The sequence below is a fragment of the Alligator mississippiensis genome, chromosome 1 (assembly GCF_030867095.1).
Source record: "Alligator mississippiensis isolate rAllMis1 chromosome 1, rAllMis1, whole genome shotgun sequence".
Lineage (NCBI taxonomy): Eukaryota > Metazoa > Chordata > Crocodylia > Alligatoridae > Alligator > Alligator mississippiensis.
In genome coordinates this window covers 211645768-211717856 of record NC_081824.1, presented here as the reverse complement: position 1 = coordinate 211717856, position 72089 = coordinate 211645768, and the positions used below count along the sequence as shown (strand labels likewise).

The 72089-nt window shown below is 44.5% G+C and overlaps 1 protein-coding gene across 5 annotated transcripts; it reads right to left on the bottom strand.

Moving 5' to 3' along the window:
* Positions 1-31835: 31835 nt before the first annotated feature.
* On the bottom strand, positions 31836-65859 carry PAPOLG (poly(A) polymerase gamma). Of its 5 annotated transcripts, none has more exons than XM_059719550.1 (23): positions 65765-65859; positions 62337-62495; positions 62194-62260; positions 60964-61045; positions 60769-60878; positions 57844-57897; positions 55690-55801; positions 54006-54095; positions 52498-52636; positions 52237-52309; positions 52038-52158; positions 51479-51563; positions 49979-50032; positions 40472-40591; positions 39941-40050; positions 38305-38426; positions 38058-38206; positions 37399-37502; positions 37093-37316; positions 35214-35291; positions 34431-34487; positions 33165-33280; positions 31836-33016 (listed from the first exon to the last, which is right to left on the bottom strand). In XM_059719550.1, the coding sequence occupies exons 1-22, from the start codon at positions 65851-65853 to the stop codon at positions 33182-33184; spliced, it is 2298 nt and encodes a 765-aa protein (XP_059575533.1). In that variant the 5' UTR covers positions 65854-65859; the 3' UTR covers positions 31836-33016; positions 33165-33181. The 5 variants fall into 5 exon arrangements, with proteins under 5 accessions (XP_059575533.1, XP_059575540.1, XP_059575557.1 ...); XM_059719557.1 differs by having other exon boundaries at positions 37399-37499; XM_059719574.1 differs by lacking the exon at positions 65765-65859 and adding an exon at positions 65443-65612.
* Between the last annotated feature and the right edge of the window lie 6230 nt (positions 65860-72089).

The window sequence follows — 72089 nt, the reverse complement described above, 5'->3', positions numbered from 1 at the left end:
ACTAGGGAGCGTTTGGCCACACATTCAGTTAGTGGCTTGGTTAGAACAGGCTACAAATTATGACACTTTTTTGCAGAATAACTTTGAAGTGTATTGCATGTGTTATCACACCATTAATTGGTTGAATGTGTAGCAGGGTCACAACTTAAGGCATGATTAACAGGGGGTCTCTGTTGCAGAAGATGACCTATGAACTAGCAATGTGATACAACTATGAAAAAGGCAAATGAGATCCCAGACAAGGGATTTTCACAGACTTAAGGAAGTATTAACACCATTATACAAGGAACTGGTGAGTATCCTTCTGGAAGACTGTGTACACTGCTGGTCATCCACATTCAAGAAAGATAAACTCAAACTGGAACTTGTACAAAAAAGAGCTAGTAGGATGTTTAGCAGAATGGAGAGCTTGGCTCCTATTTTAGGAAAGGAGATTAGAAGAGGTTGGTTCCTTTAGAAAAAATACAGGTTGTAATAGGTATACATTATGTTATATGCTATTAAATATATTAGGGGCAAATACCAGGAGAGGACAATGCTGGTACAAGAATAAATTAGTATAAACTGTCTATGAATAAATTTAGGTGGGAAATTAGATGTTTTCAAGCAAAGAGGTTCTGTAACAAACCTTTACTAGGAAGAGTGGAGGCAAGAAGGCTAACTAGTTTTAACAGGGAACTTGGTAAATTCATGAAAAAAATATTATATAAAAATATTTGCTTGTGATAATAGTGGGCTGGGCTGGGCTGGACTGGACCCAGCTCTACGATTAGCAGTTCATGCAGATCACGTGTACTACAATAAGAGTAGACACATCATAATTCAGAGCATAAGCGTGCTTTATGGGATCAGGAAGGAATTCCCCTTGTACAATATTACATAATTAGCCAGGTGCATTACGGTTATTTTTTCCTCTGACATTGGCCATACCCAGAGGTAAAATACCAGACTTGATAGACCGATCATCTAATCTAGTGCGTCAGATCCTGCCTTCCTATTAAAGCAATTGTATAAGCCCAGTGCTTCCTTCATGTACATACAGAGAAAAAGTTTAGACCCTCTGTGGTTTCCATTTTAACTTGCTATAGCTGACAACACTGCTAGTACTCTCATCACCTCCCCACCCCCAAGTAAGGAGTGTGAATCCCAGCTTTTGGCACAGGTTGTTAGCAGGGTATGGGAGTGGGAAGGCAGTGAGAAATAAGAACATGAAGCTATAAAATATAACAGGGTGCATACACTGAGCTGTATTTGCCACACCTTGGGCCTCATCTTTAATGGTGCCAAGCACCTGCAACTCCCATTAAGGTCTATGGGAGGTCATTTTAATAAAGGTGTAACACAGGAGTGCTGTCAACCCTACCAAGTGTTTATTTCCTGGTCCTACTTATTTGACATGGATCAGGGTTACATTATCTGTCATTGGACAAGTTTAACATTTAGCAATGTACTAAATTATACCCTTGTAGCTGGATGCGTAATTCCATAAGGAAGTGATGGAAATTAAATGAAAAATTCTGTTCTCCTTTTCATCCTGCCTCTGGCTTTGCAGTCCTTTCTGATGAGTTATGTTGAACTCTACATAACGTTTTAAGAGTCCAGATCTTAAGTGAAATTTCAAAGGCTTCTTCATGGAAACTTGACAGTTTTTTTCTACATGCTCAGGGGTGAATCACCAGCCAGTGGAAGGTCTGAATGCCAAAGCCATTTCCAGGGTTCCCAATGGAGGCATTGCTTCCAAACCAGACTGAGGATGAACCTGGCCACCTTCAGGATATTCCACAACAGGGCTGTCCAACTTCTAAGTGGCCAGGGGCCATGCACCCTGTGAGTCACACTAGTGAGGGCCACACCAGTGGGGGCCACAGATCCACAGAGCCACACACCACATGTCCCCTTCTGCACCCCACATCCCTCCACTGAACCATGTGCCCTGGGGGCCCCACTGTGCTGCACTGCACATCTGGGTCTATCCCTGCCACTGGACCACATGCCTGGACCACATGCCTCACCTAAGCTCCCCAGCTGCAGGTTCCCTGCTACACTGTCTCTTAGGTGCCCCAGGCCACAGGCTCCCCCAGCACTGCAGGCTGTATCATACCACTGTGCCCTGTCCCCTGGGGTGGGAAAAGCAAGCTGGAGGGAGAAGGAACCTGGAGACATTGGCTGTTTTTGCAAGCGGAGCAGTAGGGAGAGCAGTGGCTGGGTGGGAGTCTGGGGGCTGTGGTTTAACCTCTCACAAGCTGCAGGAGACCCATGGGCCACCAGTTTGAGACCTTGTTCTATAAGAACTGATTTGACCCAATCTTCTCTGTAACACTTGTAAATACAGTAACACAGACATGCCCCCTCTCACAATGGATGGGAGGAAGGTCAGGAGAAAATGTGAGAGAAGAAAAAGAAGAGAGAAATGGAGTCGTAGACTATTTCCTTACCTCTTCCTCAGCACCCTCAAGTACATTCCACCCTCCTGCTCTATCCATAGCACATCCAGAAACAACGTGGTGAAGCTGCCCTAGGAGTGCTACCAAATACTGTGAAGGCAGATCTTGAGCACGGAAGCAACTGACATGTTTAGAGTGGCATTGCCACCTCATTTTCTTTAAACGTGTGGTGTGGGAGGTGGGTATTTGGCCGGGGCGGGGGGGCAAAAGCACTGTAGAAGATGGTCTTTGGTTAAAGCACTGGCCTGTGTTTCAAGAGATTGGAGGTCTTTATTTGGTTCTGCCAGACTCCCTGTCTGAATTTATGCAACTTGGTGATTCTCTCTGGGCCTCAGTTTTCCTAGCCATAAAATAGGATAGCCATAAAAAAGGATAGTACATCCTTTCTCACAACTGTTTTTTTCAGCTGTGTTCGTTTAAAATGTAAACTCTTCAGGTAGCAACTGCCTCTTGCTATATCAGTGTCTAGCATAGTAGGCCTCCAGTTGTTAGAGTCCTGTAGACATTAACGTAATACAGATAGCAAACCTGCTTACTCACTGCCAGGAAAAGAAATGTGAGCTCTAGGGTCACCCACCCTTGTGATGGGTGATGTGCAAAAGCCTAGTTAGAAGTTTAACATGTTGCAGCAGCAGAGATGTGCCGTTTATATCAGTACTCAGAACAAGCACCAGAAAAAGAGGACAGGACAGGAAGAAAATAACACCCTGCACTTTGCATGCTTCAGCCCCCTCCAGCTACAAATCTATAACATTCCTGCTGCTTAGAGCAGTGTTTCTCAGCCTCTGAGTTGTGACCCAAAAGTGGGTCACAAGAATATATGAAAGGGTTGCAAACAAACTTTAAAAATAGATTCTCCTTTAATGGAGAAAAACATGGGAACCTGTTTGGGGCCCACCATGTCTTACACGCCCCCCCCACCCCATACATACCCCCTGCCCCACACACTGGTGTGGGGGGCAGTGGGTCAGGAGTGAGGGGCACTGGGTAGGGACTGGCCATCAACGTTTACAAATGGGTCCTGGTACAAAAAAGGTTGAGAACCACTGTCCTAGAGGTCTCTGACCTTCAGAGAGAAGAATGTTTAAAAAAAAGGTTAAGAAAAAACAGGGAATTAACAAGACAAACTAAACCGTCCTGTTCAATTTGGTGCAGCCTTTAGTTGAATCCCACTCCCAGCCATCAGCAATTCAGGGTCTCTGCAGAAGACTCCTTCTGGCAAATACTTCTCTGATCTGGCTCTCCCTTCAGGAAACATCACCCAAGAGCTTATTTCTGCGTGAAGCTTCACAGGAAGAGGGGCAACCTAGCTTAGGGTTGCACAGGTTGGTCCCACACTACTCTTATTTTGCTTCCCTTCCCATGGTACCAAGGTTCCTGGTCCCTGAAACAGCATAAAGGGGCCACAGCAGGGCCTGGGCAAAGACGTGTTTTCTTTCCTCCACATTCAGAAATTATTTATGTTACCCAACATCCCCTTCAGCCTCAAGAATCCCACAGCATAGATTCATCAAGGCTTGACACAACCCTTTCCAAAAGAAAAGATATCCTGCTCCAATCCAGCCTTGCTAAAGCTTTATGTTTGCACGTCTGACTCTTTTTCATCTACCCAAGCCTTTCTCATCTCTAGCCCAATTATTTACAGGATCCTTTGATCTGTGTGGCTTGAAAGTTTTTCCTCATGGATAAGGAGAAAAAAAACAACACCCTCTCTTCAGGTGCTGTCTTCATAGTCCTCACACTCAGCAACATGTATAACCACAATCTGTAGATACCACCACCATATGCATTGAGGACATAACTAAACCCAGCTGCCAACTACCAGCCTCTCCTTAAGCCTGGATTAGTGCTTTCTCTGCTCTCAGGGTACACATGGCCCGTGTTCTCTTCTACCATCTAAGCATGCAAAGGTTTACTATAGAGCAGCGGTTCTCAACCTTTTGCACTTTACGTCCCACCAACCATTTTGTCAAAAAACCCTGGTCCTGCCATGATAAAAACAAAACCCCACAAAATTGCACTGTTCAAGATAACTGTTGATTCATCTATTTGAAGTGTAAACAACTGATTTTTTCAATTGGGCAATGAGTTGAAGTCCCATCTACAAGACCTTCGTGTCCCACCAGTGGGATGCGTCCCACTGTTTGAGAAACACTGCTATAGACGATAGTGCTCCTGAGTCACAGTCGTAAGCACTACTACTCTGTAGGATTGGGTTCCTCATTTAAACTGTGAACTGTCCATGTTACAATAATATAACATTTTAAGAGGGACTTTCAAAGATCTAGTCAGGTTTAGGTTTTTATTGTTATATTGGTTTTGTTAATTTGAACTTTTCATATAACAATTTTGCAAACCCCTGCTTTCTCATGCGTGTGAAACAGGGATGGCTTCTGGTCTCTCTCACCCTTGCTATGCATCATTTGACTCGGGGGGGGGGGGGGGGTAAAATGCAGCCCAGTGGCTGGATGTGGCCCACCAGGCCATTCTATTCAGCCCATGGGGCCCCTAAAAAATTAAGAAAATTAATATTCATCTGCCCCTGGCTGCCTGTAATGCAGCCCTTGATGGCTTGCCAAATCTCAGTAGGCAGCCCACCACCTGAAATAATTGCCCACCCCTGATTTGACAGCTAAGATGGAAGTTTCCTGTATGAGTATTAATTTTTCTTTATTTTATTTAAGACATTTGAGGGAAACTGTTTACTTTTCTTTGTAATTTGATGAAGTGGTTGGTTTATCCTTTATATAATATGGGCATTTTGATAAATCTTTACCTACCTGAATGCCATTTCTATTTATAAATCCGAAAATTGGTGGAAAAAGTAAAAATGCTTCAGCTTTTTAGTCTTAAATATTGCACTAAGCTGACTACCTTATGCCCAGTCAATGCACAGGTTGATGCATCAGGAGGGCCACAAGACAGCATTTCTCAGATGCCTAGAGTTACAGTGAACCATAAGATGAATAGGATCCAACAGTGTGCTCTTGTCACAGAAAAAGATGGCAGCATATTGGGTTGTATAAATAGGGGTTTCTCTTGAAAATTAAGGGAAGTGATTCTTCTGTTTTATTTGGCACTGGTGAAGCCTCACCTGGACCCCACACTTCAAGGAAGTGTTTTGGGCCCCACACTTCAAGGAAGATGTGGACAGAATGTAAAGAGTCCAGCAGAAAGCAACAAATCATGGCTTATGAGGAAAGGCTGAGGGCCTTATTACACCATAATTTTGGGAGGCTCCTGAAGCTCTTAACCCCTGGACTGTCTGCACATTCACACCTGAAACTGGTTTTCAGTGCTCGTTATATGGCTCAAAGTTACGCCACTCCAGGGCAGGATTATCTCTGATCCATGCTTATGTTACACTAAGGTGTAGCCACTCTAGCCTACACTTCAATGTAAGCACCCCACCTACCCCCCATTCTCCGCTGGCGTGAATTCGTCTCACTGCCTCCCACCACACCCCCTGCCTTACTGGTGGCTGCCTGTCCTGTCCCAGGGAAGCAGGCAGGGAAGGGTTCAACTGCCTACCTGGCCACCTGTTCCTGCTGCTGCTGTTCTCTGGGCCAGAACAACAGCAGCTTGGCAGCAGTAGTGGCCAGTTAGGCAGGTTAATCCTTCCCTGCCTGTTCCCTTGGGACACACAGTGCAGGCAGCCACAAATAAGTAATGTCCTGGGGCAGGAGGGAGCCTCTGGGGTGGGCACAACCAGGGGAGCCCAGTGAAGCAGGGGGAGCCCCAGCTTGGAGGCTGGGATTCTTACCTTCCAGTCCTCCAGGCCCCTGCTGGCCTGCAGTGCGACTGCTCCACACTCAAGCTAGCACTAACACTGATCAACATTTGTATGGCTCACAGTGTAAGGTGTAACAAGGCCAAAGAACTCTCTGGTGTTTATTTAGTCTGGAGAAGAGTAAACTGAGGAGGAATTTGACAACTGTCCTCAAATACCAAATGGGTGATGGGCTTATCTCTGTGGCCATAGGGGACAGGACTAGAAGCAACAGACTCAAACTTTACCAGAGCAAATTTAGATTGGAGATTAGGAAGAGCTTTCTGATTATGAGGATGATCAGGCTTTGTAACAGGCTACTTGGAGAAACTGTGGAATGTCAATCCTTGGAGGTTTTCAAAAGCAAGTTGGACAGACATTTGGCTGGGATGGGTTAGTCAGGGATGATCTGCCTTGATCATGCAGCTGGACTAGATCATAGTTTTTCAACCTGTGGTACACATATCCCTGGGGGTATGCGAGACACAGGCAGGGGTATGCGGCTACCCCAACACTCTCTCTCTCACCCTCTTTTCCTCTCTCTCTTGCCCCTTCCTCCTCTCAAAACTGGGGGAAAAAATTTGGTGTGCCACGTATTGCGCAGCACTAAAATGCCCAGTAATAATTTGGCGTGCCATGCTTTGTATGGCACTGGGTTTAGCCCTCCTAGCTTTGGCCAACATCACCTCTAGCCCAGGTACATACTTGAGTTGTGCATCCCTGGTGTAAAAGGTGGCAACTCTACCCACACCAGATTAGACATCTGTCATATCACGGCCTCATATACAGAGCCCTTCTTCCAACATATGGCACACATTAGTCTGTAAATATAAAATCCCCATGAACAGTGAGTGTTAACTTATTAAAATTTTCAAAAGTTAGGGGGTACTTATTACTTAAAAGGTTGAGAAACACTGGACTAGATGACCTTGTGAAGTCCCTTTCAGCCCTACTTTCCTATTATCTTATTTTTCTATCCACAAAGAATAATCACATACTTTCAATCTCAGTAACTGTTATTTTAGTTTAAAAGAAAACAACAGACCAAGAAAGAACCCAAGGAAATTCTCCAAAATGCTGTGCATGTCCCTTCTGTGATATGCTGTACATCTCTGCCTTGCAAAATGGCAGCTGCTCTGCAAGCAAGTGGACTTCCAAGGGTAATGATTGTCAACTAGGGTGCCGTGAGATTCTTTTAATGGTGCGACATGGTGACATGAAATATTAGCACTGTTAGGTATGCAAATACCTACACGATTCACAAGATAAACCCAGAGATTTTTAACAGAAATACGTAGTGTCAAAAACATTTAGACCTGTTGTGATCTTTCCCAGTTCTTTGAAACAAAAGAACTGTTCTAATATTTTTCCATAGTCAAAGAATGAGTTCAAGCTAAAAGCTGCCATTTTCCAAGGGGGGTCTTGAGTCTAACAAGAGGTGCATTGACTCTAATGAGGTTGAAAACCATAGTTCTAGAGTTTAAAAATTGTGAGTACTTAGAAAATAAAGCCATAAACTTGTAGACCACATAGACGAAACCTTCACCTAGCCTGAGACAATTGGGATGGTGCATCAGCAGCCTGGAATAAAGAAATAGTCACACAAATGATACTGGTTCATATAGCAGAAGCCTTGGAACAAAGATACCGTGGTAAGGAGTACAGTATAAAAATGTAGACACACTTTATCATCAGGGTATTAGTCTTATTAAATGATGGAAAACTGGTATTTAACAATCTTTTGTTTTTATTTACAAGAGTTTTTATTTAAACATGACAGAGTGGTATCAGCGGATCTGTTAACAGACGCGGTCTGCCTCATTCCGTGCCTCCAGCAACTCTGCCTTCCACTTTCCAAGATGACAGTGGACAGACACCCCGTTCCTCCTGCCATAACAATGGAAGCTATATCCCACACCTGGGATTGGGGGGGCAAATCTCTGAGAAGAATGAGTAAATAACATGTTGGGAAAAGAACTGAACTGAATATTCTGTGAAGAGTTTAATCAAGCAAAAATGGAGATGGGTATACTCTGCTTGTGGAAGTGGAAGCACTGCAGACAGAGGAAGGAAAAACTACTGCTGTCAGCTTGTTTCAGCAACTGAATACAGGAAGTAGAGGGAAGGGGAATACCTACTGCAGAAGGAGATAAAGAAACAGGCCAACAGTGAAAAGAACTAATTAGAAGGAGGTGCAGTCTTAGGTGGGGGACTATGGAAAGCTGAAACTCAAGCAGATAGCTGCTGCTTAATGAAAGGGGCACTGAGAGTTCACACATAGTGAAGACTAACTACACCTAGTAAAGAGACTAACATCTAACTTCTAGTTAGTCTCAAAGGATGCTTTTCAAATGCAAGGCAAGCCACAATGGAGACTGAACTACTGAACTAGTTCAGGGGTCAGCAACCTATGGCCCAACCTATGGTGTTGGACCCAGCCTGTGGACCTAGGGCTACCATAGTGTAGCAGGCTCACCTTTCAGAGCTTGGGTTGAATCCCGGGCTTGAGATCCTGCTGCTTTGATTGGTGGAACCCATCCACCAATCAGGAGGCAGCAGGAGAAATAAAGTCACATCCCTTTCCTGAGGGGAGGGAGAGAAGACCTCCCCTGGACCTGATTGAAGACTGCAAACTGTCAGGTCCGGAAGAGTTCGGGGCGGAGCCCTGGAGCATATAAAAGGAGCTGCGTGCCCAGCATGAGGGGCAGATGCAGCAAGGGACTCAAGAAGAGTGGAGCCAAGAAAAGCTGGGAAGCTCTCCGCCAGCGGGCAATAGGCCCACGGCTCTTGAAGCTGCCACTGGAGGAACAGGCTTGGGAGCGGTACAAGACTGCTCGGGCTATTGACGGTGCACAGGGACAGTGCACAAAGACCTGGCCCTGGGAGCAGTGTGAGACTGCTCAGGCCCATCACGGTGTACAGTTCAGTGCATAGAGCCCAGGCTTTAGGAGCCGCAAGCAGCGGCTTGAGCCTGCAACCTCGGCAGGGCCTTGGGGGCCGTAGTGAGGTGGCTCAGGCCCCATCTCCCGGCAAGCGACCAGGTCCCACAGTGCACAGGGCGGTGCATGGACCCAAGACTTGGGAGCCAGCAGCAGAGGCTGCTTGGGTTAGCCACCTAGCATGAGGATGGACAGACGGAACCTGAAGGGCCTGGCCTATGTCAAAAGAGTCCTTGGTGCTAAAGACAGGGCATGGGGAAATAGTAGTTCTGCAGCGTGAGGCCCAGCACCCAGCAGTGGTGGTGCAGCAGCTGAGAGGAGCTGAGCCCTCGGTGCCCAGAGCAGAGGAGCCGAGCCCAGCGGTGCAGGAGAGGCGCTCCAGCAGAGGAGACCCCATCGAGCTGTGCCCTGACCACCACCACCTGAGGGAGCGTGAGTCATTGGGCCCTTGGGTCCCACAGGGGAAAGACGTTTGGGGCGGGCAAACCCAGAGAAGGGGCTGGGTGAGCAGCCCTCCCCACCTAGTCAAGGCCCTAAGGGGAGGGGCCCCTGGTGCTTCCTGGACACCCCCTGCAAGGGACCCCATTGGAAGAAGAACTATCTCTTGCCATGGGTCAGGGACTATATTAAGGAAACAGATGTTATTAAGATTGTTCATGTTAGCGGTTTATATTTTGCGATTTAAATGTTGTATTGTGATGTTGGAAATAGTGTTATGTAGGGCTTGAGCTTGGTTACTGGTTAATGTTCACTGTGTAAATATATGTATATGATATTTAGTTTTATGTTTATGTACATTATAACTCAATAAATGGTATATAGTTAGGAACTTTGGGCTTGGGCTAACTTTATGGGGGAAAGAGAGATCTGCTCGAAATTCTGACATCCCTCTCACAGCACCCCCTCTTGCCTACCCATCCCATCCTATTGAGAATAGGGCACGCCCTTGGGTGTACCTGGGTTACAGTAGCATTCAGTGGCAGAAGCTATCCCTGTGTTGCTGCAGAGACAAGTGGCAGCAGTGGCTGGTTCCTAGCATCCACCTTTCTTCTTGTGACCTGGGGTGGGTCAATCTAGCCTGCAGCTGGAAAAGGTTGCCTACCCCTACTTAACAAAGACCAGGTGCCGTTGGCTACTGCTCCTTCTCCCCCAGATGCCAAAACCAGCTATCTCCCTTGCTACCATTCTCTTCTAGATGTCTGTCTCTGGTGTGCTTGAGAACAGTGGTGGATGATGCCCTCAGGGCAGCTTTGTCACCTCATTTCTGGGTTTGGCACATGCAGAATGGAAACAGCTGGGAAGGGTGTTGAGAACAAGAGCAGCATGTTTGAGATCCAGTCCAGACATACTTAAAATGTCCACCCAGCCTCTACCTTGCCCTGCCCTTCTCTGCCATGACAGCTGGGGAAGGAAAAGAGAGAGAGAAGCTGTGAACTGGCAACTGCTATGCATAAATCTGAGGAGACAGAGTACCAGGCTAAAGGAGCAGGTTAAGGTAGCACCATGCAAATACATGAGTATTAGGTAACTGGCAGCTGTAGAATAACAAAAAAAGGCATTTCAAGTCAACCTGAACCATTTTTCTCCCTTAATTTTTAGGAAGCAGACAAGTTGAAAACAATTGTTTTGGGTCCAACAAAACGTTTTGTTTGAGCTGAAATTAAACATTGTGTTTTGCTTTTAAAATACTGTTTACTTTAATAAAACTGACAGATTTAATGATGAAGCAGCACACTGAATCCAAGTAAAATGTTTAGTTTTAAAAAGGTGAAATGGAATTTGATTTTTTTGTAATGTTTTTGTTGTTACTGGAATAATTTGCCAAAATTGATATGAATTTGTAAAATATCTTGTCCTCCAGAATGTGCTTTTTTGGTGAAAGACATATAGCCTAAGGCATTCATCTGGATCTAGGTTAGAGCTCTTGGTACTCTTTACCCTGATGCCTATTCAAATAGTCTGTATTAGCAACCGACAATAAGGCAGATCAATGTTTAAAGCTCCTGACAGGCTAGTCTACAATGGAGCAGGTAAGCTAGCTAGATTATTCCTAAGGGTGTTCATGCTTTCTAACCCAGCAAACTAAGAAGTTACTGTGAAGCTTGCTATTTCCAAACATATTCCTTGTAGAAAGAGAGAGAAAGAGAAAAAGAAAGGGAGAGAGAAAGAGAGCGAGAGAAATAGAGAAAGAAGAACTGCAAGATACTTGTCTAAAACACTATGTCTATGGGAGGCTATTAGTAGTGGATAGAATATACTGGTAGACCCACATCTAAAATAATTACAGTTGGGAAACTGGTAATAAGGCAGAATTGTCCTACAGAACCCTCACTGTTTCTGCAGAAAGCAGCCTATGCTCAATACAGTCCCTCCTATCAATGAGCCCATGTACCCAGAGGTTCTGGGGGCAAGATCATATCTCAAGGAAGCTTCTTTGGTCTGTAGACCACTGTCAGATGAAACAGTTTTTCTCTTAGATTGGTAACCCTGTATCCTGTCCTGTTCCCCTATGAGTACAGGTGGGAGGAATATGGTCCTAAGTCCCTGTTTTCTTTTTACTGCCCCCAAGTAAGGTTGTGCCTCATATGTACACGGACTATTCAGTGGGCATTGAAATGCATCCACTTCTAGAGTAGAAACCAGCAGCTATTTAATGGCACATTTTAAATGAATGTAATATCATTATCAGCAAGCCAGTCCAAGTATCTACTTTCTAGGAGTACACGTAGACAAATGTAAGGTACTTCACCTAGGGAGGAGGAATTCCCAGCACACCTATAGGTTGGGGGATGACCTCCTCAGCAGCTCAGTGGCTGAGAGGGATCTTGGAGTCATAGCTGACTCCAAGATGAACATGAGCTGGCAGCGTAACGATCCCATCAACAAGGCCAATCGCACCTTGTTGTGCATTAGCAGATGCATGACCAACAGATTGAGGGAAATGATGCTCCCCCTCTATGTGGCACTGGTCAGACCACAGTTGGAGTACTGTGTCCAGTTTTGGGCGGTGCACTTCAAGAGGGACATGGAGAATCTGGAGAGGGTTCAGAGAAGGTCCACTCATATGATTAGTGGCCTCCATGAAAGACCTACAAGAGGAGGTTGAGGGATCTGGATCTCTTTAACCTTCACAAGAGACGTCTGAGGGGAGACCTTGTAGCCACCTATAAGTTTATCAAGGGAGGACAACAGGGAATTGGAGATGCGCTATTTACCAGAGTGCCCCTAGGAGTAACTAGGAATAATGGGTGCAAACTAGTGGAGAGTAGATTCAAGTTAGACATTAGGAAGAATTTGTTTACATTAAGGGTGGCCAGAATCTGGAATGGGCTTCCAAGGGAGGTGGTACTATCATTTAACTTGGAGGTCTTCAAGAGAAGGCTTGATAGTCACCTGGCTGGGGTCATCTGACCTCGGTCCTCTTTCCTGCCAGGGGCAGGGGGTTGGACATGGTGATACTTTGTGGTCCCTTCCAACTCTACAATCTATGAATCAGCAGCTTTTCTTATAGTCTTCAGAATACAAAAGATCAATTCTGGTTCTGGTATCCAAGGTAACCAAAACAAAATGCGTGTACAACTGCATATCATAGGCCTAAATGATATATTAAGCTCTGATCTAAAACTAAAGCAAAAGTAAATAAATAAATATAATAGATAAAGAAAAACAACAACAAAATAAGTTCTCTTACCTGTAATCATAGATATTTAAATAGATGCACTACCGCTTATGATTCATAGATTTATAGACATTAGGGCTGGAAGGGACCCCAGAAGATCATCGAGTCCAGCCCCCCGCCCGAATGCAGGAAGTCAGCTAGGGTCATAGGATCTCAGCAAGATAAGCATCTGATTTTTTCTTGAAGGTGTTCAATGTAAGTGCTTGAACCACTTCCGATGGCAGGCTAGTCCAGACCTTGGGGGCTCGGACAGTAAAGAAATTCTTCTTTATGTCTAGCCTGAAATGGTCTTGCAGTAGTTTATAACCGTTCAACCTCGTCATCCCCCAGATACTGGTGGTCATCTCTGATAAACTTGTAGGTGGCCATCAGATCACCCCTGAGCCTGCACTTTTCCAGGCTAAAGAGCCCCATAGCTCTCAGCCTCTCATCATACAGTCTGTTTTCCTGACCTCTGATCATGTGTGTGGCTCTCCTCTGCACTCTCTCAAGCTTCTCCACATCCTTTTGGAATTGCGGGGCCCAAAACTGGACGCAGTACTCCAGCTGCGGCCTCACCGAGGCCAAGTACAAGGGGAGAATGACGTCCAGGGATCTGCTTGAGAAGCATCTATGGATGCAAGCCAGCGTTTTGGTTGCTTTACTAACTGCAGCATTGCATTGAAGGCTCGTGTTCATCTTGTGGTTAACGATGACCCCCAAGTCTCTTTCTTCCATCATGCTAGCCAGTGTAGCACTGCCAAGCCTATAAGGATGTTGCAGGTTTTTCCTCCCAAGGTGGAGAACCTTACATTTTTCAGTGTTAAGCAACATCAGGTTCTCATCTGCCCATTTGCTGAGTCTGTCCAGGTCAGCCTGGATCGCCCTCCTGTCTTCAGGTGTGGATGCTTTGCCCCAAAGTTTGGTGTCATCAGTGAACTTGGCCAGACCGCTTCTGACTCCAATGTCCACATCATTAATGAAGATGTTGAACAATACAGGTCCAAGGACAGAGCCTTGAGAGACCCCACTGGTCACAGGGCACCATGACGATTGACTTCCATCAATTACCACCTTCTGGGTCCAGACACGGAGCCAATTTCCCAGCCAGCGGATTGTGGTGGACCCAAGGCCACAATTGGCCAGTTTCGCCAAGATGTGATCATGGGATACCAGACTGAAGGCTTTTTTGAAGTCAAGATATATGACATCAATCTCTTCTCCCTTGTCCAGGTGATAGGTCACCTGGTTGTAAAAGGAAATGAGATTGGTCAAGCAAGAGCTACCCGCAACAAACCCGTGCTGGCTATCCCTCAGGATTTTGGCATCGGTCAGTCCATTAAGGATGGCCTCTTTAATAAACTTTTCTAAGACCTTCCCCAGGATAGAGGTCAGGCTGATGGGCCTATAGTTTGCCGGATCCACTTTCCTCCCTTTCTTGAAGATAGGCACCACATTGGCCCTCTTCCAGTCTTCGGGCACTTCACCAGAGTGCCAGTTTTCAAAGATCCATGCCAGAGGCTGGGCTCTGATGCTAGCCAGCTCCTTGAGTACCCTGGAGTGTAGACTGTTAGAGCCGGCTGACTTGAAGGTATCCAGCCTCTCAAGGTGTTTCTGTCACAACCCAAGGGTGTGATTTTGTTTTTGTGTGTGCTTTGGCACCACTGAATTATTTTCCCGCCGTTTTGGAGCTTTCTTTGCAGGGTGCATTTCTTCTTTGCAGCACAGAGATGCACGGTGCAAAGAGTTCCCACCATTTGTATTAGAATTCGAGCCCCATTATTGGCTTGTGTTAAAATATTCCCACGTGGCGGCTAGTGATTGGCTTGCTAGCCGTATAAGAGGCTTGAGTGGTTTCCGCCCAAGTTGGAGAACTCCGAGGAGAACCCCGCAAGGGAGGACTCTATGAGCATCAGGAGGAGGAGACTTCACGTCTCGTGAAGATCTCTAAGCGCTGCAGAGCCTATTGGACCCAGCGTATTCAAAGAAGGCAACAGGGGTCTGATCAGCCTCTAGCCTCTCCCCGTCACCGAGCGCAATCCTCAATGTATCCCTCTTCCCTGCGAGCAAAAAAGGATCCATGGAGCCTCGACAACTCCGTGGGAGTGATCCGAGTACAGTCTGAGTCCTCAAACTGGGGATTTAAGCAGAGCTTTGCCTGGGAAACTGTCCAGCCTACACCGCGACCATCTACGGTGTAAGTAAACAATCTTGAATCAACCATTACGAGTCCGTGCCTAATTCTAGCGTGTCGCCTGCTTTCTCCGACCCAGCGTGCCGGGGCTGCTGGCCACAGCCCGCATGGCGCGAAAAAGGGCCCGGATTGCTCAGTTCCTTCATGAGGTCAGCATTGATGGAGGGCAGGGGATCTCCCTCATCCGTACCTCCCTGTCCTGTAGTGGGCATGGGCGTCCCATGGGACTGATGAAAGACCAACGCAAAGTACCCATCTAATCGGTTGGCTTTTTCCTGGGCATCAGTTGTCCCACCTGATTTAGCAGGGGTCCAATGTTGCCCTTGCTTTTCCTCCGGCTCCCCACATATTTGAAAAAGGACTTCTTATTGTCCTTGATGCTCGAAGCTAGTTAGAGTTCAGTTGCAGCCTTGGCTTTCCTGGCTTGCTCCCTGCAAGACTGGACCAGTGCAGAATATTCCTCCTTGGAGGTGAATCCCATCCTCCATCCATTGTAGGCCTTTCTTTTTAGCCTCAGGAGGTCTGCTAGATCCTTGGAGAGCCAGGGGGGCTGCTGTGCCCTCTTGCTGCCTTTCCTCCAAGATGGAATAGAATTAGCTTCTGCATTGAGGATTGCTCCCTTGAGGAGCAACCACTCTTCCTGAACTCCCTTCCCCCTGGGGTCGTGGTCCCTTAGGGCCTCGCTGACAAGCCTCCTGAGCTTGTCAAAGTCGGCTTTCCTGAAGTCAAGGACTTCAGTGTTGCTGACTGACTTGCCAGCTTTACAGAGGATGGTGAAGATGATCAGCTCATGGTCACTGTCACCCAGCTTCCCATCGATCACTAGGTCGCTGATTAGGTCACCAATATCCACTTGCAGGGACACGTAGCTTTCCTTAACATAGAGAGCTACACCCCTGCCCCTTTTATCTACTCGATCTCTCCTGTACAAGATATAGCCATCTATACCCGTGGTCCAGTCATGGGTGGAGTCCCACCAGGTCTCCGTTATCCCTATGACATCGTAATTATTTGTGTTAAGCAGGAGGACAAGTTCCTCCTGCTTATTCCCCAAGCTCCTGGCATTCGTGTACAGGCAGACAAGTGTCCCCTTGGGGGTTCTTGCCTTGCCCACAGATTGTACCAGGGCTAGGGCAGGGGTGGGCTCCCTTAAGTACCTTGGCCTGCTAGCTTTGCAAGGGTTGCTCAGCGGGCCAGCAGTGGCGGTAGTCCCCCCGTCCCCCAGCGGGCTTAGTTGAGTCTGACCCAAAGCCCATTCATGTATGTGTAAAACACCCAGGCTATATAGTCACAAAAGCTGAAACAACTGCCCCCTTATCTTAATGGGGTTGAAACTAGGGTGGCCATCATAAAGGACATTCCGGTTTTCTGCTACTCTGTCCTCTATTGATACGAAACCGGATGCCTTTATGTCCTCTATTTTTCTAATAGAGGACATAAAGGCATCCAGTTTCATATCAATAGAGGACAGAGGACAACCGGACTGTCCTCTATGATGGCCACCCTAGTTGCAACAGGGCGCCTGTTACTTTACAAGAAAAAGGGCTGCAGGGAGGGCTCAATTAGCAATCAGGGGAAACACCTAAGTAGAAGCGGGGCCAGGCATAGGGTGTATATAAGCTCAGATCCTGAGCTGGGCAGGAAGTCTGGCCCTAGAGGCTGATGTAAGAGGAGCTCTGTACAGAGAGAGGCTCCTAATGGGCACCAAGAAACCCTGCAGGCATTGCCATAGCAATGAAGTTTGGTGCCCAGGGCAAATCCCACAGCGGCAGCCCATCCTTGCCCCACACACATATCCAGGGAGTACATGCCACCCCCACCCGCCATGCTTGCCCAGGCATGCATGCAGTGGCAGGAGCCGCCCTCCCCTCATCCCCACATTCTCCTCAAACAAGCCACTTGTGGTTCTTTCCTGTGCCGCACCCCAGCTGGGCAGCACCTGTTGGCACTCCTTTGCTTTGGTGCCTGGGGCAGTCACCCTGCTCACCCCCCTTCCCTCCCCCCTACCTTGCTACAGCACTGCCTGCGGGTAATACAGGCTTACGGCTGGGGTAACATCGACAGTGTAGGGTGGGACTAAGGGGAGGTGGAGATCCCAGCAATTGGTGGTTAGGGGAGACAATGGAGAGGAGGTGGTCCCAACAGGCCCAGGAGCAGGAGCAGAGAAAGGATGGAGAGGCCTGGGAGTAAGGCCAGAGCCCATTAGCAGGGCAAATAAGGGACTAGAGAGCCCAGGGACCAAGGAGGAGCCAAGGGCCCATTAGATTGATTGAGGCTAGGGCCAAGGGCCCACAGAACTAATTGACAATAATTGATTGATTGGTAACACCTGCGAGACTTGGATATGGCTAAAAGGGGAGATGAGGATGCCACAAAATTAGCTATTAAGGTGACGAGTGATTAAAACCTAGCTCATGAGCAGATGAGATTTGACTCAGGGCTTCCTGGGGAAGCCTCCAATTCTTAAATACATGTTAACATCAAAGCGTGGCAGATTAACAGAAGGGAAGGATGCTTAAAACTCAGGGTCAAACAGGGGCTGACTAACCACCAGGGGGCATCACAGCCATCCCTGGGGCCTTCGTTTATAGGGCATTATCTACAAAGTTCAGTTGTCACTGTATTAATAGTTCTCATATTTAAGGAATAACCCAATATTTACTGTAAGTGATAACTTTAATCAAAAAACCCAAAGATGACCTCACCTGATCTGGCCAACTCACCAGACTCCAGTAAAGATTAGAAATAGATGGAGGAGACAACATGAGGACTGCAAATGGATCAGTTTTAGGCTATGATGAAGAGTTCAGCTTCCAAGCTTTGCCAGCAATCCTACTGGGTGTCAGAGTAGCAAACTGTTGACTCATCTTCAAGGATCTTGGTTTTCTTTGTTTAAAAATTGAAAATTCTCTGATTACAATACCCCAAATCCATGTTTTTCCATACTTTAAATGAAACACCACATTTCTTCTCCATTAATGAGGAAACCCATGTTTTTCTGCAGCAAATGGAAAAGCCGGATCCATGGTTATCTTGTAGAATTTTGACCCAAACATTTCAGAGGCTGGTCTCATGAAACTTCTTTCATCTTGAAAGGCTTTCATGACATCAGCTGTTTCACAAGATTTCTACCACACTGTTCTCTGTTTAAACTGAAACTAAACAGGTCCCTGATGATTGTGAAACCAAACCAATGGGGCATGCCCAGATCCAGACATTTAAATATGAATCCCCCCAAATTTAGGATTGCTCCTCTTTGAAGTTTATGTTTATACAACTGCTTCATATCTGGGCACAGCACTGATTCATTTGTATATGCTTTGCAGCTAACACCACAGGAATCACTTGAAGTTACTTTACTTCTGTCTCAAGAAGGATTTATAGATAGGAGTGAAAATAGAAAGGGCCATGCTGAAGGAATAAGATGAAAGCACATTTTAAAATAAGATCTTAGAAAATCTTTTCAAAATTGTGAAAGTCTTTTCAAGACATTGTGGGGAAGGGTTACAACAATTCCCTACTTTCCAAAACAAAAGTTTCTCTGATACGCAAGAAAATACTTAGGTATGTCCACCTATATTGGAACTGATCAAATGGAGTTAATATTGAGTTGTGCCTGCTGATGATCTGAGCATAGTTCTGCTTCCCCTTTGTCAGAAGGTCTTATTACTTAAACAAGTAATTATTGTTGGTTCCTTAAGATGGACAGACTTCACTGCATTACAAATACTTTGGTAAACAGACATTGTAATTTGTACAACTCTGGAGCCATTTGGTACATTTAAAGGACAATATCAAGGGCCTGGTGTTGGACTCCTTTTGCAAGCAAAACTCCCCTCAATTAATAGGAATTTCATCTGAGGATGAAGTACAGAATGAGGTTCTATGGAAATACCCTCTTTGAATGTAGTAGCTCAAGCTAGGCAGGCTGTAACAGGGAGCCAGAGCTCCTGTTACTTTAAGAGAATGCAGCAGGCCAAGCTGGCTGTGGGGGGCTGTGGCAGCAGGAGCACAGGCCAGCCCTTAATTTAAAAACGGGAAACTCCTGTGTGTGTCTGGGAAGCCACATAACAGAAAGAGGAACGGGACTTTGAGGCATATAAGCCCAGGGCCTGAGCCAGGGTGGGCAGTCTGACCCTGCAGGAGAGGAGCAAGGAGAGGAGCTTCTAAGCAGGATGGCTGCAGAAAGGGATTGACTAGTGCCCAGGCTGTCCCTAAGAGATGCAGGTGTAGAGCTAAGGGGGGCTTACAGACTGTGAGGAAGTTACTAACTCAGCATGGGAAGAGGAATTTTTGTTACCCAGCCTGTGGGTTTGCATTTATGTTCTCATTAAGAACCAGAGGACCAGATAGGAGGCCACACAGGGGTACGGGGGAGGCACTCAAGATTTTTAGCCCTATCAAGGGCAGGCTCCGACCAAGAGGGCTAGGGCTGGTGCCCCAACAGGGTGATAGGGGCAGTCTCCAGCTGAGAGGGCAAAGGGCTGAGGGCCGAAGCAGAGTGTAGGCTGGCAGTCTATAACAAAAAGTAACCAGTGGACTAAAGCCAAGCCTGTACAAGCTGGTGCATTAATCTAGAATATCTGAGAGGCATGGGCATTGCTGTAGGGATGGATGGAAGCCATGAATAGCCCATAAGGTGACTGGTGCCCGGGGGCACTAGTGAGACGAGGAGGACTGCAGCTGAGTATCTTGGGGCAAGGTGGAGCCAGATTAGGCTTACTCAGGGACCCTGGGGGCAGCCTCCCTTTTATACTAAGAATAATTACAAGGTGTGGCAGGTGAGGAAGAAAGGAAGGCACCCAAGGAGCTGGAATAGAGGGCATGAGTTGAGGGGCCACCAGGGAGTGTCATGACTGCCCCTGGGGGCCAAAACCCATCTCACAGGTTTTTATAGCTATAATAATTTCCTAGACATTTTTCTTGGGTAGATTGTTTAATGCAGTAATGTCTATGTGTAGGAATCCCCGCAGCTCATGTGCACAAAATGGCACTAAGCAGGGTCATCCTAAGCACAAAATAGATTCATGAAATCTGGCTCTTGATGCTGTCACAATCTTCCTGTATGACTCTGGGTAAGTCATTTAGCTTCTCTGTCTCTCAATTTTCTCGTATCTAAATGTGGGGGATAGTAATTCCTGCCTCTCAGGGATGCTGCAAGATTTAATTACCAGTAACTAGACATTCTGAAAGAACGTTAAGAACTTGAGATGAAAGACATGAAAGAAATGCAGACATTATCATGCTTTAGGGACAAGTGTTACTATAAGCAATGTCTTTCTGACATCTTCAGTTTACATTCCACCTGAGGATTTCATGAACTGTACAATCAGAAGTCATGTCAGTTCTCTGTCAGCAGAGGAACTTCACAGATTTCCCTTAGAAAAAGGCACTTTACTTCTGGAAAGAAGGGCTGGAAAGAGATCTACTGGTAAATTCTTTTTTTACTCTTTCACTTTCTCTGTCACACAAAACAAATACAAAAGCAACATCAGAAAGATTACAGGCAATTCAGTCACTAGTTATCTGATGGCAAAGGTCAGGACTACCAATGAGCTTGTGACCAATTACTTAATTCATGACTTAAATCACAGTATATGCTCAGCTCTCATTTGATATTTTAGTTCTTCAGATGGTCAAAGTAAGAAAAAGTACTGAAGGGGACTCTATTTACATTACAGTCACTGAACTTTGAACCCAGATCAGGGGTTCCTGGTGCTGGCTCCTCTGATGTGTTCATCCCTATTTCTTTGATACCGAAACTGATGTGAGAGCAACTCTAGCTCAGCACACTAGGCATGGAGACAGTTTGGATATTTCCCTTAATTAATTTGTCACAACAGATAAGAAAGGAAAATAGGATCTAAAACTAAAACTACTGATAACCAACTTCTACTCAAAAGAAAATCATGTTGTAGTTTTACATATTTGTTGCTAAGTACCTACACTGAATTACAGATAAAGCAGAACTTTGCTAACTACCATTCTGTGTAACATCTGTGATTTATTTAATGGAGGAGGTGGGGGAAAGAGACAGGAAATTCCCTCTCCTGGTCATCTTTTCTACTTAAGTTAGTATATTACAACATATTTCCCTCAGTCTGTAACTTTCAGAGGTATGCTTGCTTTGCCCTATAGCAATGTTGTCAATAAATCATTATGAACAATGATTGGGTTGTAATTAAGCCAGCATAGTCTATATGCTAACATAATAACTATGTTATTTGTTATTTGACATAATGAGTTCTTGCATATAAATACTTTGAATGAAGGATGGCTGTGGTGAATAGCTTTATAGACTTTATTCTCATCTGATTTCCTTTCTAATAAAAAGGTACAGAGATGGTACTGACCTGTGAAAATATGTCACAGAAATTAGTTGTATTAGTTAAGGTATACCATATGGACATGAGGAAAAAAATGCTTGTGACCAGCAGCAAATATGGCAAAGAACAGGCACTGAAATAATCAACTTGTGCAGATTCAGAAACAGCTACTGGAGTGGTTGTTAGCCTTTTCAGACTCAAGGCACCCCTGGACAGACTGAGGCCACTCTTCAGAATGTGCCAGCCTAGTTTTCACTTTTTTACCTACAGAAAAATAATCAAGCAGTTTCTGTTGCAAAGAACTCAGAAAGGCCACAACCCCTGTCCTGCAATACTAAAGTTGTTGGGTTCAAACGCTCTCCATAACTGATGGGGAAAATTGTTGCATGTAATAAATCATAAATAATCTGGCACTCTATGTTCAAGAGCAATACACATCCTCAGCAAACAGCACTGGGAGGGGCAGACTGAGGAGCTCTGGGTCAGAATACAAGGGGGTCAGGGGGAAGGGACCTAATGGTGGGTGTCTACTACAGACCGCCCAACCAGGGGGAAGAGCTGGACTGGGAATTCTCAGGCCAGCTCGCGGAGGCAGTCAAGTCAAGGGACGTGGGTCATCATGGGTGACCTAAACTATCTGGACACCTGCTGGGAAGAGCAGTCAGTCAGGTCTTGTAGCAAAACCCCCAGTTTTTCTTTTTTAATATATGATAGATATGCATTCCCTTCCCTTCCCCAATTATTTCTGGCTTTTCTTTCTCTCCATCTCTATTCTCTATAGACAAGCATAAGCGAGCTCAGACTTAGGATAAGCTTTAACATTTTTATTTTGGTAACAAGTTTTTGGTTTTGGATATCCACTGTTTTATATTGTATTATTATTAGGTTTGTATTGATTTTTACTGTTGTATATTGTATTATCATCATTTTCGTATTGATTTTTATTGTTTCATATGGCTATTGTATGGTTTAGGCTTGTGTTTGTAAGTGAACCAAAGTAATGTCAAGTTTCCATTTTGTATGTCAAGTCTCCATCTTGTGTCTATTGCCCAGGCATCCCCTGTGTTGCAACTGTATGATTCACATATCCCTCCCATGTAAATTGGTTCCTGGATGAATGAGAGTGATTGGGAGTGATTGAAATACAATGGTAGCAGGCCTCTACTGAATGGCCTGTAATGACTGGGCCATCACCTTGCATTGATTCATCCAGGAACCACAGACCTCACCCAGGAACAGAGACAAGATCAGCATTTGAAAGACAAAAGACCCTGCAGAACCAGCAACTCTACCATTGGACCCCACCATTACAGACACCCAAAACTGCACATCCTTGCATGAAGCACACGTGTTCAGTATGTCAGAAGCTGACCTTTGCCTGGGCATGCCTCCTGTCACTAGGGTGCACACTTTATCGTGCATCAGCAGATGCATGACGAACAGATCCAAGGAGGTGATACTTCCCCTCTATCGGGCGCTGGTCAGACCGCAGTTGGAATACTGCATGCAGTTTTGAGCGCCACACTTCAAGAGGGATGTGGATAACCTGGAGAGGGTCCAGAGAAGGGCCACTCGTATGGTTAAGGGCTTGCAGGCCAAGCCCTATGAGGAGAGACTGGGGCACCTGGACCTCTTCAGCCTCTGCAAGAGAAGGTTGAGAGGCGACCTTGTGACTGCCTATAAGTTCATCATGGGGGCACAGAAGGGAATTGGTGAGGTTTTATTCATCAAGACGCCCCCAGGGGTTACAAGAAATAATGGCCACAAGCTAGCAGAGAGCAGATTTAGACTAGACATTAGGAAGAACTTCTTCACGGTTCGAGTGGCCAAGGTCTGGAATGGGCTCCCAAGGGAGGTGGTGCTCTCCCCTACCCTGGGGGTCTTCAAGAGGAGGTTAGATAAGCATCTAGCTGGGGTCATCTGAACCCAGCACTCTTTCCTGCCTATGCAGGGGGTCGGACTCGATGATCTATTGAGGTCCCTTCTGACCCTAACATGTATGAATCTATGAATAAGGTCTGACCCTATAAAAAGGGGAAGTGAAGACAGACCCAGTGGGATGCCCTCTCCATCTGGACCAGCACCATGCCACACCACCTATCCACCCAGAGGCCCTGCCGGCGACCCCCCTCTGGACAACACCTACTGGACAAGGACCCCTTTCCAGCCTGGATAGGTAGCTATCACCCCCTACCTGCTCTTCAACCAAGGACTTGAACTCTGCTTCTCTTCCCTAGCTGGACTCCAGCCCTTCCACTGAGTCTCTTTCTCCTGCTGCCATTGTGAGTGCTTGCTTGTGTGTGTGTGTGTGTGTACCAGTAATTTAATGGGGCTGTGTAGTGTGTTGTCTGTAGAATAAAACTGTTATTTGGACCCCCAAGTTGGGTTTTGCTTTACTATGGTTTGGCTCCAATCTCTGCTCCTCACCCCTCTAACTTCTGTCTCATTTGTCCCTCTCCTGCTTCTGGCTCTCTGCCACCTCCAACATCTGTCCTGAGCTCCTCTTTGCCTCCAAACCCCCTGTTTCTTTGCCACTGTCTTATCCCCACTGCTGTTTCCTTTTCCCCTAAGCAACCAGGTTTCTGCCTCAGTTTCTTTCCTGGCTGTCTCCTCCTTGCCACCACTTATCTGCACCCCCCCCCCCCCCCCAATATCTCAGCTGTCTGCCTCAGTTTCCAGCCCCAGTCTACCTTAAGTAAACCCAGGCCTCATTTCCTCAGGCAGTTTCTCTGTAGTCTACCAGTTCTCATCCTGGCTCTGACAACTTTCACTCCTTACACTTTAACTCTCTCTCTCTTACCTGAACCTTATCCCAGGTACCCCGAGCACACACATATACACTGTACCATCCAAGTTAGGAACTTACCTGTGTGTATATGTAGGTGGGTTGTATGTGTGTGAACTGGTGAGTGTGTGTATACATATACATATATATATATATATATATATGGCATTGTGTGCATGATATACGAATTAGTGATCTGTGTCTAACTTTTGGGGTGTATAGTGTATGTGCTTGAACTGGTGATAGATATGCATGTGCCTAGGCTGGTTTGGATGTATATGTGCCTGAGCTGGTAGTGTGTGTGTATGCACCTAATTGATTTGTGTATTTGTATATGTGCAATTGTGTCACACCCTGTCTAACAGTGCAATATTGACATCCTGAGAGTTGGCCTGACCCCACAGGGCAACAGTCTGACCACTCACATAGGTTCCTAGCCAAGTTACAGGACCTCCACCTAACCCAGGAGGTGCATAATCCCACCAAGGGAAATGCCTTGTTGGACCTGGTCCTGGCCACAGGCGATGACCTGGTGAGGGGACTGTGGGTGCTCGACCACCTGGGTGATAGCAATCATCACCTACTGGAATTCACCATCCAGCGCAGGGTGACAAAGGCCTGCAGCAAGGCAGCAGCCCTGGACTTCAGGAGGGCAGATTTCAATGAGGTAAGGAGACTAGTCAGGGAGGCACTGAGGTCCCGGAGGGGAGGGGAGTTGAGAGTCCAAGAAGAGTGGTTGTTACTTAAGGAGACGATCCTCCAAGCCCAAAGTGTGACAATCCCCACATGGATCAAAGGGGACAAGAGCGCTCAGAAGCCCCCATGGCTCACCAAAAGCATTCAAGAACGTCTCAAAACCAAAAAGGAGGCGTACACCCAATGGAAGGGAGGGGCCATCAGCAAGGAGGATTATAACTCCTTGGCTTGAGATTGTAGCAGGGCTGTTAGGAAGGCTAAGGCAGAGATGGAACTGGGACTAGCAAACCAGATCAAAGATAACAAGAAGTCCTTTTTTTAAATACATAGGAGGTAAAAAGAAGGTACCAAGCAACATGGGGCCTCTGCAGGACATAGTTGGTAATCTGGTGGTAGCACCAGACGACAAAACTAATCTCTTTAACAGATTCTTTTCTTCCATTTTTCTGAGCAGGGACAGGGACATCCCCACTACTAGGATACTGGACAGACCCAGGGGAGGCGCAGCCAGGCCCAGGGTCAGTGAGGACCTAGTCAGGAAACTTCTGGAGGGACTAGATATGTTCAAATCAGCAGGTCCTGATGATTTCCACCCGAGTGCTGAGGGACTTGGCAGAGGTCATTGCGGGACCCCGGCACAGCTTTATGAGCACTCGTGGTGCTCTGGCGAGGTGCCAGAGTCCCCATTTTCAAAAAAGGGAGGGAAGAGGACCCAGAAAACTATAGGCCCGTTAGTCTTACATCGGTCCTGGGGAAGCTCCTTGAAAAAATTTATCCAGGAGCACATCTGCAAGGGACCAGCAGGGGAGATTATGCTCAGGGGCAATCAACATGGGTTCATTAGAGGCAGGTCCTGTCAGACCAGCCTGGTGGCCTTCTATGACCAGGTCACAAAAGCCTTGGTGTTGCAGTGGATGTAGTCTTTCTGGACTTTAGGAAGACCTTCGACACTGTCTCTCACCCCATCCTCATCAAAAAAATTAGGCGACTGTGGTGTCAATGCCTACACAGTCAGATGGGTCACAAATTGGCTGGAGGGCCGCACCCAGAGAGTGGTGGTGGATGTGTCGTTTTTGACCTGGAAGGACGTGGGCAGTGGGGGCCCCCAGGGCTCGGTCCTCGGGCCCACACGGTTCAATATCTTCATCAGCAACTTGGATGAGGGGGTGAAAAGCACCTTGTTCAAGTTCGCAGATGACACTAAGATGTGGAGGGAAGTGAGCATGCTAGAAGAGAGGGACAGGCTACTACTAGATCTGGACAGGTTACAGAGGTGGGCGGATGAGAATAGGATGGGATTCAATATGGACAAATGCAAGGTGTTGCACCTGGGGAGGAAGAACCAGCAGCATACCTACAGGCTGGGGAACTCCCTTCTTGTCAGCACAGAGACAGAAAAGGATCTTGGAATCACTATTGATTCCAAGATGAACATGGGCCGCCAATGTGGGGACATGGTCAGGAAGGCTAACAGTACCTTGTCATGCATCCATAGATACATCTCAAGCAGGTCCAAGGAGGTGATCCTCCCCCTCTATGCGACACTGGTCAGGCCGCAGTTGGAGTACTGCATCCAGTTCTGGGCGCCACATTTCAGGAGGGATGTGGACAGCATTGAGAGGGTCCAGAGGAGGGCCACTCACATGATCAGGGGGCAGCAGGGCAGGCCCTACGAGGAGAGGCTACGGGACTTGAACCTGTTCAGCCTCCACAAGAGAAGGCTGAGAGGGGATCTGGTGGCTGCCTCGTTCAGTGCATGAAGGGGCAGAATTAAGTTTGCAGAAACAACATTAATTCCAGCATTTCTCCCAAGCAGGGCAGCGTCTCAGACCCGGTGCGTAAGCCCGGGCTGGGCTGGAGCAGCTTCCCGGCCCTCAGCTCCGCCCTGTGGCGTAACAAGCACAAGGCTGGGCCTGGCTGGACCTTCCCCCCGCCTGGGTCGGGCAGCCCCGGGAGCGGCGCCAGGGCCTCCCCCGGCTGGAAAGCACCGGGATGCATGGAGTCGCGCGTGGGCCGGGCTGCAGGCGTTGCCCTCGCCGCTGACTTGCCCCAGGGGGCGCGGCGGGTGTTTCCCAGGCGGCTCCCACCGAGCGCGCGCGGCCGCAGCCGCCCCCGGAGCGTCCCATGGCCCGTGAGCCGGCAGCCAAGGTCCCGGCCCCGCCCGCTGACGGCGCTCCCGCCTGGGCCGGGTGGGTGCGAAGGCAGCACGGCTCTCCCCGTCCCGCGCGGGGGAAGGAAGAGGGGAACCTCGGCCGCGCCGCGGGGGGCTGCTGCTCCTCCTCCTCCGGCAGGAGCGTGCGGGCCCCTTACCAGCTCGCGCTACAGCTGCCCCGGCCCTTGTACTCCACGTGCAAAGGCGCCGCTATGCCCCCCAGGGCGAGCCCGCGCCTCGCTTCCACCCCCCGACTCCGCTGCCGTATACAGGGGCAGCGCAAAAAGTCGCGCGCAAGGACTTTACGAAGACCCTGTATCCACATGCCACGTTTGTTACTGGAGTGACTGCTGCCCACTTTAAGGCTCTTCGTCATACTTCACACAAGTATGCACGTGCATCCCCAAGTCACACTGTTGGAAAGCGAAAGGGTCGCATTATTCACCAGGCTGCTCCTTCCCTGCAGGGCCTTAATAGGTAGAGCTAGCGGTATGGACAGTCATATATATGGCTCTTGCTCTGAGTGAGTGGATAGTCAGAAGAGATGTAGGCAACTGCGACAGGGGTAGCAACCACTTTTAATCACCTACCTGGGTAAAGATTAATGTCTGCGAACATGTTAGCTAAGCGAATAATTGTCTGCTGGTATGTTAGCAAATAATCTGCTGCGTAGATTATTAACATGCTAACATTAGCAGATACAAATATTAACATGTTAATACACAAACACATTATAGATTTATTAACCATTTATTAATACAAGTTTATATGCAGTCACTACAGAACGACTTGGCTCCAACCTGGTTTAGCCATTTCATAAAAAAAAGTTATATATATGTAAAAAAAAATAAAAATTGTTGCATGTAATAAATCATAATCTCAGGCTCTATGTCAAAGAGCAATATACATCCTCAGCAAACAGCACTGAGTCAGAGGAAGGGCAGACTGAGGTGCTCTGACTCAATAATAATAGTAATAATATTACTACTATTCTGCAGCTGTACGGCTTTCCCTTTGCTTTATGCAGGTTCTGTATGTGTAAATTTGCTCTTATGCAATGACCTTTTTTAGACCAAAAATTCATTATAGATGAGGTAAATTCAGTCTTATGCGAGTAGTGTTGTGGAAGCCTGCAGTCAGCTGCTTTGTCCTGCACATTGTGGGAGTAATACACATCAAAATATAGGCACCTGTGTGGATCTGTGCTCCTCTCTCATTGTCTGCAGCTTGTCTGTTGTTGCCATCCCCATTATTATAACATTCACCACCACCCTGTGCTTGTGTATACTACACTGTCTTGTAAAGAGTGGCAGAAATGGGGCTAGGGGCCAGTATAGTCAAGATCTTGGAACATACCCTTTTTGTTACATTGTAAAGTGGATTCCCTTTATGCGAATTTGAGTTATGCACCATTTTTCCACATGTACAGGATAAAGCAAGGGAAACTTGTAGTTTTTTTCTGGTGTAGACCAGACACATGCATTCTCCCCACTACAGTGAAAATAACACTATCTGCATAATTAGCTAGTCAGTTATCTACCTTACCCGAAACCATCGCAAGATATAGAGGCAAGCTCAGCACTATCTTAAAAATGCAAAATTTAAAGTTGCACTTGCTTTGGCAAATTAAGACATGGAATTTCCAGCTTTAAAGCTTTAATAGCTTTTCACACCATGCTGCAGTCACTGTGCCATCTTCACCCCTCCTAAAAAACGCAAGCACTTGAAGTGGATAGCAAGAGAAGCACAAAGCAAGCAAGGAAACAATGAATTACAGGAAACTGTTGATATGGGAACCCACTCATGCACCTCCATTCTGTTTACAAGGGCAGTCCCTTGCATTGCTAGTTAGTCCAACACGCAGATAATTAGATCTATACTTGATTAGAAAGCACAAGGTGAAATTACTGTAAGTGTTCTATTTAGAGAGCTGTTTAGTTCTTACTCTTAATGTTGATCAAATATTAAATTCAGTCTTCAGAAGCAAAGGAAAATTATCTCCTGAGACAGCCAGAGTATTGGATAGCATTACGGCAGCAGTGCTCTTGTGCAACTTCCAAAAGAAGACTCCAGAACAGGGAGGCAGAAGCTTGGTCCAAAACCCAGAGGTGACGTTTAAGTTTAGGATATAGTCAGAGATGGGGAGAAAAAAAGTGGGCTTCCAAGGTAGGTGGTGCTCTCCTCTACCCAGGGGGTGTCTTCAAGAGGAGACTGGACAAGCACCTAGCTTGGAGAAGCTTTCCTGCCCAGGGCAGAGGGTCAGACTCAAAGACCTAATGAGGTCCCTTCCAGCCCTAACATCTATGAATATACATGTTTCTGCCTATGCAAGATTATAAATCCCAGTCACCATGTTCCTTAAATATGGATATGCAGATCAATAAAAATGGCACTAACTGCTTAAAGGCATTTAAAAACAAAAAGTAAACTGGGAGGTGGTTAAAGAGATGGACTGCAAAGTAAGAATGAAGACTGAGCTAGAGACCGTGTGCATTAAGGGTGCAGCAGATGACTTGCCTAGCAAAAGTCCTCCTTACTTCCTGAAGATCCTTCTGGCACTACTACCTACCAGGGTAGGACTTTTAGAAGGGGTTTCTCCCCACCCCCTCTTCAGTTTAAGGCATTAAATGGTTGACTATGCTATTTAGTAGATCTATACAATTAAAAGAACTAGAGAGGTTTCATAGACATTAGGGCTGGAAGGGACCAAGATTGAGTCCAGTCCCCTGCCCCAGGGGCACGAAGTTAGCTGGGGGTCAAAGGATCCCAGCAAGATAAACATCCAAATGTTTCTTAAAAGGAGTCCAGAGTAGGTGTTTGCAGTTATTCCTCATGTCCAGCCTGAAACAGTCTTGGAGGAGTTTGTGACTGTTTGGCCTTGTCACCCCTTGGGGTGCTCTGATGAACAGGCATTTCCCCAGATCCTGATGTACACCCCTTATATTATTTATAGGCAGCCACCAGGTCCCCCCTGAGCCTGTGCTTTTCCAGGCTGAAGAGTCTCATAGCTCTCAGCCTCTCATCACAGGGCATGTTCTCCTGCCCTCTGATCATGCGTGTGGCTCTCCTCTAGACTCCCTCAAGCTTCTCCACATCCTTTTTAAATTGTGGAGCCCAGAATTGGATGCAATACTCCAGATGTGTTCTTACCAAGGCCAAGTACAGCAGAAGGATGACATCCTGGAATTTGCTTGAGAAGCATCTATGGATGCAAGCCAAAGTTGCTTGCTTTACCAGCTGCGACATTGCACTGGTGGCTTATATTCATCTTGTGGTCAATCATGGACACCCAAGTCCCTTTTGGCTGTGGTGCTAACAAGTGTAGCACTGCTGAGCCTATAAGTGTGCTGCAGGTTCCCCCCACCCCACGAGGTGCAGTACCTTGTATTTGTCCGTGCTGAATGCCATCAGATTTTCATCTGCCCATTTTCTGAGCCAGTTGAGGCTGGCCTGGATCACCAGCCTATCCTCAGGGGTGGACACTTTACCCCAAAGTTTGGTGTCATTGGCAAACTTGACCAGTCTGCTTCCGATACCAATGTCTACATCATTAATAAAGATGCTAAAGAGTATAGGTCGAAGGATGGAGCCTTGGAGAACCTCCACTGGTCACAGCGCACCAGGATGATTTCCTTCCATCTATTACCACTCTCTGGGTCTGACCTTGGAGCCAGTTCCCCACCCATCAGACTGATGTGGCCAAGGCCGCAGTTGGCCAATTTTTCCATGAGGAGATCATGGGACACTAGGTTTTATATTTCCTTTGCAGTTTGTCTTAGTCACCTTGAATTTACTTGTAATTTCTTCAAATTCATGAATCTTCAGTTGTTTTTCAGACTGAAAGCCAGATGTTTGTTGTACAATACACATCCTATTTCACACAGATTTGACAATTTAAAAACATTACAAAAAAGCTGAGGTAGCTATACTGATGAAGTTACTTGGAAGCATGGTTCTATTTGGAAGATTACTAAAAATACTTGTAGGCTCTGTGATTATTTCTTGATTTAATAAAAAAGGTATATAGTTGAAACTTCTACAAGACAGATGAAAGTCAAGTTGCTGATCAGCAGGTCAGAGAATACTTTAATTCAAATACTAGGGAAGCTAACAGCTGGAGAGAACCACCTTGTTGGACTAATAAAATTTAAAAAATCAGGAAGCCAAGATAAAATTATGGGATCCCAATACCATTTTATAAACATTTCTTAAATCTAACATGCATGAAGCACACTGAAACTTAGCATAAAAATCTTAAAAGCTTAAAAAAAATAAAGTTCTTCTAAAACTGAACTTTGTTCTCCAAGTTTATGTGCATACAATAAGAAAGCAAGAACACCTTACAAAAATGCTTATTTCTTTCCAGTTCTTCCTCCACATCCTTGCCATCTCATTCATTAATGATTCATCTGCATACTTGAGTAAAATAAACATCCAAACTGAAGTTTATCCAAAAAACAAAACAAAACAAAAAAAAAACAACAAACCAAACTTTACAGTTCTTAAGGATCCATCTTTGTCTGTGGATGTATCTGCTATCTGGAGGCTGAAATGGTACCTCCACCATTAATATACACTTGCACAAATGTAGGGATTGTACACTGCTGCACCTTAGATGTTACTTTACAATGAAGACACATTGCAAAAAGTGAGATTTTATTTTAAACAGTCTTGTGAGTAGTAAAGGATTGGATCAAGCTATTTATGTTCCTGGTTACCAACTCATTAAAACTGTTACTGAAGTGAAACTAACGTAGTAACTACAAAATTAGAATTCTATTCAATGCAGAAAGGTATTGCATATATTTCCTGTTTTTATATATATATGCGCTAGGTGGAGCTGACCTACATAAAGAAGTAGACTGAAGAGAGTCAAGTTTTCAAATTTCTCTTTGAAAAAGATGGTATCTTACAGTACATACAAAAATACTCTGAAAATACATACAACCTCATTTACAAAACAGCGAATTAAACATTATGATAGAAATAACAGAGTTATGCAGGAACTGAATCCCTCCCCACTCCCCAAAATGTAAGCATATTAAATGGGTACCAGGTATTATGAAAATTGCATAATAATTTGTTTACATTGAGACTGATGATGGTCCTAAAGCAATTAATTTCCAGCCACTGTGAAAAACCTGCTGTTGGGTTTTATTGAAACCTTAATACCCATTTCAGCATGTTTAGATCGTGGAAGCTTCTTGAAACTGTAGAATAGCGGGACAGCAAATGTCTTGACAAGTTTATGCATTTTGAGTGATTTAAAATTTGCTGTAGTTGTGGAATTTGTTTCACTATCTTGGGGGGGAGGGGGAGGAGGAGGAGGAAGAGGAGGAAATAGAGGACAAATTGTTTGGAAGCATCTTAAGAACCAAGTTACACTATATAATACATGCCTCCCATTTCAGTTTCTTTAACCAGTGGGGTTTTAATGGTCGAATTTTGATTTGGGGGGTTTTTTTTTTGGTTTTTTTGGGGGGTTTTTTTTTGGTTTTTTTTTTAAACATTTGGGCCTCCATGGGAGGCAGAACATATAAAACTTGTGTAGTGCATGGCTATGTGTTTAATACTGAAAAGCAACTGCCTGTAGAAGCCAAGTACCACTGGTGACAGATGCACAGGACAATATGCACCAAATAGGAAAAAAAATCCAGATTACAAGTATATCTACACAAAATTAGGAGAAGAGGAAAAAAAAAGAGGTATAAGCACTTTCATACACACTTCAAACCAGAATGTGGCTCCAGTGGCTAACAGAACATATTTGTGTAGGAATTATTCTAAACCTTAAGTCACAGGAAGGGGTTTTTTGGGGGTTTTTTTTTTGGGCTTTTTCTACAGTTTAACAAGTAGAGACTGTTAAACAAAGCTTTTTAAAAGAGTAATAAGGACTGCTGTTGCAAGGGTGTTCAAAATGAGAAGTAAACCCAGGAGAAACAAGCATGTAAACTAGAGAATTAAAAACCTCAGAGGCCATGATTCTGTAGATAGTGGCTTGTCAGCAGGCAATCTTGGAAAAGCTACACAGTAATGGAAGTATACTGCAGCATCTGCAGGTCAAAATGTAGACAAAAAAAATTGTAACTAGGTAATGTTTCCAATATGGTGATAACTCTCCACATACCTTTATAAGAGACTGCAACTACAGTAAGAATTGGTTGTTTATGGAGCCACTGAACAACTGCATATTATCTTTACCTGAAGAGGCACAGCAATCACCGGTTAAGTGTTAGTCTGATGGACTTTTTAATGATGCGAATGTTATTTGTAGGAACAGGAGAGGATAAGTCAGGTAATTCTTTACTGGGAAGTCTCTGCAATAGAAAAAAATGAAACAGAGCAGGGAAGCACGAAGTTTGTCTGGTAGAAAAACAACTTCAGCTAAATATACATAAACCCCAAGCCCTACATCAAACCAAGATGCTTGAAAGGTAAATGGTCCCACAACCTCACCTGTTAGGCCTCTAACACATTTGCAAGCAAAGCTGCTGGTTTTCACTGTGGTGGTGCTTAAGAGAACCTAGAGAAAAGGCATCACTCCCCCTGTAATCTCTCCCCTCAAAAGTTTTTACTACACTGAGCAAAAGGTGTAGGAAGGAGCAAAGAACAAGAAAAAAGAAGTGCTGCTCAAAAGCATCTGGTCACTCTAATCTCTTCTGGTCCAGGAAGAGGCAGGTATTTCTTTTCAAGTTTACTATTCTACTTCATGCTGCATCTTTGTTATTCCAGCTTTACTTCAAAATTGGAATAAACATTTAAAATAAAAAACCCCACAACCTGAAGTATAATATGAATTTGCTTCAAGCTTTCGGCACTGAAGTCCTATATTGCACATGTAGTGACTAATACCATATTGAGCTTTTCAAAAGAGCATGATACAAGAGTGAAAATTCTAGTGACAGTGGGCATGTCTACATGAGATGCTAGCTACACAGTAGCCAAATAATACTGTGTAGTGCGTCACAACATAAATAGTGCTAATATGCTACTGTGCAGTAGCATTACTAAAAAGGGCTATCGCTGGCATTACTGCATATTTATTTAGTACTTGATTATACCAGTACTAAATAAATGTGCAGTAACATCTCGTGTGGATGTGCCCAGTAAGAAGGCAGTTTAAAAAGAAAAAGGGGTTGTTTTTTTTTGCTTAGTTTCTCTTGTGCATTCAAGTTTCAGGCATTTCGGAAGACAGATTATACTTTTTGCAAATTCAGAAAGTTTGAATGCCTCTGGCTGCATGCCTAAACCCTGTAGCATGAGTATGGGTCTTTGGTCCATGAAGTGTATTCTGAACAGCTGCACTAATCACAACTGCTCTGTGCAAATGAGAATTTCAGTTAACAGTCAGAGATATATGAAAGGAGAAGAGGAAATCAAGTCATATGTATGCAGTTACATTAATGAATGCAGAAAAATATTCTAGTTTTGCTTTACCTGTGAACATAAAGACTTAATAGCCAGTACCTGTGATCTTGATGTGCTGATAGTTGGAATAGGCATGAATTCCCCTCCAAGCTCATCCTTAAAAAAAACCCAAAAAAAAACCAACCCCAGAAATTTTAGATCTTTGTAAGTGAAGTTCTTTCCTGCAGAAAGCAATATATCAATTTAAGGAATAGATATTAAGTGCCTGCTATATTTATATGGCTAATCCCTCCCAACAGAGTTTTAGCAGCCCCATATCAACACTTTTGAAATATAAAAGACATTTGACTATGTAAAGATAAATAAGAATATTACTTTTAAAAACAAAGCAACACTTATCTTAAGATGTGCCAACTTAATACTTTATCTGTACTTGTTACTATGAATCCACAAGCCTCTTGGAGGAAAGGGTGCAAATGCTTGAGCCTTTAAAAGTTGTTCAAAGTTTAACTGATTGTTTTTAATAATGATGTTGTAGTTGTTTTGCCTCCACTTTAGGCTTCAAGCAGTGCCCAACCACTCTAGGTGGTTTTCCCCCAATCCCTTTTTCTAAAAAAAAGTAGAGGCGCAAAAATTTTAAATGTGATACAAGAAAGTCCAATAATAATGCTAATAATAAAAAAAAAAAAGTGTTCCGGGAACTGTGCGCCAAATCACAAGAATAGAGAAAACTTGATAAAAGCAAAAAGACAGGAAGAAAAAGAATTTTCTCCCGTTTAACCACAACACAATGAAGTATATTCTTGGTTTATGTTCTTAGTAGAATTTAGATACATTTAGTTAGCCTAGACAAAGTACTCCAAAAACAATGCTTCAGCTTACATTTTTTCCTGTAGATTTTCTCCTTGCATCCTCCTGAGGATTGCCAAGGCTTCTGAATGCCAAGTCCAATCCAATTAACTAGAAGAACAGAATACACGAAAAACATTTTCATGTTAGTGCTCAGGAACCCTAAAATGCCTTTAGAGGGGTTACAAATTTTGTACAGTTGGCAACAGTTAAGTCTAGCAAAAGCTTTTACTATAAAAATGCAATCAAAGATACAGATCAAGTAGTCAGTCTATCATCATTCATACCTTTAACATGCACTAGAAGTTCTTGCTTCAGAACAGATGACACTTTTTGAATTTCTGAAAAATAAAGCCCTTCCCCCTCCATCTCCAACCCCAGCTCTTTTGTGCCTTTCCATGATACAAAAGGCATACCAAATTGGTAGAGACCAATTAAAAATAGTTAAACACATTACTGCTCAACTCATGGAAACTCCGATTCAAGTTTCTACATAAACAGAATTTAACCTGCAACTTAGCATTCCATTGATTTCAGATTCCAATAACCTGCCAGGCATGCCAAATAGATATTTGTAAAAGACTACCTAACAACTGAGGTACTGTATTAAATATAGCGTGGAAATAAGTTAAATTGCCATCATCACAATGTTTTTAGAATGCCATTCTCCACCCCACTAAATATTTCCCCTTTGATGGTTATATTAGAAGGCACACACAAAGGCTCAGTTGTGTAATGCTAGGAGTAATACATTCACATGCCTACCATTTTCAAAAACTTACCTTGGCATTTAATCATTAGTATTTTAATAAGGCAATTGCTTGCTTTGTCTGCCCCCACCACTGTATGAAATGAGCTAGGCATCTCACCCTGTGGAATTCTAACTAAACAAAAGAAACTGCTTTTAGAAAGTTTCTTACCTATACTTTGCTTTGGTACTACCAACCTCTATTGGAAGTGGAGAGAAAAGGATTTACTTTAACCAAGCAGCATAATTACTGTAGCTATAAGCTCAAAACCTTTAAAAGTAATTCTATGATCCATATAATATTTGGACACACAACTCTACTCTGAGTTGCATGCATGCAACTGTACTCAAGTCTTTTCTACTGAACTACAGAGACGGAGCTCTTTCTGTGCTTCAGAGAACGTTAAGCAAAGTAGAAGTCTATAGTGTTTGTGCCCTTTCACTAATAACTTACAATGAAAGCCTGAAAGGGCTTCCCTTTCCCTACCCCCAAGTCCCCAACACAAAACACACTTAAAACAAGTAATTGACATTAGTCAACTAAAGAGTTCTGAACAGTTTACTGAAATGCTCCATCCCTTCAGAGGTACTCAAATCTCCCCATCTGTCAGTTTCTGTGACACTGATGGTTCATAAATTCAAGTCAGGCTTCTAAGTTTCAACACCTCTTAAAATGACCAACATGCATTCATGTCAACTGGCATAGCATGGAGATTTGTGGTTAAAAAATCCAAACAAATAACACAAGCATAAGGCCAAAAATCCCTCAGTCTTGAAAATTATGTAACAAGGATACAAGCTTAGCTTGAGAGTTCTTTCCATGTTTCACAGAGCATCAAGTTAACTGTTGCTCCTATGAAAAAAAGTTATACTACCTCGACAATCAAAATGGCAGAATAACACCCATTTTACTATTCAAAGAACTCACAACTATTATTGTTGATAATCATCAGCATCAGATAGAATGTTTACTTTCATTCACTGAAAAAATAATTTATGTTAAACTCTAGACTACATCTACAAGCCAGATTTTTCCCTAGTATAAAGAGCCTTATTAGGAATATAAATTACCTACAGTTTACTTTGAATTTGTCTATACACTTCTCCCCAACTCTGTCAACCTTTAATTATATGCTGAAGACATGCAGTTCTTAAATCTTTTACCTTTTCTCTGTCCTTCAGTCGTTTGGGGCATTCTTCTGAGGAAGGCGAGTGAGGTCTCTTAGATGCAGCACCTTTAGCGTTCATTGTTGAAATGCCATTTAGATGCTGTTGGCTTCGGGCAACTTGAGGTGCAACAAGTCGAGGAATCACATTTCGTCCTACTACTGTAGGAATAGTGCAGCCAGCTGGAGATGCGACTTTTATGGTGACTGTAGTCTCCCTCTCTATAAAGAACAAGCCTTTAAATTTAGTTATCAAAAGTGCTAGAAAAACAACTTATGTTTTCCTCACTGTTTGAATACATACTTGAAGCAATAACTGGAATGGACAATCCTTTAACAGGTACTGATGCAGATAAATCTGGCTTCTCTCTACTGGTAGCAACACTGGCTCTCTGGACTACAGTACTGCTGTAAGGAGAAATTTCATAGACTTACTTTTCAGAATAAAGTTCTAGTCTACAAACAAACAAACAAACAAACAAACAAACAAACAAACAAACAAACAAACTCCTAGCCATGCTACCCCATTGTTTTAGGGATTTTGGGGGTTGGGGGGGGAGGGAAGGGGTTAAAGAAACAAAAAAAAGTGATAATTCCTCAGCTCATGGGAACTGCAAGTCAGTGGAGCTATACAGACTTTATTACATAGCTAAGAATTGGGCTAACAGTGCCCTCACTGTGCATAAGAACTTCTTCCCTTTCAGACTTTAGATTTGAGGCACCCAAAACAAGTATTTGTATTAAAAAAGTATTTACATTTATTAGGACAGCTCCATGCCCTGGTCAGTCCTGCTGCACCACTGGATGCTGACAGCTCGGCCAGCCATCAGAAATAGCAACGACAATTTTTAAATCTCCCACCCGAATCCTGCTACAGAGACAGCACCTGCTGTCCCAGTCACCACCCCTCAGTTACAGAACTGCCAGAAAGACTTTCATATTAAGAAGGTCAACAGTTCAAACCTGTCGGTTTCTGCTGCTCTGTCCAACTTAATTATCTTGCTTAGTGAAGGAGAACAATATGGTGTCCCTGTATCTACATCTCTGGAACTGTCCAAACAGATCCTTTTGGACTGAAAGCTGCCAGCATTTCGACTGATGTCTGGTATGCTCTGATAAAAAAACAAAACAAGAACAGAGGGTTTACAAAAATAGATCTTCACATTTTCGTGTGTACTTGATTTTACAAGAGGATGAATTTTGATCATACCTTCTTCCTTTTCTGTAAAATTTCCACAGGCAAATAATAGTGAAGTTGCTTTCTCTTTACATGAGTTGCTTCAATCTTCATGCCTTCTTTTAGCATGTTGATATTATTTGCCTGCCTGTAAACTGTAACATGCAATTAACCAGCTTAACAGTTAGTTTAAGTTAAGTTCCAATTCCTTCAACCAAAATTACATCTTTTCCAAAACAATTTTACAAGAACAATTAAAAAGAATACACATGCTGCAAGCATCAAACTGGAAATCTTCCAGCATTCTGGAGCTTATTTAAAACTAAAGCTTCAGTAACAGAAGCTACAGCACCACAAATTCTTCCAAATTCAGGCCCAGTTCTCAAGATGAGGACAGGGGAAACGCATGCTGGGAAGTCCATTTTATATCCAATCTAGTCCAAGTAACATTGGTAGTTTGTGTTATAACCTTGCTATTTAAGTTTAACATCTTTTCTATAAATAATAACTGATTGCAGTCTTTAAGCATCTTTAAAATCTGCATCTTAAAAGTATCTTTAAGCATCAAACAAAAAAAAAAAATCCTTCTTGCTTTTACTTTTTTGAAGCTGACAAAAAATTGATTCCAATTCACTGAATTCAAAGTCTAGTTATGGGCACAACAAACAAGCTTATTGCAGGGTGTGGAGGAGGTGGGGAGCTTTATTGCATGCCAGCTATTCTGCAAACATGGACCATGCACTGACTTTTCCCGTCCCATGACAAATTCTCTAACCTAACTCTTCATTAGGCCTCATGTTTTTTTGAAAGGTTGTATTTGCCCTGGTGACCAGAGATGCCTTGAAACTCCAACACAAATAAAATAATTAAAACGTCAAGCAATGCTGAAGTACAAGAAATCCAGTAAAGCTTCAGATGCCACTAGTATTCTTGAGACTGAGGCCTTGTAACCAAACACTTAAGCTAGTACTCTCACAGGTATTCTTGCTCACCAGATTTATCATCTAAAACGAGAAAGGTTAACAGCATACCAGGAAAATAAGAACTTACATGCTATCAAATGTATAAACATATATCTTCTAGATTCAATTAATCTTTGGTATTACATGTTACTAGAATTTAAAAGAGGGTCAAGTTAGTTTTGCCACTTTACTTCTATATTTAGGGACCTACTTAGCTCATGGTGAGACAAAGCTTTGTCCCAGCATAAAAAGCCCATTTTGCAGTAGCCCCCCCCCCCCGCACTGATTGGCAGAGAGGCCCTGGGGTGGGGGGAGATTGGCTGTCTCTCTCCATCTGCCTCCCCTCCCCCACATTTAACATATGGGAAAGAGCCCCTCATCTTGATTTCAAATATGAGGGGAGGAGAGGAACAGAGGGCAGGCAGATGCTCTGGTTCCAGCCCTGACCCAGGATTAGAGTTGCAGCAGCTGCCTGTCTTCCCACTGCCCTATGCACCATGTCCCCCAGCTACATGGTATGGTTATTGCAGGTATTCTTCCAAGTAAGATTATTTTACAATAGGTAACTTCTTATTTTGGAAAACACTGGTTTTCCCATACATTCCATCTCTGAAAATTCACAATTCTGGAAGATGCATAATCTCAAATTAGTAAAACATCGGTCTTGTAAATTAGCTGACCAAGACTAGAGTAAAATACAGCTTTACCTGTATCTGTGAATGACTGTATATCATATGTTAAATCAATACTAACGCTTTCTGCATTCTCCACTTTCCTAAAAATGATTCCAAGGAACCACATTGATACATAGTCACTCCTAAGGAGAAAGGAAAAAAAAAAAGTTATACAGGTTTACAAGTCTATGCATAAATACCAGCTTCCTTTGGGAGGGAAATTTTAGCATGAATAGAGAGGGATCAGTTAAAAACATAAAAATTTACCTGTACACTAAAAGTTAGTTAAGGATGCAGTCTGTACTTAATCTATGAAGTGCTTTGGTAGACCATCATCAATACAGTACCTCACTAATTCTCAATATACCTTAGGTATGTTTAAAGTGATACAGAAATCAAGAATCATGCAAGTAGTAACTTTTCCAGAAGCTGTAATTATTTCTGCAAGCTTTCTTGCCAGACAGCTCATGACTAAACATCAACAATGTGTAACTTAGCTTTTAAAAAATGTGGTGGTCTGCTCATTGTTAATTTTTTTCTTCAAGTTAAAAAAAAACAACTTACTCTTTATATTGTTCTTTGTTGCCAGGAAAAGACTGCGGATTTACATGTGCAATATTGATAAATTCATTCCTCTCCAAGTTTCCAACAAGTACACGGATTTTAGATTCGACCAGACCAACCCTAATAAGAACAGAAAGTGTTAACTATCTTGTGCACTAAAGTAAAGTACATTTTAACTGCCTCATAATTCAGAAAGGATAAAGCACTTGCTTAGTTAGCCAACATAAGTGAGGGAATCTGAGATAAAGTGGGACTGCGGCCGTGGATGACAAGGGGTGCAGCACCCTGCAGACCCCTCGCATCAAGATCGGGACCTGGCACCAGGACAGCACGCTGAGGGAGACCCAGAGAAAGCACAAGGAGGAGAGGGCTACAGAGGAAACTTCCTCATTCTTCCTGAGAAAGGAGGGTAAATCAGCTAGTCAGCTCAGATGCCTGTATACAAACGCATGGAGCCTGAGAAGCAAGCAGGAAGAATTGGAAGTCCTTGTACAGTCAAGGTACCATGTGACTGGAACAGCAGACTTGGTGGGATAGCTTACTTGACTGGACCACTGTCATGGACGGGTACAAAACTGTTCAGGAAGGACAGGCAGGGGAGAAGAGGAGTTGTCTTGCATGTAAAAAGCTGTATGATTAGTCAGAGCTCCAGTATGAACTGAAGGTGCAGACCCCAATACTCACACACTTTTGACTGATTATAGTAATATTTTGCAGACCCCTTAGACATAGTCTGCAGAGTCCTAGGGGTCCACAGGTTGGAAAAACTTTTTTTAAAATGTCACTGTACTAGAAGATTTTAGTGCACTAACTATGGCTCTCTCTTCATAAAACTAAGCCATGTATACAAGAGAAATGAAAAAAGGTATCTATTTATTTGAACTTTATTGTATGTAGAAGCAAGGCATCTTACATTATGAACTGTGTAAACACTAGGTGTCAAAACAAACTTACAGCTAAATACAGACTTGTTGACCATGGTATTCTGTAGACAAGCCTAAGCATACAATACAGAATACATGATTCTCAGTCACATTTTACAGATTATTATTGTCAAATAACTTCCTATGACAACTAGCAATCTAGTTAAAATATAAAATAATGAACACTGAAGTGCTGCAGCAAATATGACAACATGCCCTGTTACATGTCATTCTTACTTACATAAATACACAAAGAGCTAAAGTACTTATGGGTAGGGGTCTACCCAACTTGAAATAGCAACTGGCTAATTTTGCAGGCAGATTGCAGGGCAGGTTGCTCTTTTTGAGGGCTTATGGCCAGTGCTTCCCAATGCCTCTGGCTGAGGGGCCCATGGCCCTGCCCCTTGCAGCTGATTGCCTGTGAGGGCTGTCCATCACATGGCTCCACCACACCACCAACTGGAGGGGATGGAGCTTCACAATAGGCAGCCCTCAGCCAATCAGCAGCACGGGGGTAGAAGCCCTCTTAGGATTTCATGTGTGCCAGCAGCCACCTCTCCGCCCTCTTCCCCACCCCCAATTGTCTGCATGGTCAGGTCACAACATTGTGAGGACTACAAACTCCTCTGGGGAGCCATCATTTTATTTTCAGTAAGTATATCTCCCCCCTCCCCCCGTCGATTTTATAGACATTGTCCACAAAAAAAAAAAAAAAAAAAAAAATCACCATTTTGGTAGGCCCCTACTCATAGTAACTAAACTGAACCCATATACTGGTAAGCATCTACAAGTCCCCCTTTTGACTTGGACATTTTGCTATTACCACAACTGTCAGCTTAATGATGTTTTCCTACAGATGACAACACTGCATTGTCCTTTACTGAATTCTCTTCCCAGGACCAATTACTATAGTGTATTTGGAAGTAGGAATGCTAGAACAGGGTGGTTAGTAGAGGGGCATGCAAAGGGAACACTGAAGGAAGTATGGTAAAGGCTTTGGTGTCTGTGAATAAAACAAAAATGCATACAAACTATTGGGAGAGCAAGAGCATGAGTGAGCAAGAGTGAGCCTTAAAAAAAATGAAAGGAACTAGAGCCAAATTTCAGTCCTTACACTGAGAAACAAAAATCAGAAGCGCTAAATACTAAATTTGAAAAAACAACCCCCCCGCCACCAGAACAAAATCCTGTAGAAACCAGCTTGTATTAGAGGAAGGGCAGGTACTGTATTTACTTGACTAAGGCAACCCCCGCTAAAAGTTATATTCCATATATGAAAACGTTATAAATTTTCCAGGTACAGAATCTAATTATTGGAGGTCTGCCTTGAATGTGTCCCCCTCCCACTGCTACAGCAGGGCAAGTTAATCTGGAAGGGGTCAGGTAGCCCCCTCGTCTCCCCCAATTTCTTTTCCCTGTTGCCCTACTTTACTGTCAGACCTTGCTCTCCCTGAGCATATGGAAGTGAGGGGCAAATTACTACAGGAACCCATAGACTTGGTTCATCTAGAATTGATGCAGTTTACCTCCTTTGAAAACTGCTGCAAGTTTTAGCACATGTACTCTATAAACATTTTAGGCAGCACTTTTTTACCACCTTGAATATAATACAAACTGGCTGCATCTACACAAGACACCGACTGTGCAGTAGCCAGTGACTACTGCACAATAGTGTTGTGTGGCAGAAAGCATGATGCGATGTTACTCCACAGCAGTATTAGGCTACTGCACAGTATCATAAAAAGAGGCTACTGTGCAATAACTCCAGTTCCTGTCATTTATTTAGTACTTGTTTATATGCAGCAGCATCTAGTGTAGAGATAGCCACTATGCATGATATTAGTCCAAGACTAAAAAGCTCATGCTTTACCATATAGACACTGGGGCCCAGCCCAGTGAACAACAGCATTTTAAGGCATGGTGACCCCACAGAAGAGCACTGCTCAGTCTGTGTGCATATTCCAGATAACACTCTCCCCTGTCCCGCACCAAAGGATCCATGTGCTAGTTAGTTCCTGCTCATGACTGGAACTGGGTGTTCTTGTCACAAGTCCTGGAATCCCACAAAAATTTATCTGCAGAGGAGGTGCAAGGCGACCCAGCCCAGTCCAACCTTGTGGAGGGTGGAGCTGCACTAGTCAGATGCAGCAGGTTGTTTTATATAGTCATGCTCAGGGTTGGGTGCATTTTATCAGTTTCACAGGTGGTTTCCATTGCCAAGTACAAGCAGATTTTGGCAGCAGTTTAATGATGGATAACATATTTAATAAGCTTTTTTGTATGCAATAAGAAGCCTCCCCTCCCCGCAGCTTCCTCGACGGCAGGCCCACTGCGCATGCGCGCAGTTTAAAAGGGCCCGCCGACCGGGAAAAAGCCCAGTTAGACGCGGGAGCGGCGAGAGACGCACGGGTGAAAGCTCACTGCGCCCCCGCTTCCCCGAAGCCCCCCAGAAACCCTCCAGCAGCCGCGGAGCCCCCCGCTGACCCCCAGCGCAGCCGGGGTAAGCGGGGCCCGTGGAGAGAAGGGGCTAACCCCCTTAGTGTGTATGTGGGAGGCGGCAGCTGAGTGGAGCCGGGCCAGGTCAAGCCCCGCCCAGGCCCCTACTTCGCCCAGCCCCCCAGGGAGCCAAGCGACCGGAGCCGCACGAACAGGCTGCACAAACAGGCGCGCTTCTCTGCCGGCGCGTGAGTTAGCGCGGAGTTCGTGCGGGAGGGCATGCGGGAGGGCGCCGGACCCTGCCTGCGCACCCCCCAGGGTAGACAGTCCCAGCCATAGCCAGCCTACCAGAGGCAGGACACGGATGGGCACGCGCCGCACCCCGAGGGTCCCCTCGGGCTCTGCGGCCCCCCCCCCGGCACCTCAGAGACGGCCACCCAGACGGAGCCCCTGGTTCCGGGCTCCACGCAGACGGAGCCCCTGGCTCTTGGCTGCGGGGGCTGCCTGTCCCTTTTTCAGGCTCTGGGGCTTGGGAGCATGGCGACCTCCCCTTGCGGGGTCTGCTCCCTTTTGGGGTCTCTGGCACGCCAGCTGGAGGAGCTCCAGGCCACAGTCCACAGACTGCGTGCCATCAGGGACTGCGAGTAGGAGATAGACTCCTACTACCAGGCCCTTCTCCCCCGGGAGGCAGAGGGTAGATCACAGTCTCCCACCAGGCCAGAGGAGGACTCTGGGACCTCCTGCTGTGTCCAGCCAGGGGCATGGACCAAGGTGGTCAAGGGCCCTAAGGCCCGCCGCACCAAGGCGCCTCCCCCGCCAGAACTGAGCAACAGGTACGCACCTCTTGCTGCCCCAGCAGAGCCTGCTGAGTTGCCGGCCCCCACAGGCAACATGGGCCTAACTGCAACTCCCGCCCCTGCTCTCCCCAAGACAAAACGTAAGGTGTTTGTTGTGGGAGACTCCCTCCTGAGGGGGACGGAGGGGCCAATCTGCCACCCTGACCCCTTAGCTCGGCAAGTCTGCTGCTTCCCAGGGGCCCGCATCCGGGACATTGCAGAGAGGATCCCCAAGCTCCTCAAACCCACAGACCACTATCCCATGCTCCTTATTCATGTGGGCACCAATGACACGGCTCGGAGCACTCCCAGCCAGGTCATGAGGCGCTACAGGGATTTGGGAGCGGGGCTTAAGGGTCTGGGGGCACAGGTGGTGTTCTCGTCGATCCTCCCAGTCTCAGGCTATGGGCTGAGAAGGGACAGGAGGATCTATGTGGTCAACCAAAGACTGTGGCGCTGGTGTCGTCAGGAAGGCTTTGGCTTTCATGACCACAGCCCGCTCTTTGGCGAGAGAGGCAGCGAGCTGCTGGGAAGAGATGGTCTCCACCTCTCTCCCCTAGGGAGGAGGCTCTTCTCAGCCAGACTGGCTGACCTGCTCCACCGGGCTTTAAACTAAGCCCGCTGGGGGACGGGGGGGACTACCGCCACTGCTGGCCCACTGAACAATCCTTGCAAAGCCAGCGGATCACGGCACTCAAGGGAGCCCACCCCAGCCCCAGCCCTGGTAAAATCTGTGGGCAAGGAAGGAGCCCCCCAGGGGGCACTTGCCTGCCTGTACACAAATGCCAGGAGCTTGGGGAATAAACAGGAGGAACTCGTCCTCCTGCTTAAGGCAAACAATTACGATGTCATAGGGATCATGGAGACCTGGTGGGACTCCACCCATGACTGGACCACGGGGATAGATGGCTATACCCTGTACAGGAGGGATCGTGTAGAGAAAAGGGGCGGGGGTGTAGCTCTCTATGTTAAGGAAAGCTACGCGTCCCTGCAAGCCGATATTGGCGACCAGGGTGGACGGCTGGAGACCCTCTGGGTTAAAATCCGTGGGGAACAAGGCTCAGGGGACACAATGGTGGGAGTCTATTACAGACCTCCCACCCAAAGTCCTGAGCTAGACCAGGAGTTTGCCCAGGAACTGGCTGAGGCAGCTTGCTCCAGGACCATGGTTGTCATGGGTGACTTCAATTACCCAGACATCTCGTGGGAGGATCACTCAGCAAAATCTGAGCGGTCGCAGAGCTTCCTCTCGTGCGTGGATGACCTCTACCTGACTCAAGAAGTCTATGGGCCAACGAGAGGCACAGCGCTGCTCGACCTGGTGCTGGCTACTGGGGAGGACCTAGTCGGCGACTTAGTGATCGATGGGAAGCTGGGTGACAGTGACCACGAGCTGATCACCTTCACCATCCGCCGAAAAGCTAGCAAGTCAGTCAGCAACACGCAAGTCCTTGACTTCAGGAAAGCCGACTTTGACAAGCTCAGGAGGCTTGTCAGTGAGGCCCTAAGGGACTGTGACCGCAGGGAGAGGGGAGTTCAAGAAGAGTGGTTGCTCCTCAAGGGAGCGATCCTCAATGCACAAACTAAGTCTATTCCATCTCGGAGGAAAGGCAGCAAGAGGGCACAGCAGCCCCCCTGGCTCTCCAGGGACCTAGCAGATCTCCTGAGGCTTAAAAGAAAGGCCTACAAAGGATGGAGGATGGGAGTCACCTCCAAGGAGGATTATTCTGCGCTGGTCTGGTCCTGTAGGGAGCAGACCAGGAAAGCCAAGGCTGCAACTGAACTCCAGCTAGCTTTGAGCATCAAGGACAATAAAAAGTCCTTTTTCAGATATGTGGGGAGCCGGAGGAAAAGCAGGGGCAAAGTTGGACCCCTGCTGAACCAGATGGGGCAACTGACAACTGACGCCCAGGAAAAAGCCAACCTATTAAATAGGTACTTTGCGTCGGTCTTTCATCAGCCCCATGGGACGCCTGTGCCTGCTACAGGGCCGGGAAGTCCGGGTGAGGGTGATCCCCTGCCCTCCATTAATGCTGACTTTGTGAAGGAACATCTTGAGAAGCTGGATACCTTCAAGTCAGCCGGCCCTGACAATCTTCACCCCAGGGTACTCAAGGAGCTGGCGAGCATCATAGCCCAGCCTCTAGCGCGGATCTTTGAAAACTCTTGGCGCTCTGGTGTAGTGCCCGAAGACTGGAAGAAGGCCGATGTGGTGTCTATCTTCAAGAAAGGGAGGAAAGTGGATCCGGCTAACTATAGGCCCATCAGCCTGACTTCTATCCCAGGGAAGATCTTAGAAAAGTTTATTAAGGAGGCCATCCTTAATGGACTGGCCGACGCCAACATCTTAAGGGACAGCCAGCACGGGTTTGTTGCGGGTAGGTCTTGCTTGACCAATCTCATTTCCTTCTACGACCAGGTGACCTATCACCTGGACAAGGGAGATGAGATTGATGTCATATATCTTGACTTCAAAAAAGCCTTCGATCTGGTGTCCCATGATCGTCTCTTGGAGAAACTGGCCAATTGTCGCCTTGGGTCCCCCACGATCCACTGGCTGGAAAATTGGCTCCGGGGTCGGACCCAGAGGGTAGTAATTGATGGAAGTCACTCATCGTGGTGTCCTGTGACCAGTGGGGTCCCCCAGGGCTCTGTCCTTGGACCCATACTGTTCAACATCTTCATTAATGATGTGGACACTGGAGTCAGAAGCGGGCTGGCCAAGTTTGCCGATGACACCAAACTTTGGGGCAAAGCATCCACACCAGAAGACAGGCGGATGATCCAGGCTGACCTGGACAGGCTCAGCAAGTGGGCGGATGAGAATCTGATGGTGTTCAACGCCGATAAATGCAAGGTTCTCCACCTTGGGGAAAAAAAACCCGCAGCATCCTTATAGGCTCGGCAGTGCTATGTTGGTTAGCACTATGGAAGAAAGAGACTTGGGGGTCATCATTGACCACAAGATGAACATGAGCCTGCAATGCGATGCTGTGGCTAGTAAAGCGACCAAAACGCTGGCTTGCATCCATAGATGCTTCTCAAGCAAATCCCGGGACGTCATTCTCCCCCTGTACTCGGCCTTAGTGAGGCCGCAGCTGGAGTACTGCGTCCAGTTTTGGGCTCCACAATTCAAAAAGGATGTGGAGAAGCTTGAGAGAGTCCAGAGAAGAGCCACGCGCATGATCAGGGGTCAGGGAAGCAGACCCTACGATGACAGGCTGAGAGCCCTGGGGCTCTTTAGCCTGGAAAAGCGGAGGCTCAGGGGTGATCTGATGGCCACCTACAAGTTTATCAGGGGTGACCACCAGTATCTAGGGGAACGTTTGTTCACCAGAGCGCCCCAAGGGATGATGAGGACGAATGGTCACGAACTACTACAAGATCGTTTCAGGCTGGACATAAGGAAGAATTTCTTTACTGTCCGAGCCCCCAAGGTCTGGAACAGCCTGCCACCGGAGGTTGTTCAAGTGCCTTCATTGAACACCTTCAAGATGAAACTGGATGCTTATCTTGCTGGGATCCTACGACCCCAGCTGACGTCCTGCCCTTTGGGCGGGGGGCTGGACTCGATGATCTTCCGAGGTCCCTTCCAGCCCTAATGTCTATGAAATCTATGAAATCTCTCCCCCACCCCCATGCTGACTGGGGGCAGGGGGAGGAGGAGGGAGGGAGAGGACACCATGACAATGATGACCACCCTGTCTTCTACTCAAGTAGATATGGTATTAATGCAACCCTAAATATGGACCACAGTTATAGGCACCCTTAATACAAAACCAAAGATTTAAAGTTAAGAAGCCATTAAAAAGTTACTTGCCCAGGTATTCCAATAAACAAATGTTATTTATTTTAAGAGTACACTGGGAATTATATTAAATTTGGGAGGATGGAATATGCAGCTTGACATCTCAATTACCAGCTATTGCTACCTTTGGTAGTCAGGCTGTCAGTGATGAACTTTGTTAGAAGCAAGCAGTATTATTCTGTTAGTGATTTTTCTTCCTTCAAATCACCGTTTGCTCTTAGAAGGTTCTCTTCTCCTCCCTCTCCCCCCACCTCAGTATATCTTGCGAAGTTCCAGAAAACTAAACTTTTCAGTTACCTACTTAAAAAGCTCCGTTTACAGTTACCATCTTGGAATTGTCATTGCCTGCAGTTCTGAAATAAGACTTTGATCTGAATAAAGGAATGCTACTGACTTAGCCAATAGCTAAAACCTAAATGGGAAAAGAGCTAATTTATAATAATCTAATGTTTAGACTTCATTAAGTGCAACTTCATACCTAGACCACAGGAAGAAAAGCTGATTATTGAAACAGGTCCATTTAAGAGCAGACTACATAATGTTGACCAGATAGCCAATTAACAATTAGAGTAAAATGTAATTGTAAGCCCCAATATAAACTTATGATTCCAAATAAAAAGAGAAAGGTTACATTTGGATCAAGAGATAAGAATGTTACTTCAGAAGAGGCTCAACAGTTGCATCACAAGCCAAATACATTAACGAGTCCCAATTATGACTCAAAGCGTTCAAGTTGGAACCAAATTTACTCATGCAGTTCATTTTTCCTTGCCTTTCTTTGTTCATGTTCCAAATCATTTAAAACCCTCACTGATCATACTTCTGTAAAAGCCACCACTGAATTTACTCAAACATAGGACAACCCTGATTATATGACGACCCCTCAACAGTGTGATTGTATTGATGGAAAATTTATAAATTTGTTACAGTTTGCCAGGTATACAGTCTAATTCTTGGAGGTTTCCATTACTGAGCACATGCTGCTTTTGGAAGCAGTTTAGTGATGAACAATGTATTTTGTGTGGTTCCCTTGTATGAGAATGTGAAGTGAGGGTCTTCCCTGCCCCCTACCCCCATCAACATGGGGGGGGGGGGGAGGGAGTGAGGAAAACCTTGTCTTATATTTGAATAAATATAATATGTAAAAACAGCAAATTGTGATGAACGGACCATTCAAATTTTTAATAGCATCTCTTTTACAAGCAACATCATTCCTCTTGCATATCACTGACCTGACCTGTCAGCACTTGTCTGCAGCTACTCCTTCCCAAAAAGAGAAGAACTCCAAAAATGTTTTGTTTTGATAAAAAAAGACTAATTTTCTTGGGAATGTTACAGAGGCTTTCCTGAAGTGTTCAAAATGAACAGATATGCAACTTGCTATTAACTACACTAGTTAAAAGCAATGAAGGGTTTGATGTTCCATTTACTCTTTATACAATGAAGAGAGGCCAACTCACTTTCACTTGTTTAAGTTTTGGGTTTACTCTTAAAAGAGACTTACCATTCTAAATGATGCTCTTCAGTAGAGGCGCTAGCAGTCAACACAATGTAATGCCTAGAAAATGTTGAAAATAGTCAAACCACGGACTCAGCTTTATCAATCTTAAATTTGATCCCAAAGAACAGAAAATGAGCTAAGTCAGTTCAAAGACTTCTGACCATGAGGACTTGTTGACAAACTTTTCAAGATCTATGCATTACCCAGTGTAAAGTTATACTGAAAACAAATCGAAAGTTATAATCCTTAGGATCCTCCACTGTATACAGGCTAGCACAGCTGCAACTTGGCCAGAATCCAAAATACTATTACACTGTTGCTTAAGGAGCAATTGTAAAAGCCTTAGGAATGTAACTTGGAAAGTTTACTGTTGCAAAACTAATACAGTATTTTATTTTTTAGGATTACTTATGTGTAGCTAATGACTTCCTCCTTTCAGATGTGTACCTGTATGTTCAATACATTCACCCAGGTGAAGTAGTACTATAATTCATGTAGTGTTTTGGATAAATCTAATGTAGCCGCTTGACCATTTCAATTTGCAAACAAGGTTCTAATTTGCTTTTACTTCAAATTTGAACCAGATGTTGGAAAAACCATTTTACTTACTATGTTATCGGCTCTTACTGTCAATACTTCCTCACATGCTTGATAGGAATGGGAGGGTGAGCAGGGAAGAAGTCTCCCTTTTCATGAAAGCAGAAGTGACCTCAAGAGATTAGATCTTACCCAGGCCCCCCTCCACCCTGAGGCAGAATCAGATCTGTTAAACTGAAGGAGATTCCACAACATACCTGGTAAACCTGTTCTAACATTTCACTATTCTAAACAAAAAGTTTCCCAGTATCCAGCCTAAATCATCTTTGCTGCAAAATTAAGTCAATTTCTTCTTGTCCTTTACCCGTTCAATTTGGCTGCTGAGTAATCACTTTCATTTATAAAGCAGAAGTGTTCAAGTCAAAGAAGAGTTGTGTCTCTTGCTCAATTTTTACTTCAGATTACTCAATTCCTTCAACCTTTCCTCACAGGTTACAGGTTTTAAAGACTTACTCTTATATAGAGAGGGAATCCAGAAAGAAGCACTTGCTGAAAAGCATGAAGCCTAAAACCAAAGCAGGTTCTCCAGCTAAGCACTGTGTCAAGCTTAGAAGAATAACTGTTTCATATATTAAGATAGGAATCGAGGATATATTAGCAGAAGCTCCAATGCAACAGCATCTAACCACAGCCATTTCTGGCATCTGCTACCTAGCCACTTATTCCAAATTTTCAATTTGTATTTGATTTGGCCATTGTGTAACGCTTTTCACTCCTCTCTTTCCAGTGTCTTGATAATTTTTTAACCTTTTCCTCCATTTTATCCATCCTTAATTCTGATCCTTACCATGCGAGTATTAGCAACTAGGAAAAAAATCTTTCCATTTTAACCAGTAAGTAAAATCTTATTCCAACTGTATTGCAGCTGCAAATATTTCAGATTAAGCAAATAGATTCCATACATACTTATATTTTTGAAAGAAGTTTGGCGGTTCAAGGAGCTTTGGCCAATCTGATTTTCCTTGGAGAATTTCATTCGTGACAGCAAGACCTGCATTTCAGATTAAACAAGAAAGAAAGAAGTTTGCTATGTTATACTTCCACAGGCAAATTGATCAGGACAGCCCCATTTATTTCTATCTAACTACTGGTACTAAACTTTGAGCATTATGGATGTGCCAAGAGCTAGATGTTATTCTGTACTATAAGTAAATGGGGGAGGAGCAGGGAAGTTAACAGAAGCTTGGTCTATAAAAGACTAGGTGATCTGCTACACTAATCTCAATACATCATAGAAACATGGTCATCTCACCCATACCGCTCCAAAACTTAAATTTTCTATTTCTCACTTTTACAAATAACTTTTCCATTCTCTTGCCAGGGCAGAACTGGTCCATAAAACAATAAGTAATCTACATAGTAATGTATTTTCATGTCATTAAAGAGCAGAACATGATTTTACTTGGCATATATTTAACTGATTTAAAAAGGCTATCAGGGTATGAGGAGGACTAAACTGCTTTACCATGTTTGAACTCCTCTTCCATGACTGCTCTTGTTGACGTAGACACATTATATGTTGAGTTCTGCTGTGGATAGGCTGGTGTGATTACGGGCATTAGATGGTATCTGTCAGATGGGTTTACCTATGATATTAAAATGATTCCAGTTAGTATGGAATTAAAATTATTGTTAATTAAGCACAATATGCAATATCTACATACCCTAGGGTCCCAGACTGGTAAATTTAGATTGCTATCTTCAGGTTGTTTCAGCAACACAGGATTGGGCCATTCCCTATACAAGAGAGATCAAGCAGTAACAACTGCAAATGATTTAGTCTTTTCTTATACAAATTAAGGTGGTTTAAAAAAGTGCTTAACATCTTAACAGCAGGTGTTGACTAATTTCAAGTGTACAGCTATTTTTACTAGACAAATCTGTATTTATACAGGTTATTTTTTCCTATAGACAGCAACACTTACCATTTTGAAAAAACTAGGAAGAATTTGTTAACTAGAGTAGATGCCAATGCATTTGGATATAGCTGACATGTCCTTGCTACCAACATTGCCCAAGAAACACCACCAAGAAATCCCAGCACATTGGAATAAATTCCGCGACCTAGAATGGATACATTTTACGAGTTAGTTAGTTGCACATCATGAAAGAATAAAGACTATTCTCTTTCAAATTTGTTTACTAGAGTTACGTAACTGGTTTTAACCAAATTACTTCCTACAACCAAAGTCTCCTTATTCTCACCACAAAACTAAGAAAAATTCCAGTTTCTCTTATCCAACAGGGAGGCGTTTGATGTTTTCCAAGAATGCTATAAAGCTGTACTAATCTGGCTAGCTAGGCAAGCAAGACTGCCTTCCTCCTCTTTATGCTGCCAGTGTTTTGTTTTTTCTTTTTTTACAGCTGTCTAACAACAGTCCCACAGAACACTCACTTGAATCCTGAAAGTTCTCTGCCCTGTTCTATTAAAAAAAATATAAAAAAAATCCATCTTCCCAGAGCTGACCCAGCCCATGTTTTTCAGATCCATCGTGACTTCAAGATATTTACACCGAACCCTGCACAGCTGGGAAAGGTGCGTCAAACTCAGTACTTCCCCATCATGGCCTGACTACAGGGGCCTGAGACCGACTACATGAAGAACAATGACAAAGGGTTTTGCCATCAGTAAGCAACAATAACAACTTAACTGCTTGAATTACAGTTCTATCAGTGTACACACATAATATAGCTCAGCTCCCAGTCATAGTAGATCTGGACAGAGGCTATACTCAGCTTCAGCAACTCTGAACCCCAGCTACATAGGGCTACAGCACCACACATCTTATTCAGAGACTAGAACCGACTGAAGTTTCACTGAAAAAAAAGTAAGAAAACCTGTAACTGGTTATGAAAGTGAATGTTGATTCAGAAATGGTAACACTATCAGGGGCCTCTCCTGTGGAGGCAGATTTGAGCTGGAATGCAACTATAGAAAAAAAAGTGAAAAAAGTTCTTCATATCAAGAGATGCACTAATGTGCACACACTGCACTACCCAAAGATTTTCCTGTCACTGATATTTTGAACTAAGCAAAATTAAGCAGCTGAGGCATGCAATCAGGTTGACTGTTTGCATTAAAGCCAAACCAGATCTCAGAACACCTTTGGAAATACTTATATTTACAATGCCACATCTCCCAGGAGAATGCCCCAACACTACTAGGTTATATCCTAGGCTTGGAGCTTGTTCCACTCCTTTAAATGCAGGACTATTGTGCAGAAATGAATACAAGATTCATGAGGTTAAAAGGAAAGCAGTCGAGAGCCTTAACTATATGCTAATGCTTATGGAACTCAGTTGAGAGAAGGAATTTTGGTCCCCGTTTTCAAAGCTGTGTTTATCCAGACTGTTTCAATTGCCTTCAGAGCAAGAACCTAGAACTTCCCCTGTCCTAACAGGGCAAGATAGACCGACTCGGTAGTCTACTTACGTTTTGCCCACAGTTTGATTGCTCTAAGTGTTAGCCGAAAGTTCTCCTTGTTTGGCACTAAATGGAGAATTTCATCAGTAACTCTGCAACCTGCAAGAGATTCAAGTGTTTGTATTTAATAGTCTCAATGCTAGGTTTCCCACCTTACAGTTCTATAGTGCCATTCTTTTTCCAACATGCATAACTTGGCCATCACCCAAGTCTGACCTGCTGAAGCCCATGTTTACTACAGCTAGGGGATGCAAGAGTAACCTCCAGTATGAACCACTTCCTTGTGCACAAAATGCGTAGTTTAGATTAAAGCCATACTTAACTAAGTAAACGGCCATTCTGAATGAGATCAGAAGAGGACTTAGAAGCCAAGTTCCCATTTTGGAGAGCCATAGACTATTTGACAAAACTGATGATTGAGCAGCGAGGCCTTTTTGGGGTTGGTTTGGGGTTTTTTTGCCAACCTTGGCCATTTCCAAAGGGCCTAGGTCAAGCTGCAGAAGTGTGGCTAAAGCAAAAAGGAAGCAATCAGCATGTCCAACTAAACCAGGCGTGAGCTCCAATTGAGCAGAGCACAAGGCCTGAAACAAAATATTATGAGACTATATAAAATAATCCAAATATAGTATATAATAGCCTTATCTTAAAATGTTAGTAGTAGTAGTAGCAGCAGCAGTAATTGATTTAACCAAATTATTAGATGCTGGTTTTGTTAAAGTTTTAGTTATGTTGTTAAAAAAGCAGCTTTAATCAGTGAAGACTGTAAACCAAGGTGAAGAGAAGAAAAAACCAAACAAAAAAACCAAACAAAAAAAAAAACCCCAGATGGTAGCAAGCAGCTTTACCTGGTGAGAAAGGAAAGAGATAACAAATCAATCTTTCTACTTCCCCAAGGGCATAAATCCCAAATGACAGCTGAACCAGATACCTTATAGACTTAAAAGGTGAGTCCCAAAAATGTCAGTGAAACTTAAACGTTAAATTGAAGTGAATCAGAGAACATTTATTAGAATAATTAATCTATAAATACAGGAGATAGGCTGGAGAAAAATGTGAACAGCAAAATCAAGAAGGCTTGCTGCCACCCTCCTCCCTACTCTCAAGCCTCTTTAGCCAGTGTATGTAAAAAATCTATATTGTGCTGTCATGAGTAGAGTTTTGGAACATAAGCAATTAAAGGTTTGCTTGTAGACCTCTCTCGCCTCTTACCAGTATCCAACCTGCAAGTTTACCTGTAATCCAGGTAATAGTGTTTAGGCATTCTGAACCACCACTGCCACTCTTTTCCCACACCCTTGCTTTGTTTTCCTTAATTTACATGCAGCAGTGTGAACTACTGATTTATATAGCATATTCACATTTGAAAGGGCAAAAATGGGTTCAAATATTGAAGGGTAAGTCAATAGCACTGGTACAAAGTTAAAAAAAAATGGGCATGAACAGACATTTATCCTGTTTCCTAAAAACAACTACTTTTAAACCTACCCATCACTGTGCCAGCTTAGGTCTTAGCCAATAGTTTTTCCCTGTCTACTTTACAAATCTATACATTAGCTTTATCACTATATTTTGTTAAAATCTGGTTTGGGTAGTATTTGTGGTTTTTTTTTCCCCCAATAAACCCACCAAATCATTTGCTTTGTGTAAAAAGGAAAGCTCCTTAGGTTGCATAAATAAGTTACATTTACAATACCATTTAAGCTCCGTATACATCTTATATCCAGACTCCTCAGGCGTGAATCATCTCTAAGATCCAAGTTATCAGACACAGTCTGTATAGCCAATCTTGCAAACACAAGATCAATCTTAAAAAGAAAAGTATAAAAAGTTAATGTACCATTCTAATCAGTGGCTGGTACACTAAGCTAAACAATCTGAATCCAAGACCATTAAAACACCATTGCTTTTCAACATCTCAGAAATATTCACAAATCAACCCATAAAGACGGATCGCTCTGGAATTGTAAAGAAATTAATCTCCCAAAAGTTCCTTAATATTGGAAGTATCACATTTGTTTCACACCTTCTTCCAGTGGAGAAAAAGGGTTTTTTCTTGTTTATCATAAGTTAGGGATCCTGAAAAATATAAAATCACATTTTTAATAATTCAGCCAGCTCCATTATTTGTCACTAAAGGTAAGGGAGAATCTCTCCACACTGATCATCAGTGTGATATTACATATGCTAGGTTTGTTTTGTGCTGACTACGAAACAGTTCCTCTCCAACTTCAGTGGAAAGGAGCAAGTCTTTAAATCATCAAGCCAGCATTACTTGGGACCAAATTCTTCAGACTATTAAAGCAGCTTGGGGCAGAGCAGTCCAAGTTCTCCCTAGCTGTGTGAATCCTCAACAATGCTGTACTGGGTCATCAAGATGGGGAGCCACTACAAGTGGCACCATCAGGGTATTATTGTATACGTGACTCCTGCATGCAGGAACATCTTGACAGAGACTGCAGACCTCCAGCACTCAAAGGAACTGGAAGAGGGAAATGGGTATTTCAAGGTAGTTTTGGGTTACAACTGTCTTATGTATGGCTCAATTTGAAGTATGTGGGCCCTAAGCTGTACGCTGTGGCACAGCTACATAGCTGTTTTTCAGTATTTGGAAGTGATATTTCAAGAGAGTACGAAGCGTCAGATACTCTACACTTTGAAAAACAAGTATTTACTTAAAAAGGAGCATCTGCAGAGGTACAAAGCTTTCAGTACTATTACTCTGTCCTTTCTTCCGACTTTGTTTGTTTTAAATCCTGACAGCAGTAGCTGATTGTACACACAACTGCCTGTGCAGCAATCAGGCCAGCTGTACTGCAAGCCCAGTATCTTTAGACACCAGAAACAAGAAGCACCTCAAGGAACACAAGTTGCAAAATGAGAGGTTTTCAACAGCTTAAGTAATAGTTAGTGTCTCCTGAAGCACAATTTAATTTTTAGATTATTTAAGCATAACTGTGAACAATATTACATGTGCAATTAACATGTAGCAATAAACCCCAGTAGTTTGTGCCCTGGGTGCAGAGTTTACACATGCACCTGGGACTACAGCAGGTTGAGCTGGTGTGAAGCAGTCCTGGCTGGCAGAGAGCTTGGAGGCATGGCTGGAGGGAAAGGAGGGGGCGGTGCAGGGGAAGTCAGCCTGCCAGCCCAGGTCTGCGGACAGGCTGGCTGGAACATAAGGATGCTATATAGTGCTGGGCTGTAGCACCCTTGTGCCCCAGCCAGCCCCAGTCATCTATATCTTCATTTCAGAACATACAACTACTCTACTGCAGGATAGTACTGGTCCTGGACAATGCTACCCTACAGTGGAGTTTAGTTAATTTACTGCACTTTAATAGGGGTGCACATGTAGACCGTGACACTTTACTATGGAGCTAATTAGTCAGCTCTGCAGTAAAGCGCATATGTACATGTGCTCATTGTTACTTTTTATGAAGAGCTAAAATTTCAGACAATATATCATTCTAAGACCTTTTGATGGTGTAATGTTCCAATGATTCACTTTAAGCAAGTTGCATCCATACATGATGGCCCTCAGATAAAGTATACTATCAAAAAACTCCTGCATCTGGCAGACACTGCCAGTCAGGCAGGGTGTGTAGGGTTTTATGAAACAAACAAACAAACAAACCACCAAACACACCAAAAAAAACAAAGACTTCTACACATTTTCTTCATCCCTACCACCCTGATCTTTGCTTCTTGAACACTGTCACCAAAGTCAAACACAAATCTCCCTGAAGTGTCAGTGCACAGGATTAGAGGCTCTGTTAAACCATTCAGTTCCAAAGCAAACTGCAAATAACCCATATTTCAAACAACAGATTAAGAAACCAATTCTTACCTCAATATCTTCAAATTCAAACTTGACAACTGGTACATATGCATCTTCTACTGCCTGTGAAGAAAGAGGGGGGGGGGGGGGGAAAAGAGGATGGGTAAGTTTCATATTGTTAAAATTGCTACATTTCCCCTTCTGGCTTACCCTGTTACTCCCGAGTTTAGAGGGCAGAGGAGAGTTTCATCAAAACCTAAACATACTGGCTCAAGTTCATTTTGCTAAACTGCTCAGATATATGCAATAAAATACTTAGGCCAGTCATTGTGTCCTGGACAGACAGTCCTTTCAGCTGACATGAAGAACAGAGTTGCTGATTGTCTGCTATGACCAGCTTACATCTGACAATTATTTCTATCAAATGACAGCTAAGAAGTATCAACACGTGTCATTATAAGTTTTATAATGAGAGTCAAGTATTCATTCAGTCATCAAAAATGTGCTACATGGGGGGAGGGGAGAAATTGCTATTACTTTTTCAGGTAAGTATTTCCTTAAGTGTCAAAGTCACATTCATCTGAAATTTCTGCAACTATTGATCTAGTTAGTTTGTAAGACAACTGAGCTTTTATTTAGCATTTGGCTGTATTATGTTTCCACTGCTTCCTATTTCTCCCATGCGTAAGAATTGTTGATAAAAGTCAGAGGATCAGAAAAGGCCTTAGTTCTAGCCAGCTATTTTAAAGTTTCACTAAGCTCCCCTCAAATCTACAGGAAGGATGTTAGACAGCTTCTGCTATGTGACTCCTTTAAATCACTTGATAGAAATCCCTATGGTGGATCTACAGATTCGAACTCTGCCAGTTAATTGTATGGATGTCAGTGTCATGGCACTGATTTTTTCCAATTTGCTATTTTAAAGCCTAGGAAGATGCATACCCATACCTACACTCTCAGAAACCTCTTAAAATGAAGGTCAATCAAGCACTTAAAAAAGGCAAGACGCACACAAAAATGAAGGTGGCATAAAGCCTGTGCATGTTCTAGTCTGATCACATCATTCAATTCTCTCCCAACAGGATCCTTGCCAGATTCAATTGCATGAGATAAAGACATTTTCTTCACAGGCTCTAAGAGCAAAGCATGGATATGCAATAAAGTCATGGGAATTGTTAGGGTGACAGTATTTGAACCTCGGGGAGCACTGGATTTGCAGCTGAATAAAAGGCTATAGCCTGTAGCCTAGCAAGCTGCTAACCACAAGGCAGAATGGTATTTTAAAAGTAACACTGCAAAACACTTAGGCAAGCATTTTCCTAACAATATAGTATTGTTGTAAGATATACAGCTCACTGTGCAAGAAAAAACAGGATGCAGACCACTGGCTATTGTTAGGAGATAATGCAGAAGTAAGACCTTGGAGATGGTGAGGAAGTCAGCAAGAGACTGTAAGTGACCGAGAGAAGCAGGGGCCAGTCTCTCAGGCATGTGCTCATAACAAAAAGACATGTAAATAAGTACAATGCATAGGTAATTCCATGTTAATGAAATAAACAGTAAAACACAGGCAGAGCTTAAGATGGGAAGGAATAAGGGTGGAATAAAGGAAGGACAAAGTGTTAATAAGTATAAACCAAGGTGTATAAATATGAAAAGAACTGTTTGCGGCTGCTCCCTGATTTGTTGGAGCTTGCCTGAAGCTGCCTCCATTTTGAATAAAGCTGTTGAAGAGCAATGCGTGCCTTGATTCGTTGACTCCATGTGATGCCTAACAACTCGGGAGACAAGGCCCAACAGGAATGTCCACTGAAAAACTGCCCATAAGTGAGCTATGAAGCTCAGAAGTATCCACATACTGTGATATTTAGGATTAACTGCAGGGTTGCCCTAAAGCAGCTGAAGCCACATGAGTCACTTTATCTATCATGCAAAGTGTAAAAAAGTGGGTGCGAGAATAGGGAACTGCAGCAATGCAGCTGCAGATTTCCTGTGTCTGAAGCCAACAAGCCCAGGCAAGTTCCAAACAAGCCATAGAAAGGCAGACAAGCAGCAGGCTTAACCTCATTCCCTGAAAGTTTTACTGAACAATCTTAACTAGTTACTGAGAAAAGTTAAGTTGCTTGGTGTACGGCTGGTTGCCAGGTAGGATCATAAGCCCATAACTACTATTGGTAGGCAATGACTTTTGTAAAGTATTTAAAGTCATCTTCACTGCAATGTACAAAAGGAAGAGTTTTATTTAAAACAAACAAACAAACAAACAAACAAACAAACAAACAAACAAACAAAGTTTACATTTTAAAAATCTGCAGCTGAGCTAAAGATCAGAGTAAAAAACTTGAACCGATTTTGAGTACCCAGTCTGATGCACCTAGGTGCTAGTTTGTCCTTAAAGTTAGGCTATGTTCAAAACATTACTCCCACCAAATTCACCACTGACCATTTCTGAAAGTCAGATGCCAGTCTCAAGTTCAGCTCTGCTGAGGTTACACAAAAAATCACATGACTCGTATCAGAAGCAGGAAAAGAATCCCATTCTCCAAAAATATTTAAAAACATGGGGGGTCTTCCCCTCTTGCATACTCCTGCCTTATTCATCATGCCTCTTCCAACTTCTATAGCAATAAGGGCAGGGCCCTACAGACAAAGTCATTACTACAAATCTGACTCATGGCCAGAAGAGGTCAACCCAGTGCAAGAGACAAAATTCCCAAAGAGAAAAAGAAAAGAGTAGCGCAATTACATACTGAAAATTCTTATGAACGTATATATACCAGGGAGGAAGACAAGTCACACAAAACGCTCTAGTTTGGTTGCCCGACTTCTCAAACTTAGCATTTTAGACAATTTTGTGCAACAGCATGTAAAGAGTGCCCAGAGAAACTGGATTTTGGTCATCTGCCACCTGGGTTTTTCTGAGTTAAATTGACTATGTCCCTTTAACAGCAAAAATTTAAAATGGAACATTTTTCTGTAGAAAAGCAAACTTACTCTTAAATTTCTGATTCCATCTTGATGTTTTAATTTTTCAAAAAACGACTGAAAGAAATCTGATCTTTCCACATGTCTAGGAGCAACACAAAGGGCATCTATGTCAGCTCCTGCAAAAAGATCTCTCATGAATTGTCAGTTAAACAACTAAGTTAGTAACAAAGAAATTGTGACTAGAAAGAATTAAAGTTTTACCTTTGGTATGTACTCCAAGCCTATAGGAACCAAATGTGAAAATTTTGCCACCAACATTTGCTACAACTGAAGGTGGAAGATTCTATAGATAGAGCAGAAATACAAAATTTAAGTGTTTACTTTAGAAGCCAAGATCTAAAACTTTTAAGTGATTAACATTATAAAGGAGAAAGTTAACTTAGGCCAGCTTGTTTTGGTAGTTAGGATTGAAATGAAGTCACACTTCATCCTGCTAGTTACAACACCTAAGATGTTTTGAGCGCAGTGCCACAATTTCCTATCTACCACTAAGCAAAGCAGAGAAACTATCTATATCAGGGGTTCCTGATACTGGGCCGCAAAGGGTTGGCTGCTAGTCTGCAGGAGGGTTGGCTGCCATAGACCAGAAGTGACTGGCAAATTGCAGACAGGCAGCCATCCTCCCCCTTTTCTATACTTGGTGTGTGTAAAAAGGGTTGGCTGCCTATCTGCAATATTCCAGTCACTTTTGGTCTGCAGTTTGCCAGTCCCCAGCATAAAAAGGTTGGGAACCCCTATCTATGTGATATCATCCTAGCTACCTTAAGGAAACTGCAATATGCTCACCAGCCAACTAAAAAATGAGAACTACAGAGTTACCTGCTGATCCAATTAAAAAAAAAAAATTCAACTAAAGTAGTCCAGAACATGCATTTGGAGTGCAGAAAGTGTAGGTGTCCATTTACACAAATTTGAAGAGCACTTGAATGAATTAGATGCAGCCAGTGCACTAGAAACAAGTGGTTATTTCATTGCTAGACTGAGTATTTCAGATTTGTTGGCTCAAGCCTAGAAAGTCAACCTGCTGCTTTTAAGTGAGTTTCCCAGAAAGTTCTTTTGGAGGAAGTTCTCGTGTTCTATATTTTATGGCTAACCAGAGATCTACCCATTATCAAGCTTAAAACAGATACAGCCAATTTATAAGTTCATTTAAAAAAAAAAACAACCCAAAACCCACCAAAATAGGCTTAAACATCTAGATGGTTAAAATATTCCACATTTACTTGAATAATTGTTGCAAGTTTACTGTCTAATATGTAGATAAGAAGTTTATTATTCTTCTTCAGGGGGAGGGTTGAAGAATGGAAAAGAGGGGTATCCTGAATTTGATATAAGCATCTGCAGGATAAAATAAGGCAGGGAAGTAAAAGAAAATGCTTCTTCATTTTTACTCTTACCTAGTGCTGCAATTAGAATTCTAAAAACCCTTACCTTACTCTCACCAAGTTCCAAAATCCATTCTTTGACTAAGTTATTCAATTTATCAAGAACAGCTAGCCTGAAACAAGAAGCATTGTTAGTCTTTGTTTTAAAGTTTATTCAAAAAAATTGTTCCAGAATATTAGAAGTTGTACCTATGATTTAGCTCTTCTTCATCTTCGAATACTCCAAATGGCTTCATTGCTTCAGTTAATTTCTGCGTGTGAATATAATCTATTTCCTTAGGAGGAGCCAAGCTAATTGGAGATGTTATTCCATAATGCCTTTGAGGCTGGTTCTCCAGCCTAGAGTTCCTGTTGAAGAAAACAGTGATATGAAATAGCCAATGCCAACAATTGTACACTTTAAAGATAAGACTTTGGATACCACTTTTCAGATTACCCCTTTCCAACCCAACCCCTAATAATGATCCTCTATTATATGGAGATAAAGCTATAAACCAGGTTGCAGCCTAGCTAAAAACGAACAAGAGCAACTGCTCTCACCATATGTGCACAACATCCTAGGAGGCTATTACCATGGCCTTGGTTACTCTGAAAAATCCATGATTGTACAAACACTTTAAAGTGTCTGCAAGACGGCCACTAGTACAGTTCAATCACTTACCAACATCTCCCTAAATTGAGAAACAGGAATAAGCTTCAAAACATAAGTACTTTATGGATAATCTGTGCCTATCACAACCCAACATATGCACCTGCCTTCAGTGACACGGCCTTCTTTAAACAAGGTGCAAGTGTAAGTCAAGCTTAGTTCAGATCTTCACTGTGTGGGTACCACAGCAAGCCATACCCTTCTCCACCCCAGCTGTACCTGCACTCAACTATGAATGCATGAGAACACAGTTCATGTTTCTTTGAATCAAGGTTCAGGATGTTTCCTAGTTAATTGATTTATAAGCACTGGAGCACAGAAAAATGGGTAGGTATCCAAACCAACTAAAGCTGCACAGGACCTATAGCTCATGACCCCAGAGAGGCCAGCTAGCCTGGACTGAAAGTACACCAGAACTTGATGCTTCTGTCTACACATTTTTCTCAAGACAAATCTAAGGACCCACGTTAATGCCACAATGAAGACATAATTAAACTCTACTTGATCATATTAAGACAGGGCTTTTATATCCTTACCCTCACAAACTCCCTTTCATTTACTCTTTATGGTTGGAAAAAGTACTCGTCTGACGCAAACTAGGGCATTGCTCAGTGTAGGAGGTCATCTTAAATCCCAGGAAGCTAGGAACTAGAGTTAGGTACAGCTTCAGTTCACATTTGTGGAAAGGTAAAAGGAATTGTGGGTCAGTCTAGACTACTGATTCTCAGTCAGGGTTCTGTGGCACCCAGGGGTGCCTTGAGATCTTTTTCAAGGGTGCCCCAGGATGCCACACAATGTTACCACTGTTGGAGGTGCAAACATAATTTGCAAGGTAAACCAAGAGATTTCAAATGGGAATCCACAGCATTCAATACATTCTGACCTGCTGTGGTCTTTGAGTTCTTTGCAACAGAAGAACAACTCTTGTTTTGACTACAGGGAGAGCAAATGCTAAGAGATGGCATTTCCAAGGGATGCCTCAAGCCAAACAAGGGGTACCTCAAGTCGAAGGTGACTGAGAACCACTGGTGTAGACTTTAAATGAGGTTTTGGGACAGTGAATTTCCATTGCTTTCTCCTGAAATGGTAGCCTTTAGCAGCATGATGGAGGCACCTGTAGCAGAGGCATCTCTGTCCCCGATTAGCAGAAGGGAAATGGTTGGGTAATAAGAAATACATGACCAGCTGGAGATGAGGGACAGAGTGGAAGAATGTGCCTGCAAGAAACAATAAATCCAAACCAATTTGTTGATCTATAGAAGTGGAGACACTAGCATTTGCAGAACTCGCTAGAGCTCCATCACACAATATATGAACTGGAAAGAGCAGCTCAGCAGCAGGGCTCGAGATATTCTTGGACAGGAATGTCAAGAATGGCAGGGATCTGTCTCCTGTCCAACTGGGAAGGGAACTGTGACCTTTCAGCTACATCCTTCTTCAGTAACTCAATTCTCAGTTTTTTCTTCCTAGTCAGCTTTGCTTATTTCTCCACCCACCATGGGGAGTTAGCCCTTTCAAAGGACTAACACTTCACAAGACTGTCCCTTGTTTGCCTACAGCAAACTTGAGGACTGAGGTCTACCAGTTCTTGTCTGACACAAGGTGCAGTACCCTTTTTTAGTAAGCCAAGAACAACTCCGCACAAGAACAGTCCCTCTACCTCAGATCTCTTCAGCATATATTTACATTACATAGAAGCAGGACACTAGCTGGCCTGATTCTCTTGCTTTACCTGTGGCAGGTTAGGGTGTTAGGTCTGGGTTGTGTCAGGGTTGAGACTGTGGATAGCACAGGATGGTTTGGCTAAGGATGACCCCATCTCAGGAACAGGGTTGGACTAAATCAGTGGTTCTCAGCCTTTTTTGTACCAGTACCCATTTATAAACAAACATCTGGCCTATCCCAGCCCAGTGCCCCTCACTCATGACCTGCTGCCCCAAGCCCGTGTGGAGCAAGGGGTAGGTATGTGAGGCAGGGATCTCTGCCAGCCTGCAAGGGAAAAGCTAGGGTTTCCCATGTTTTTCTCTCCTTTAAAGGACAATCCATTGTTACAGCTTGCTGATCCATTTTTTTAAAGTTTGTCTGTGACCCTTTCAAATATTCTTGCAACCCATTTTTGGGTCACAACCCATGGGTTGAGATACACTGGACTAGATGACCACTGGAGGTCTCTTCCAGTCCTACTACTCTATGTGTTCTCCAAGTTCTAGTAAATTAGTCGCACACACTTTTCAGTACGTTTCTGAGGCAGAAGTCCCATATAACCCCATAATTTCTTTTACCTGCATATCAGACATTGGAGCAGGCAGCCATTCTAGCTTCCACTCAATCTGGGTGCTCTGCAAAACCCACACCTCAACTCTGCTAGCACAGGCAGCCTACCTACGGGCTTGAGTTCTCAGCCATTCAAAAACAGATAGCCCTGTCTTGTAAGCACCATCACAAGCCTCCACCACCTTCCAGCACCCCAGCAAGCTAGGACGCCAGTGGACCCCAACCCACACAGCTCAGCCCACAGATTTAACAGAAAAACACCCTTCACATGCTGTGGGTCTTCCACAGCAACTGGCTCCAGACTGGCACCAACCACTGCCATCCTGAACCACACATGGACATCTCTTCCTCCGCAGCTGACCAAGCTCCTACCCACTGCGATATGGCACTGGCTCATGCCCCGCTCCAGGCTGGAGTGGGCTTCAAGCACCAACCAAAGGATGGCAGGGGGGGAAATCAAGGGCGTCAAGCGCACGTGGCCCTGCCCAGCAGCCGGCCGCAGAGCTCAGCACGCCCCGGCCAGGCGGCGGGGGCCGAAGGCTCCGGGGCAGCGCTCGCCTGCACTGGGGGCGCCTCCCGGGCACCGCCCCCGCGCGGGGAACACGCCGGGGCAGAGCGGAGCAGCCTGCCCGCGAGGGACGTGACGCAGCCGCTCCCCCCGGCCCGGCCCGGCCCGGCCCGGCCCTACGCTCACCCGCACGTCTCCTTCATGGCCGCCACGCACGTGACGCCGGCACACCCTTCGCTCGGCGCCGGACGCGACCGGCTGCCGCCACCGCCCATATTTGGGCCGGGCCCGCCCCCGCCTCGCCTCGCCCCGCCCCCGCCTCCCGCCTCCTTTCCCGGCAGCCGCTGCGCGCGCGCGTGTGTGTGTGTGTGTGTGTATATATATACATACATACATGTGTGCATGGGGCGTGTTTGTGTGTGGATATGTGTGCATGGGTGTGTCTACATGGGGGGGTGTATAGTGTCTGTACGTGTGCATGGGTGTGTGTATATTGTGTGTATGCATGTATAGCGTGTGTGTGTGCACGTCTCTTAAAGGCTCAGATCAAGCGAAATACCATGTATCTGTCTGTAAAAGAAATTTTCCTGCATCACTCCACAGGAGAACTGCTTTTCTGGTGTGGTTCAGTTCCCCTCCAAGGTGCAGCAGCTTTAAGCCCACTTTATGGAAATGGGAGTCTCCTCCCTTGCTTGCTCTGAGGGCCATATGGCTAAGGACAAGCAAAACCCAGGGGCATCTGAACCCCGAGCCTCCAGGCTCGGGCCTGCAAGTAGGATGCCCGCGAAAGGTTTTGGAAACACCTGAAGCCCCAGGTGTAGGTGGAGGATATTTGCTGGTAGTAGGGCCACTTATGGTTCTGGACTCTTGGATTTGGAATTAGTTTTGGCTAATTTGGCCTCGGATGCAAATTTATTAAAAAATACCAACCCTCCCCCTGCCAAAAAAACCCATGTGTACACAGTGTGTGTATGTGTGCATGGTGTATATGTATGTATGTGTATATGGGGTGTGTATAGTGTGTGTGTGTACATGGGTGTGTGCGTATAGTGCATATACATGTATAGTGTGTGTACACATGTACATGGGTGTGTATGTGTGCATGGGGTTGTGTTTATGTGGGTATAGTGTGTGTGCATGTGTACATGGGGTGCATGTGTGCATGGTGTATGTATAGTTTGTATACATGTGTGTATAGTGTGTGCATATGTGCATGGGGTGTGTATATGTGCGTATAGTATGCATATGTGCATGGTTGTGCGTGTACATGTATAGTGGTGTGTATGTCTGTCTGGTGTGTGTATAGGGTGGTGTATGTGTATAAGTATATGTGTATATAGTGTGTGTGTGACCGCCTGTTCTCTCCCCTGCACCTGTCTGAGGGGAAGGAGTGCACCCCTTCGTGGGTGGAGGGTGTGGGGATGCCCTCTCCTTACCACAGGCCAGGTCCCTCCCCCCTCAGTCACTCCCTGGCTCACTGTCCCCTCAGTGCATTCTCCCCCGCCTGGTTTCTGTTACGGTAAGGGTTGGCACAAGGGCTGGCTTCACTCCTTGCAAGTCACCCCGAGTCTCCCTCCCTCCCTCTGTCAGCAGGGTGGAGAGGTACATGGGGCCAGGGGAGTGCCTCCAAGCTGTGCCCCCTGCCCATGCCCCTGTGTCAGTGGGGGTTAGCTCAGGCACCAGGGATGGCGCTTTCAGTGCCCACATTAGCCCATTAGAGTGGGGAGCAGAAGTAACGTTAGGGAGGGCCCCGCAGTCTCTCTGAATTAAGGATTTGACCCTCCACCATTCATGGGTCTTTGCTACACACTGTGGCTCTTCCTGGGAGGGGCTTGCCCCTCAGCCCTCACTTTTGCAACCCAACCCCTCTTTCTCAAAGTTAGGGGTGCTTTCCACCTAGGCTCATTGGTTTGGGGTGTGATTAGAGGCAAAGCTTGAGGGAGGCTTGCACTGCTAACATGGTGTGTGTTTACTGTCCCCTAAATTATAATCAGCAGCTTTTCAGCAGTTAAAGCAAGGCTGGAGCCTGGAAACCACCCTCTGGCCACTACAGACATAAACTGAATAGCTCAAGTGCTGATAATCCTCTGGTGCCATCCAGCAATGCCCTGAGGTCCCCAGTGTGTGAGCCGGGCCCCAATCCCGCCCTCGTTGCCATGCGCGGTGGTGATTCCGATCCCATTCTGGCCGCCACGGGCAAGCCGGGGGCGAACCGGGGTCGTACCGGACCCGTCTTCGGTGCACGCGGGCTGTGGCCAGCAGCCCAGGCACGCGGGGTGGGAGAGAGCCGCGAACCGGTTTAGCGCACGCAAGTTAGAATTAGTTACGGAGGCGTAATGGTTGATTGAAAAGATTGTTTACTTACACCCAAAGATGGTATTGGTGTAGGCTGGACAAGTTTCCAGGCACAGCTCCCGCTTGAACCCTCATTGGAGGACTCTGACAAATCGATTGCTCCCACGGAGTTTGCTAGGCTCCGCGGGTCTGGTTAAATTGGGTTCGAAAGTTTCCCCGGAGTTATTCAGGCTCCGCGGGTCCAATAAGTTTTCCCCGGAGTTTGCTAGGCTCCGCGGGGTCCGAAATTACAGGAAAGGGATACGTCTAGGATTGCGCTCGGTGACGGGGAGAGGCGAGAAGCGAAAGCTCCGTAGGCTCGGCTCTATTGCCTCTCTTGCCTGCTTAGGGGAGGCGTGTTGGGTCCGCGAGGGTCCACAGTGCTTGGAGATCTTCACACAAAATCTCTCTCTCTTCCTCCCTCCTCCGGCTTGGGCGGAAACGACCCAAGCCTTTTGTACGGCTAGCAAGCCAATCGCTAGCCGCCACGTGTGCCTAAATTAGGACTCGGCCAATAACATGGCGCGGATCCTAATACAAATGGCGGGAACTTCTTTGCAACGTGTATCACTACGGTGCAAGAAAGAGATGCACACTGCAAAGAAGCTGCAATCCAGCGGGAAATCCCCCGCTGCACCAGAGTTCTCTAGCAGCAGAGTACTCTACCGTGCAAAGAAAGTGACAAATTTGGCGGGAAATAATTTAGCGGTGCCGAAGCACACACACAAACAAAAAATCACAACTTTGGGTTGTGACACCCAGAAGGACAGAAAAGTTGTTCTCCAATTTACTGGGAAGGAATCAGAGACTAGGTCCATTTCATGAAGATGGAAATTGTATGGGAGATACCCCTGGAAGACTTATCATGCATATGTCAGGGCAGCATCAGTGATGATGTACTGCATTAATCTCTGCATGGCTTTGTAGTGTGTCCACTCACACTCTGGCTATGTTAACTAGGGTGTTTTTCATCCTGACCAAACCAGCAGTGAAGATCGGGGTGGCCAACCTGAGCATGAGTGCCACATGTGGCCTCTGTGTGTGTCATGTGGTAGATCATGAAGGGGACAGGCAGCACAGTGGCAGATAGAGCAGGCAGCAAAATGCGGAGCAAGCAGGGAGCAGAAGACAGAGAAAGAGATCAGGATGGGAGTACAGAGTAGGGAGAAGAAAGAGCAGCAGATCAGGCAGAGGAAGGGGATCAGAGTGGCAACTGGGGAAGGAGAAAGGCTGGCATATGTCATACCTGTCAAAAAGTTTGCCCTTGCCTTGCCCTAGGGGATGGGCCTGGAGGGTTATCTGGCTCTCTACTGTGTTCCCCTTTTGCTGCTAGAAGGAAAGGAATAGGATGTCCAGCTCTTCCTTATTTCCATTTTCCTACTTGAATCTGAATGGGTGGCCAGTGGTTACTGTCTTGCAGGTTATTTCCTTTAGGGGAGAAACTGATGATGGAATCAGGTGTTTCTTTGATTGTGATCTTGTTTCTCTACAGAGAATATTTCATAAAGATCTGTCTTTCTAAATACAAGCAGTAGAAAGCAAACAGCGAAAGAGTTCCTTTTTTCACAGTTCCAAGCCTCTTTTCAGCCAGTGATCTACCAAAAGATATCTCTTTCCCTCTCTCAGCTTTTTTTCAGTCAGGCTATAAATGCTATCTGGTTAATTGCCAGGCTACCTTGCTGCCCTTTGTGTGGTAGCCAGGACTGTCCCTGGGTGGGGGTGGGGGGGATCAAGTCGACTGCCTCGGACCCTGCACTTTGGGGGCCCTGCAGACAGTGCCGTACAGGCCCCATCGCCCCACCCTGCATGCTGCTGTCTCTAGTGGGTTATGGAATAGAGAAGATCCCACACAACTTACTGATTCATTTGATGCACTGGCTGGGGAAATTTTCAGCTAATTGCATGATTTCACAATGATTTCACACTTAATTTATACAACACAATTTTATTTTAAGAAATACCATAAACATCAACAACACGATAACTATATATATAAGGAACAATACTCTAAATGTACTTCTTTAAAACAATTACAACTACAACTAACTATATAATTTGAACCAGAAAAGTTATTACTATATTATACTTACAATCCTAGAATTCCGAGAAGCCAAACTCCTAAATATGGTTTCATTCCTCAGTAGTACAATTTAATGGGCTGGCCTCAGTAGTACAGTTTGTGGAATCAGAAAAAATAAATGCCTTAAACTTTGATCATTTGAGTTATAAGATGACATAACCGCTTTGTGGAGAATTGCTGGCTCTGTACAGTAGAACAGATAAGGGAAAGTGTTTGTTCTTTGTAACTCCTCTGCAACTGCTTCGCTCACCGCGGCCTTGAAGATAGCAAAAAGTATGTACAACTCTGATTTCCAGGTGCAAGAAGGTTTGTGAACTAACCTCACCTCCCCCATAAGTTCCCATCCTGATTACAGCAAAGAAGTAATGAAGTAATATTATAGCCCCTTTTCATGCTAATTTCACTATATGATCACGTGAGTTGTAAGCGACTGTTAAAAAGTATATAAGCCTCCTGATTTTGCTCGTGGGGGGGAACCCCTTCCAAGTGCTTGGGAAATCCATGTCACTTTGGAGTCCCCCCTACACTGTAGTTTCTTTTGAATAAAAGCTTCTGCTGACCTGACCCAAAAGTATGCTGCGTGTGTTTCCACGACAGGTTCAATGGGTTGGCCTCAGTAGTACGGTTCAATGGGTTGGCCTCAGTAGTGATAGGAACAAGTCCCCTTCCTTCAGTCCCACTTGGGTGCTCTGTGGCTTCAGCGTGAACTAAGAGATTTGTGTTCACGGAAAGGGTAGTTCAGGTGATCAGTCTGATACGGCCTACACTTGCAATTCTTCCTTAGTTGTTCTGCAAGTGAGGTTACCTCCAGATTGGGACAGTAGGTTACAGTTTTTATTGAGTGAGTTGCCGTCTTGGGCCCCTCCTACCCAAACCTGTCACTACTCCCAAATATGGGCTCAGATCTTACTCAACAGCTTTTTGCTAGGTGGTCAGTTGTAAGGCCGGGTAAAACAATGAACCTAGATAAGAAGATGAACCTCGCCTTTTTCTAAACTGGCTAATGGGCAACTATTACAAGCATTCAAACTATTACATTCAATATGACAGCTGCCAGCTCGGTGCTTCAGCCATTTGCCACACCCTCCCTGCCCCTGCTCTGTGCTCTGGCCGCTCACCATCCCCTGGCCCTGCATGGGCTGATATGCCTCAGGCCCTGCACAGGCCTAGGGATTGCTCTGGTGGTAGCATACAATACCCAGGCTTGTATGTGGACTTTGTTTTGTCTGCTGTCTCCTACTGTTTTTATCTATTCCATAAAAAAAATGAATACTTTATTTATTTATCTTGAATGGAGGGAGGTTTTTATACCCAACAGCTTCAAAAGGGTTTTCACCCAACATTCAGCCTAACACTTCTTTCTCCAGTAGGTGCCAGGGCTATAGGATGTCTGGCTCTGCCATGTTCCTTTTGAGCTGGTAATCCTAACACTCTACATTGATAAAGAAGGCTAAATCCCTCAAAAGCTGATCGTCCTATACTACCTTTGCACCAATTTGCTGGAGCAGCTCAACTTGTGGCAACACAAAGAAGGGTCTATAACAACTAAGTTACACATAACCTGGAATTCAACTAGGTACGTTGCCTCTCTGTCAGCAAATTATTACAAAACACGCTGGCAAAAACTGTCTCTCACCCCCTTAGTAGTTGTTGTTTTACACAGAGGATAATAGTTTACTATTGCTATGAGCTACCCTATGAGTGCACATAATCCAGGTAGTCAGTCTGGTGCATCTAAAGATTGCATCATCCTACTGTTGATCTAATTTGGGGATCGGAAAGGGTTCCCCATGATGATGTTTCTGTTTGGGGGGATTGCTTTTTAGTTATGAATTTTTAATCACATTTTCAACAGCTAAATTAGAATAATATTAAAATTGCAAAGACAGGCCCTCAAAATCTTATGTAAAACCTTTGGTCAGCTTCTCTGTGCATATGCATTATAATGCAGACTTTAATTACACAGCCACATTATAGATTTTATGTGTACACGCACACACAAGTAAACACATCTATACGTGTACTCACACTTTTATTTGTATAAATGGACAATAAAATCCGTTGTGAGCTAGTTAGGACGGTTGCATGCAAAGGGTA

Coding starts and splice junctions, on each gene's coding strand:
- PAPOLG (XM_059719550.1), bottom strand. CDS start 65,853: ATGGGCGGTGGCGGCAGCCGGTCGCGTCCGGCGCCGAGCGAAGGGTGT. Junction 62,496..65,764: donor GCCATGAAGGAGACGTGCGG/GTGAGCGTAGGG, acceptor TTTCTTCAACAG/GAACTCTAGGCTGGAGAACC. Junction 51,564..52,037: donor GGAAGAGGAGTTCAAACATG/GTAAAGCAGTTT, acceptor TCTGAAATGCAG/GTCTTGCTGTCACGAATGAA.